Source organism: Bidens hawaiensis, unplaced genomic scaffold, assembly GCF_021521415.1.
Source record: "Bidens hawaiensis isolate Kalapana, Puna unplaced genomic scaffold, B.hawaiensis_p1.1 tig00003058_1, whole genome shotgun sequence".
Lineage (NCBI taxonomy): Eukaryota > Viridiplantae > Streptophyta > Magnoliopsida > Asterales > Asteraceae > Bidens > Bidens hawaiensis.
The window spans coordinates 1,624,461-1,696,549 of record NW_027491165.1 but is presented as its reverse complement, the minus strand read 5'-3'; the positions used below and the strand labels follow the sequence as shown (position 1 = coordinate 1,696,549).

Sequence of the window (72,089 nt, the reverse complement as noted above, 5' to 3'; positions counted from 1 at the left end):
TTGTCGGTCAACACTTGTGCAGTGGCAAGGAATAGTCGGCCTAAGATAAGTGGGACACTATCATCATCGTTCATGTCCAAAATGACAAAGTCCACTGGGAAGAAGAACTTTTCGACACGAATGAGTATGTTCTCGACCACCCCTCGGGGGTATTTCACAGAACGATCAGAAAGATGGATACTCATCCTGTAGGCCTCGACTCGCTAAGCCCAACTTGCGGTACCCGGAATACGGCATGGGATTAATACTGGCTCCAAGATCTGCCAGCGCATAAACTACCGTATCATCACTCAAGACGCAGGGAATCGTGAAACTCCCAGGATCGGACGTCTTCTCTGGTAACTTTCTCTGCAAGACTGCAGAGCAACTAGCACTCAATGGGATGGAAGAGACCTCAGCGAACTTCTCCTTATTCGAAAAAATATCTGATGTGCTAAAAGCAGTCAATTTAATATTAAATAAATTAAACAAGTAATAAAAACTAGACCTAAGACTCAAGTACACAAAACACCGGCAAGTGAACCGATCAATTGTACTAAAGCTAAGTAAGTCCAGAATATCGAACCCACGTGACTCTAGAAATTACGTAAATCAACTAATTAGACTCGACTTACGACACGACTATTTATTATTAATGTTTTAAGGGGGTTTTTTAAACTACTACTAAACTAAGAAAATAAATAAACAATTAAACTAGAAACAAGCAACCAAAACACAAGATCAAAACCAATAAGAGAAGGAATCTACCTAGGTAAGAATCCCATGCATCAACAATCATCAAGTAATGGAAAACTAACATGAAATGGAAACTGATTTCTAAACATATTCATATAACAAACCCTCCCTTGACCGAATCAAACAAATTCCCAAAGAATAATTATTAGATTATTAAGCAATCAGTTATATTGATTTCCTCACAGTTATCATTTGAGGTTAATTAATAGTATCTAAAGCAAGCAATCTCACGAAACACTAAACCCTAGATAACTTGATAAGTTTATCATGACATCATGAACTAGGATCAACACAATAACCAAGCAAGAATACTGTTACTAATCTAACCTAGAATGCGATTGACCGAGACACATGAAAAACTCCTCACTTCACAGCTATTGGAATTTAGCAGAACATTCAAAAACCTAATCAACAATCAACAAGCTTCTATGTTCTAATACGCCTATTCAATCACAATAATCAAAACACCAAGTAATGATTAAACATAAACCCTAAATCTAAAGAACAAAATCAAGAGATAAAAGATCTATGTGAAGCAATAGTTAATAATCAATCAAGATAACAAACATTCATATGCATCATGAAAACAAAATCAAGTCTTTACTATTAAATCAACAAAACCATAATCAAAACAATCGTCCAAAGCAAGAATCAAGCGTCAAACATTTTCATCAAACCTAGATAGACATGAAGTCTAGCCTAGCATAATCATAATCAACGACAAATAACTAGAACAAAGAACAAGGAATAGATTCATGAAAGATAATGAACAAGAACAATGAAAAAGAACGAGAGAACCCGTCTTAATCGACCCTTGAACACTCGTATGAAAGCTTGATGATCTTCTCTCTTCCTTGCCTCTAAAACCCCTTCAATATTGGCTCTCTCCCTTGGAAAATCGGCTGCCAACACTTCATAATTCGTCTAGGTTTATAACATATGTTTATTTAGTGCATAACGGGCTTAGACTTGCGAAAATTGGCTGACCAGAAGCTCTAGGCGCCGCGCGACGGGCCTTGGCCTCCCCGGTCGCGCGGCGCGGCGCACACCAGGAGGGAAATTCTAAAATTTTTCTTTTTATTTATTAAATAAATGCTAGATCTTGTTAAATCTCTTCCTTGAACTCCAAGTAACGATTAGAAACTTCTAGACCTTCTTTCCCTTGACCACCAAGCCATAAATCTATAAAGAAAATAACAAAACATTAGTGATGTAATCATATAATCATTGACGAGCAAAACGAACAAAAACTTCTCATGAAATGATAGAAAGAATTAGAGCTTAACATGTAAGACACCAAAAGATTTAAAACATGACAAATATAAAATACTTGACTCAAAACCTTAAATAATAAAAGATAAACAAAACACAAACTAAACCGAACTCAAAACATTATATACACATAATTTTACAAGGGATTCGAGATGTATAAATAGATGTATATCAAATCCCCACACTTACTCTTTTTTTGTCCCTGAAAAATTCTGATGCAGTTGGATCATAATCGGAAAATACAGTCTTAAAAACATATAGGTTAATTTTTAAAGCTTAGAAAAATGCAAAAACCGCGATCACCGATATTGTTATCCACTTAAACCCATGCCTTAATCTTTACCGGGACAAATACGATCCGACAATAATATTACTCAGTGGTTTACACAATTAAGACTCACTTATTTTCAGCTTTTACTGGACCAGAACACCCCAACTTGACTTAAACCTCAAATTAGCAAATTTAAAACTTTTGTTGCTCTATTTTTTTTCATGAATAGTTAAGACGATCAAGGGTATTGTTTATCCACCTAATCTTAAGCATCAAAGTCTACCAAGAAGCCATTAGATATGATTAAGGTACAATTAATTAATAGCTAGTGTTCCCCACAACATGACATACCCCTGTTATCAAGCAATACACCAAACCATTACCATAGGTGAGTATGCAAAATTTCATCTGTAGGGCTTACATGTAGTGTGTCCCTTGTGGTTCGTTTCTTAATGGTAATGAGACGCGAGCAAGGGGACCCCACATGGCTAATAGCGTGGATGATCAAGTCTGTAGTGTATTTATACTTTTGTACTGTTGTGATCATGTTTAAAGACTTATGTGGCAGAAAACTGCGGGTTTGCTCTTTTTGTAGCTTTATTTTAAATATTCACAACCCCATTTAGAATTGTGAATACCCAGATGAATAGACTGTATACAGACCCATAGTCTCCGGACCCGGGGCATCCCATCAATACAAGATTTAAGGTTATAAAACCATACGCCAATGATGTGTGAAACACTAAAACTAAGCATTTTAAGATTTATATCACAGGCTACACGACATGCTCTAACGTTAAACCTACCCAAGCATTATATGATAACGTATTAAGTTTTTTAAACTTTTCAAACTTCATAATATTTCCACTTTTCATACCAAGAATTGAGGCTTGAGTATGGCCCGACCTTTCATTACTTATCTTCCACGGACAAAACGCTTTACCCACAAAAGATTTCCGTTTAAACCATTTTATCAAATTGCCCTTTTATTTTCAAGGCTGAGCCTACCGACACATCCCAAGTTAAGTGCGCTTTCTTTTATTTATCTCATATTATTAGTAGTTTGAAAAACCAATTTCCGATAAATATCATCATCTCCCACTTTAACGCAAAAAACTGGATTCAAGGGACATTTTTTTAAAACATTTTTTAATTTTTTTTAAACATAAACTCATTTTAAACTACTACTCAAATATCCTATCCCCACACTTAAATTTTGCATTGACCCAATGCAAGGATAAGGACGATTTAAAATAAAAACTAAATAAAATTAAAATAAAATCGGACTACAAAAAAGAACTAAAAACCTAAAAATAAAAACAAAATAAAACGTTAATAAGCTAGATAATGGAAAAGACTTAGCTGGTAATATGCGCATGAAATATGAAGCCAAAGTTTTCTTCCATAAATGCCCTCCAACTGCGAACGTGCTCAGCAAAACAGTAACTCCTTCTCTCTCACACGAACGTAAGCGGCAAAAATAAACAAACATACCTAAAAATGTATCTTATCCAACTGATAGATATTATGCAATTAAAGTACTTCAACAACCCAAAAAAAATATAAAACTTGAATAATTAGCAACAAATAATAAATGTAAAGTATACGGCTCCACTGCTACTCCATCCCCACACTTATCTTTTTCAATATACTCTTCCTTGGGGATCGTTTCTCTAGCTCACTCAATCTTCAAACTAGCAAAACTCAAAAACACAAAACAAAGTCGAACTACAAAAACTACATTAGTGACTCGATAACTTCAACAAGACTCGAACAACTAGACATTAAAACATGACTCAAAATACCAGACTAAACACAAGGAATCACACCTGAATAAAAACAACAGGAATTAACAAGAAATAACAAAAAAAAAATAAAAAAATATGGGCTGTGTAGAGGTGGTCGCGCCGCGCGGACCATATGGTGAAGATGGTCGCGGCGCGGCGCTTCTCTGGCATTCACCTCCGCGTCGCGCGGAGGGGAGATGGGTGCACCGTCGTGCGGCGCGACAGGCTCTTTTGGAAGAAAGTTACGACGATTTTTGAAGCCTCTTTTGCCTTAGAAAAATTTACAGAAAATTACCAAGTATTTGTTATGCTCATTTTATGTTATTTTGATGTGTAAAACTTACCTGGAACCTGTTGAATTCTCTTAAATTCCTCTCTGCATGATGGTGATAATCCATTGGAACGACTCAACGACATAAACAAAAACTACAAAAACTATTGTTAGTGACTCAAAGAAAATTAAAATAGACATAAAAATAAAATATACAAACTCTACACTTGAGTTTTCACTCAAGAACCCATGTTATGCGAATCATGTGGCGGACCGAGTGGAGCTTCCTCTACCTCGGTAGAACTCCAATGCCCTCAAAGATATCAAATCAAGATCCGACCATTCATCGATCTCAGTCTTCTTCTTTCTAACTCCACGAACCTTCTCAAACTTACGCTTTCCACCACCTCTTTCTCCAACATACTTTACCATTTCTCGAGAACTAGAAACCTTTCACTCCTTTTTCATACTAGTACTCACCGAACGTGAATCGTCAAGACTAGGGCCCATGCCCGAGATAAATGATTCTATCGAGTAAACTGGGTGACATGGATCAATGAGACCGTCTTGACCACTCGGATGCCTCATGGAATTAGCCAAATAAGTGGCACTATCATCGCCGGCTCTAAGAGTGATCTTGCCTTCAAACACATCAATGATTGCCCTATCGGTACGTAAAAATGGAAGACCCAAAATGATAGGAACTCTCTCGTCGGCCTCCATATCTAAAACAACAAAATCTGCGGGAAAAACAAAATTATCTAGCTTAACGAGAAAATTCTCTACAACACCCTTCGGATACTTAACGGAACGGTCGGCTAAAGACAACGTCATACGAGTAGGGGTGAGCTCTCCTAGGCGTAGCTTTTCATATAAAGAATATGGCATGAGGTTTATGCTAGCTCCAAGATCGGCCAATGCTTGACACGTCGTATCACTTCCGAAAGACATGGAATAGTAAAAACACTGGGGTCGGGTAATTTTTCTGGTATTTTATTAAGAACCACCACAGAGCATTCTCTATTTAGTGGAACAGTCGAAAGCTCCTCCAACTTTTCCTTTCTTTTAAGAAGGTCTATAAAAAATTTGGCATATTTAGGAATATGCTGGAGGACTTCGATGAACGGAAGGTTGACATTCAATTGGCTAAATATATTGAGAAAATACTGTAATATTTCGTATACTTTTGATGCTTTAGACGGGCGGGGTATGGGACATAGGAAATGCCAATGATGTGTGGTGGTGGTCGGACTCCAACCGGCTTCTTCTCAACTTGTGGCTCAATAATTGGTGTTGTAACTTGTGACTTACCCGGAGCCTCTACCTCTTTCTCCTCATCTACCAAATCATCGTCCACATCTTTCTTAACTTCTCTACTAACTCTTTCCTGACCAAAAACCCTACCACTACGAGTGGAGATGGCTTTCAATTGAGCAGCCGGCTTAGTTTGAGGAATACTCGAAAACTGAAAACTGACCTGGAGGCCTTTCTTCTAAACGACAAGCAATATCACCAACAGTCCTTTGAATATCAAGAATAGAAGATTGTTGATTCTTAAAAAGGAGGTGGTGCTCGGAGAACTTCTTCTGTGTAGCTTGGTCTCTCTCCAGGATTTGCTTCATCATCTATTCCAAACGCCCAATTCCACCGTTTAAATCATGCACATTATTTTAAACATTAGCACTATTGGTGTTATTATCATTAAAATACTGACCTTGTCCTGCAGTATAAGAATTTTGTAATCCGGGTGATGCGCCGGACGGACGCCAATTAGCATTATTCTGATTATGGTTCTTGTAGGTGTTCCAACTCTGATTGTTGTTGTTGTAATTGTTGGGAAACCTACTCTAACCAGCAACAAAATCGACCTGTTGATTCATCACCGGGCACTCTAAAGTGTCATGTCCACCCCTACAAACCTCACACCTGTCCACTTTAGCCTTCAGCTCCTTAACCTTTCTAGTTAGTGATTCCAAAGTAGCAGCCACACTAGTATCCAGATTAACCTGGTGTACACCTCGAGCAGATGAGGATGTACTGCTAACGGGAGTGGAATTCCCGCGTTGTGGCCTTTTGGCGAGGTTCGATTGAGCGAAGCTCTCAAACATCTCGTTACATTCGGTGGCATTCTTTTTTGCCATTAAGTTACCTCCAGCAGCAGTGTCAAAACGAATTTGGCTTTTCATATGTTAGCCCATTGTAAAATTTCTCCCCTAGACCCCATGGTGTAAGACCATTTTGTGAACAACGGGAAAGCAGGTTCTGAAAACGCTCCCAAGCATGGCAATATTATTCATCTGGCTCTATGTGAAACAAGTGAATCTGATCACGAAGAATAGCCGCTTTAGCCGGTGGGAAGTATCTCTTGATAAATGCAGAACGTAGTGCTTCCCACGTAGTGAACGTGACGGGCGGCTGAGTGTCGATCCAGAGAGCTGTTTTACCTGCAAGTGAAAACGGAAAAAGATGTAAGAAAATAGCATCTTCAGTAGCACCTTGTAAATTAAAACGGGGTAGAGTCGGTTAATGTGTGCTGGTGCATCCTCTTCATCACGCCCATGAAACTGATTAGTTTGAACAATGTTGTTCATGACGTATGACGGAATCTGCCACGAGTTGGGGTTGTCGATCTGGGGAACAACTATGCATGACTAGTTTCCGGTTAAGCCATCGAAGGCTTGAGTAGAAATTTTCCTATCGTCGGCCATTTGAACTTGACTTCTGGGACTTTCTGGTGGTTAACTGTGCAGAGATATTTTTGTGGCGAACTAGCCTCGGACTTCAACGAAGAAAATTCAAGATCAGCCAGTGGTGGTCCTTGCGAACGAAGATGTCGCATAAACCTGAAAAACGCAAAAGACCAAGTGAGTAGACTCGAATACTTAAAAATAAACTAGAACTAAATTAGACTCCTACGACTCAAACAAAAATAAAACAAAGAGCATGTATGTAGCAGATAAGTCCAATTAAAGCAAATAACGCAATCGCTAAGAGTCCCCGGCAAAGGCGCCAACAACTTGATGTGCTAAAAACAGTCAATTAAATATTAACTAAATTAAACAAGTAATAAAAACTAAACCTAAGACTCAACTACATAAAACATCGGCAAGTGAACCGATCAATTGTACTAAAGCTAAGTAAGTTTGGAATATCGAACCCATAGGACTCTATAAATTACGTAAATTAACTAATTAGACTCGACTTACGACACGACTATTTATTATTAATGTTTTAAGGGGGTTTTTTAAACTACTATTAAACTAAGAAAATAAATTGATGTGTGAAAATGTATAATATAAATAAAGAACGAATCACAATTAAGCTTTAAATTTATAAAAATGAAAATCCTATAGAAACCACACAAAACCGGCAAGTGTACCGATCATAAATAGTATAGCATCAAGGAAGTCCGGATGTCGAACTCAAAGACACGTGAAAACGTTTATGATTAAGAAAACTCTAACCAAGACTCACCAAAATATTATTTAAATGATTTTAGAATATTCAAGATTTATTAAACTACTTAACTTAATTAAAAGAAAATTGTTAACAAAACTCTTTAAGAAAACTTCGGTTTAAATTCAATATGTAAAACGTCTACCTAGGAATGAATCATATTGAAAGAAATAACAAGACAACGGATTGAAAATATTCAAGACACCGGTTATAAAAGATGACACAACCAAAACTTGTTTTAAGAAAGTCAAATTACCTCTCAGTCTCTCTAACAATCTCTAACTTATTTTAGTTGATTTTAAAGAACAAACCGGACAAACAATTATTAACGTGTTCAACTGTCGACTCTCCTCTCGGTCTCCTCGACACACTATCCTAATAGAAACGAATACTACGCAACCAAGGATAGAGGAACAATTTAACTCAACCCAAATTAAACCAACTAATTGCACATAAACACTCAAACTTGACAAAACAAAAACCCGTTCTCGCGCGGTCTTAATTCTAACAAGTAAAAGCAACGAGACAATATTACTTCTTATCACCTCTCGGTCTCAAGGAAGGTGTATTTTAACTGATTTTAGATGATATATTACCCACTTATCCCTACGGTTGCGCATCCCGCAAATAAACCCAAAACACCAAGTAGAGAGCTTAACAAGCAATCAATTAATCAAAACCGATTCAATTAACTAATGCAAGAGGATTATAAGTAATAACAAATAAAACACAGCCATCATACACAATCTAATTCATGGTTTAGTTAAACTTTACATCAATAATTTAAGTCTTGAACATTAACAATCCATTAAACAAGTTAAAACTATGCAACAATCATCTATCCTAGGTAGAACAAACAAGATTAGCTACTCATCACTTTTGGACAGCCACAAACAATCAAAGTAAACATCATAAACATCAATATAAACATGATAAAACTCATTCAAGATCCAAACTCAATCAATAACAAGTCAATCTATCAAACAATTGCAAAACAATGTAAAACAAACGACCAAATCAATCAAAGTTAGGGTTCTTGACAAAAAGTAAAGTTTATGAGTGTTTTACTCAAGAGTATGGCTGAGATTTGTGATGTATTGAAGCCCCAAGCTGCTGCCCAAGGTCCTCCTTCTTCTTTTCCAGCCGCCAAACACCTCAGCCGCCCTTTAGCTTCTCTTTTTTTCTTTCTTTCTTGCGGCCGCCGGCTGCTGAAGTCCGATCGGACTGTTGTAGTTGGAGTTAGGGTTTTTATTTTCGGGTTAGGGACTTGAAGAATGGCTGATTACTTGTGTTATTATCATAATATAATATAATATAATATAATATAATATAATATAAGGCTTTTAACTTGTGGGCTTGGACCGGGCCTTGCTTAAACTTTGAAACTTTGACACTTTAACCCTCCAAGTTCTCTTTTTCTTGCCTTTTTTTCCACATCTTTCCATAACCTACACAAAACATTTCAACTTTGTAAAACTTTGCACTTAACCCCCTAAACTTACATAAATTTGATATTAAATCATTAAAACATCATAAAATTGTAAGGAAATATAAGTGTGTTATTCAACACATCAAACATCCCCACACTTAACCCTTTTTCGTCCCTGAAAAAGTCTAATGCAGTTGGATCAGAATCGGAAAATCAAAGTCAAATCAAACATATAGGTTATATTTTAAAGCTCAGAAAAACGCAAAAACAGCGATCATCGATATTGTTGTCCACCTAAACCCATGCCTTAATCTTTACCGAGACAAATAAGATCCGACAATAATATTACTTAGTGGTTTACACAATTAAGACCCGCTTATTTTCTGCTTTTACCGGACCAGACCACCCCAACTTGACTTAAACCTCAAAATTAGCAGAATTAAAACTTTGTTGCTCAATATTTATGAATAGTTAAGACGGTCAAGAGTATTGTTTATCCACCTAAGCTTAAGCATCAAAGTCTACCAAGCAGCCATTAGATATGATTAAGGTTCAATTATTTATAGCCAGTGCTCCCCACAACATGACATACCCCCGTTATCAAGCAATACCCCAAATCCATAACCATAGGTGAGTATGCAAAATTTTATCTGTAGGGCTTACATGTAGCGTGTCCCTTGTGGTCCGTTTCTTAATGGTAATGAGACGCGAGCAAGGGGACCCCACATGACTAACAGCGTGGATGATCAAGTCTGTAGTGTATTTGTACTTTCGTACTGTTGTGATCATGTTTATAGACTTAAAAGGGTTTGCTCTTTGTCTTTATTTTAAATATCCACAACCCCACTTAAGAATTGTGAATACCCAGCTAAATAGATTGCATACAGACCCATGGTCTCCTGACCCGAAGCATCCCATCAATACAGGATTTAAGGTTATAAAACCATACACCGATGAGGTGTAAAACACTAACTATCAGTTTAAGATTTATATCACAGGCTACACGGCATACTCTAACGTTAAACCTACCCAAACATCATATGATAACGTATTCAGATTTTTAAAACTCATGATATTTCCAATTTTTTTCATACCAAAATTTGAGGCTTGAGTATGGCCCGAACTTTCATTGCTTATTTTCCACGGACAAAACGCTTTACCCACAAAAGATTTCTGTTTAACCGTTTTATCAAATTTGCCCTTTCATTTTCAAGGCTGAGCCTACCGACACATCCCAACTTAAGTGCGTTTTCTTTTATTTATCTCATATTATTAGTAGTTTGAAAAACCGATTTCCGAATAAAATCATCATCTCCGACTTTAACGCAAAAGAAACTAAAAAAGGGACATTTTTATTTTATTATTATTATTTTTTTTAAATTTTTTATTTTTAAATTTTTTCTACAACTAAGTAAAATAAATTCCCATCCCCACACTTAGAACGAAATCGTCCTCGATGAGAACAAGGAAAAGAAATAAAATAAAAATAAAACGTAAAGCATAAAATTAAAACTTTAAAGAACAGAAATTAAAATAGAGAAAGGGTTACTCCCCTGGTTTAAATGCAGATTCTTCATCAGCTGTGTATGACTCAAACGTGCCGTAGAGCATTTCATTCGCGGCCGCAACCTCGGGTGAACCAGTTCCAAAACGCCATCAGAGCTACCATGCGCATAATATTACTTGTAACAACTCAAACTCGCTCGCATGTAGCGGCGTACAAAACAGAAAACAAAAACATAAGAAATAAACAATTAAACTAGAAACAAGCAACCAAAACACAAGATCGAAACCAATGAGAGAAGGAATTTACCTAGGTAAGAATCCCATGCATCAATAATCATCAAGCAATGGACAACTAACATGATATGTAAACTGATTTCTAAACATATTCATCTAACAAACCCTAGAGGACCCTTGACCGAATCAAACGAAATCCCAAAGAATAATTATTAGATTATTAAGCAATCAGTTATATTGATTTCCTCACAGTTATCAAATAGGGTTAATCAATAGTATCTAAAGCAAGCAATCTCACGAAACACTAAACCCTAGATAACTTGATAAGTTTATCATGACTTCATGAACTAGGATCAACACAATAACAAAGCAAGAATATTGTCACTATTCTAACCTAGAATGCGATTGACCAAGACACATGAAAAACTCCTCACTTCACAGCTATTGGAATTTAGCAGAACATTCAAAATCCTAATCAACACTCAACAAGCTTCTATGATCTAATAGGCCTATTCAATCACAATAATCAAAACACCAAGTAATGATTAAACATAAACCCTAAATCTAAAGAACAAAATCAAGAGATAAAAGATCTATGTGAAGCAATAGTTAATAATCAATCAAGATAACAAAACATTCATATGCATCATGAAAACAAAATCAAGTCTTTACTATTAAATCAACAAAACCATAATCAAAACAATCGTCCAAAGCAAGAATCAAGCGTCAAACATGTTCATCAAACCTAGGTAGACATGAAGTCTAGCCTAGCATAATCATAATCAACGACAAATAACTAGAACAAAGAACAAGGAATAGATTCATGAAAGATAATGAACAAGAACAATGAAAAAGAACGAGAGAACCCGTCTTAATCGACCCTTGAACACTCGTATGAAAGCTTGATGATCTTCTCTCTTCCTTGCCTCTAAAACCCCTTCAATCTTGGCTCTCTCCCTTGGAAAATTGGCTGCCAACACTTCATAATTCGTCTAGGTTTATAACATATGTTTATATAGTGCATAATGGGCTTGGACTTGCGAAAATTGGCTGACCAAATGCTCTAGGCGCCGCTAGACAGGCCTTGGCCTCCGCGGTCGCGCAGCGCGGCGCACACCAGGAGGGAAATTCCGAAATTTTTCTTTTTATTTATTAAATCAATGCTAGATCTTGTTAAGTCTCTTCCTTGAACTCCAAGTAACGATTAGAAACTTCTAGACCTTCTTTCCCTTGACCACCAAGCCATAAATCTATAAAGAAAATAACAAAACATTAGTGATGTAATCATGTAATCATTGACAAGCAAAACGAATAAAAACTTCTCATGAAATGATAGAAAGAATTAGAGCTTAACATGTAAGACACCAAAAGATTTAAAACATGACAAATATAAAATACTTGACTCAAAACCTTAAATAATAAAAGATAAACAAAGCACGAACTAAACCGAACTCAAAACATTAAATACACATAACTTTACATGGGATTCGAGATGTATATCAATATCCTTAAGGAACTTTGCACATTTCGGCATTTAAGTGAGTGCCTCAAGGAATGGATGTTAAGGTGAAGTTGCTTCAAATGATCAAGAAATTTGGAGTTCTGCTCCCCGTCTCTATCCCTTCGAAGTCTCCCGGGGTATGGAAATCTAGGTTTATAGACTCTCGCTGGTGGGCTGGGTAACTGCTGGCTCTCGGCCTGTGCTGTACTTCCTGGGCTGCGCCTCTGATGCACCTTAGCCGGCGGAGACTCCAACTGAACCTTCTCATCCACCTGCTCCTTTCCATCGACTGGAGGCTCCTCAATAACTCCTCTCTTCGCCTCCTGAATCACGGGCTCGCTACGGGCCCCTGCCCCACTCCTCATCATCACAGCCTTCGCGAATCCCTTCAGGTTTTGCTCGGTATTGCTCGGAAGTGTTCCTGGTGACCTCTCATTCAGACGACTTGCTATTTCTCCCATCTACCGCTCGAGATTTCGAATTGACGCTCGCTGATTTCTCATGAATGACTCGTGCTCCCAAAATTTCTCTTGGGTCTCTTTGTGACGGGAATCCTCTTGAGTCATGAGATGTGACAACATCTGTGTCTGCTATGCCATCGTCTCCTCTAAAGTGGACTTCTTCTCCCCGCTACTTGCTCCCTCACCAGAATCCTGGAATAGACTCTGACGTTGCTGGAAGCCGGACTCGGTCCTCCAGTTAGAATTGTGATTGCCTCTCCACCCCAAATTATAAGAATTGAAAGAATTTTGATTTTGGTTCGGATTACTAACAAAGTCTACCACCTCATCCTGGAAACTTATGGGGCACTGAACAGTATCATGCCCTCCTCCACAAATCTCGCACAACTTGCTCTTCACCTGCAAGTCCTTCAAAATCTTCGCTAACGCCTCAACCTGTGCCACGAGTGCGGTGCTCGTGTCGACCGAATGCATGCCACGTGATAGGGAGTCGACGGTCTTGGTACTCTTGGCGGGTGGTCGCTGATATCCACTCATGGCTAACCCATTAAACAAAGAAATGCACTCATTCGTATCCTTCGTCGTCAACAAGTTTCCTCCCGCAGCCGTGGCTAGCATACTCTGTGTCGCGTACGTCACCCCGTTATAAAACTTCTCAACAATTGCCTAGTATTGCAGGCCGTGGTTCGGACAAAAAGCAAGTAGATTCTTGAATCACTTCCACGCCTCGTAGAAGCTCTCGGTGTCCTCCATCAGAAAAGAATGAATCTAATTACGCAAACGAGCAACCTTAGCCGGAGGATCGTATTTTTTAAGAAACTGGGTCTGCATGGAGGCCCAAGTAGCTATGAAGCCATGTGGGAGGGACTCAAGCTACAAGCTCGCATGATCAAAGAGTGAGAACAGAAAAACGCGGAGTTTGATGGCGTCTTCGTTTACGTCGGAAAGATGAAAAGTGTCGCAAATACGTGTAATGCGAGTGACATGAGAATGCGGGGCAACCCGTGATATTGAGAAGAATGTGAGATGGTGTTCAGTATGTTCAATGTAATCTGCCAGTTCGTGTTAACTTCAATGGCTGGTGGAGTGATGCTGGATCTCGCGCCCGCATCGACCGGACGGGTCCGGTCTGCAACTTTCCTCTGTGGTGTGTCGGCCATAATCCTATCCCTAATGATGGATTTAGAAAAAAAGTGGGAGAAGAGGATGTATTACCAACGGACGAAGAAGAACTGGAAGTCGGTATGGTACTACATCTCTCACGAAACTCTCTCTGGTTCGGAAAATACCTCAGATTCAGGCGGTCCTTGAGATCGAGTACGTCGCATACAACTATTAAACAAAAGAAACTAAAATTAACTAAACTATTTTAACTAACAAACAAAGAAAAAGAAAAACAAGTAGCAAACAAGGTAGGTCCTAACTCGAGTCGTTCTCAATACGCCTCAAACTGTGTCCCCGGCAACGACGCCAAAAACTTGATGTGTGTTTAATGAATACTTCTTTTTACGGGACTCACAACTAAGCTTTAAATTTAAAACAGATACTCCTAATAACACCACACACAACCAGCAAGTGTACCGATCGCAAGTAGCATAGACCTAAGAAGTCCGAGTATCGAACACAAGGACAAGTGAAAACGCCTATGATCACTAAACCCTAGACAAAACCTTCCTAAGAATAATATTTTTTAATTGATTTTTAATAATTAAACTACTTGACTTAAATTAATTTAACTAAATTAATTAACTGGACTAACGAAACTGACAGACAAAACTTTCCTAAAGTGGAGACTTAAGTGACTTTGACTTACAATGGAGAAAACGTCTACCTAGGTAAGAATCAAATTGACGATCTAACAAGTTAATGGATTGATTGACCTCACGACACCGGTATCTAAAGTTGACACAACTAAGGTTCGCTCAAGAAAGCTAGATCACCTCTCGGTCTCACTAACAAACCCTAACTACCCTTAATTGAATATTAAAACAAACCGGGAAACGAATGCTAAGGTGTTCTAATGCCGCTCTCCTCTCGGACTCACCGACACTCGACCCTAATGGAAATGAATCAAGAATAGAGGAACTATTTAGCTTAACACAAACTAGGCCAACTAAGCGCTCACGAACCCAAACCCGAAAAGAACCGAATCCGCTCTCGCGCAATCCTAATCCTAACAAGCAAAGACTATGAGACTACTTTACTTCTTATCACCTCTCGGTCTCTAAGAAGGTGTTTACCCGCTGAATTATATCAATTAACAATCTCAACAAAACCCTACGGTTGTACCTACCGCAAACAAACTCTAAACACAAAGTAAAGACTTGAACATACAATTATCAATCAAAACCAATTCAATTAATCGAAGTATGAGATTATGAGATAATATCAATAATACAGCAGCCACTAAACACAACCTAATTCTTCATTAAACCAAACTTTCAATAGCAATTCAATTCATATTAACCATACAATCCATTCAACTCATCAAAACCGAACAATAATCATCACACCTAGGTAGAACTAAGTAAATTAGCCAAGCATGATTTTTGGACAACAGCTATAACTCATATAAACATCATATTAATCACCAAAAACATAATCAAAATCACCCAACAATCAATTACGATCATAAAAAATTCAATTGCAAAACAATTCACTTTCAAGATCAAAATCAAGATAGTTATGAACAATGAACAAGTAAACAAAGTATGTGAATGTTATACTTTCGTATGAGGTTGAGATATATGATGGAAAATGATCCCGAGCGGCTGTCCCAACTTCTCCTTCCCAAGCTCTCGAAAACCTAAAACTCTTTTTTTTCCTTGGGTGCTACTGCCGATCGTAATCAATGGTAGGGGTTAAGATTATATTTTTTCTCTTGTTTTGAGCTGCTTCCCCTCAATTTTGACCAGCCACAAAGAATTATATTATTTTTTTCTTGTTTCTCTCATCCCGAGCGGCTGTCCCGACTTCTCCTTGGCTGACTTCTTCTTCCCAAGCTCTCAAAAACCTTAAAACTATATTTTTCCTTGGGTGCTTCTGCCGATCGTAATCAATGGTAGGGGTTAAGATTATATTTTTTTTTCTTGTGTTGAGCTGCTTCCCCTCAATTTTTACCAGCCACAAAGAATTATATTATTTTTTCTTGTTTCTCTCTTGGCCGACCACTTTCACACACAAATACAAAATAATGCTTTTTGGGGTTTTTTCTTCTTTTGTACTAGGCTACCGATCGGAAAATAGGTGCATAGGGTTTTTTTAATTTTGTGTTATAATAATATATAACATATGTGAGGCTTCACACAAGTGAGCTTGGGTCGGGCATTAACTTGGTTCTTCAAAAATTAATCCTAAAGCCGCTTTAAGTCTTGACCGGTTCTTTTTCACTTTAAAACCCGCAACCTATGAGAAAATATAATTATGCAATATCATACTAAAAACAAGTTAAGAAACAATAAATATTAGATATAAAAAAGACTAAAACAATAATAAATGGTGTGGAAAATAAGTGTGTTTTACAACACATTAGGCATAAACTATTAAACACACAATACTAACAGTTGCAAGTTTGACTAATATATAGTAATAAAATAAATAGAACGCATACCAAAACGGTTAAAAATAAGTAAAAGAGGGGAGTGAGATACTCACCTTAGTAAATAAGCGAGAGTAAAAGTAAGCGATAAGAATGATGGTATAATAAATGTCACGCTTGTAGCAACAGCAAATCCTAACAAGTGTAAAAACGAAGACTACGACAAATCAAAGAATAGACTAATCGAGAATCGAGATAATAACGGTTATTTGCAATAATAATTAGATCACATTTATTACTTATTTAGAATTATTATCGTTAATTAAAAATTAAGAATAAATAATAATGTATAAAAATACATATTTATACAAATAATTGTTTTTAATAATGTTAATTAATAAAAATATTTTTTAGCTATATAACCTTATAATTATAAATAAATACTTAAATTTTGATATGCCAGATAAAGAGATTGCTTTAAATGATTATTTGAACGGAAAAATACATGTGTTTTAATTAGTAATAAAGATGCCTTTTTATATTAGTTTTAACAAATAATGAAAGATAAATAATAATTGATAATATTTATATATAATAAGATCTTTTTTAAAATATTTAAACTGTACGTTATTTAACAAAATTACATTAGATATATAACTTAGCTTGAAACCTTATTAAAAATAAATTTTTATACTTAATACACATTCACACACACAAACACACACACACACACACACACATATATATATATATATATAAATATATACACATGTATGTATGGATGGATTTAGAAAATGCCTAGTATAAAAGTCGGGTTTGAAAGAACATTGATTTATTATTATATTTAATATTAATAGTATTTACATAATTAAATATATAATATATATAATAATTTAAACCCTTTTAATAAAAAATGATATAAAAATGGGCTGGGGGGGGGGGGCGGTTCAAACCCGTGCCCCCAACCACCAAGCAATCCACAACAACTGCACAAACCAACTGAGCTAGATGGTCATTTGATTAAACTGTGATACAAACACAATAAATACGCATACCCAAATTTACTATGAACCTTAGTAATCAAAACAGTTAAATTGTTTCATGTTCGAGTAATTAGTGTTAAGGATTTTGTACGGCAACTAACTACGAGCAAGAGCATGTATTTAATTACCTCAAACGACGATGATACGATGGTTAATTAAGCACGAATAGTGCCGACCACGAAGGACTAAGAACACGATCTTAAAGCTGATGAAAATTCAATTTCACTTAGGGTTGTGGTCGCAAGGTTAAAAGAATGGTGCAGTTGTAAGGCCCCGTTCCCGATGCCCTACATTTCATGTCGGATTTACTCATAAACACAATTATACAAACCAGAGTTAATTAAAAACTTTCGCGGAATATAAAACTTCAACCCATCATTACAAAACATTCCAATCTTGTCTTTAAAACATAACATAAAACATCATTTCTTCCATCTTCATATGCCAGTCGTTCAATCCATGCCATGTGTCATCCTCATGCTAGCTCATTAAACATATTTACTTGCATGCATACTAAAAGTCAGCTACGCTGAGTGACTTTTAGTTAAAGCAGGTAACATACAATACATTCACATACTTATACATACGCATCCGAAGATACATCTTATATACTTAACTTGCTGCTTATCTTTCTTTTGTACATACATAAGTATATACCTTCCTTCTTTCTTTCTTTCGTTCATAGTTTTATATATTTAATCTTACTTTTCATACTTATACGTTTTAAAGAGCCTTTCGCCCTATAACCTCTCAGATATTATAAGGGTCTGGTCCCTATCCTCTCAGGTATTATAAGGGTTTGGTCCCTATCCTCTCAGATATTATAAGGGTCTGGTCCCTATCCTCTCAGATATTATAAGGATCTGGTCCCTCCTCATACCTTCATATCTTCATATATTTCTTCATACTATCATTTATACAATTTCATACATACCCTACTATATCATTCATACATCCTTTATAAAACAATCACATCTTCTAACGATTACCTTTCCTGGAAATACGCGCAATATCCTAAGATCGTTCACGTACCGACAAACATTCATTAATAACCTCAAATAACATCACATAAATCCTATGTGGCATACACTTACCACTTAAGGTAAGTGTATTAACTATCACATCGAGTATGCACACAATCCCGAAAACATAACAAGGAAATGGGGCTAGAAACTCACAAGTAAGCGACTCCTTTATGAGTTTACGGTAATGCCCTTCTTGAGCCGTGCACGACTAACTGTGAATCAATTAACAAACATTACTTAACTACTCCTACTTATATTATATTTCTCAGTCATTTCCCATTTTAAACGTTACCTATCCTTATTAATTAATTACTTATCTTTAGTTCATATATCATATGAGTCCATATCTATCGTCTACGTACGTATACGATGTTTATTTGGAAAATCATTTTAACGTATAAGTCCTTATTGGCGTGTAAGTCATCCAGCGTATAAGTCGTCTAGCGTGTAAGTCTTACATATACGTCCATACATATACGTTTTATATATACATATACGGGCACATATATGCCCACATACATATGCGTCCATACATATACGGGCATACACACATATACGCCCACATACATATACATTCATACATATATGTTTTATATATACATATATGGGCATACACACATATACACCCACATACATATACGTTGCGTACATACACGGATTACATATACATATACGCCATATACATATGCACTACATACATATTCGCCTCAACTTATACGTCGTATATGCTTATACGCCGTAACGTCCTGTTCAGCTTTCCATTTCGCGTTATTAAGGATTTTCTTTGATTCCGGCGCTGTCAGCCGCCGTTAACCACCATGGTTGGTCGGTGTTTGATCGTTTATGACCTAGGTAGCTTCGGGGTGTCCAGATCTGAGCTAAGGTGGACCTTAAGCTCGTTTTTGTTTGATTAAATACCCGAATAAAGCTAGATCTAGATTCAAACGGATCATTCGGCATCACAAGGCTACAGTGTCGGGTTCTAACATGTTGTGTCAGCTGAGATAAACGATTTCTACCAAGTTTAATGCAAAACCGACTTCGTTTACCCGTCATTTTCATGAACCGAGCACTACTCATTTTACCCGGAACGAACCAACTAACCTGTTTATATCAAGTTCGTTACTTTATCAATAATCATGGTCTGTTCTACCATCCTACCAATTTTCATGCAAATCCATACACGAAAAGTAAACATTTTTAACAAAAATGTACCTTTGAGGTTTATGATCGAAATCACTCGAATAGACCAAAACCATATCAACCGAACTCGGAATTGAGTGATTCAAGCGGCCACGGAACCGTCTCACCGATATCTACCAGCTCCGCCTATTTTCGCCGCCTAAGACTGCCACTACAGTTGCCGAAACACTAAAACAGTTTCCGGAAAAACTCTATTTTTGCCTTAACGGTTTTGCTGATAAAAATCGGAGTTCCCGACTTATTATGGAAGATCTAATCGGTGGAAATTTTCATTTATATGACATGAAAACTCGGTTAAAATTTGAGACCGATCCGACGGTTAGATCTCTGAGAATCGTCGTGTCTTTGTGGGCTATTTTCTCAAAAACGAGAATTTGAGAAGTGTGTGTTTTTGAAGGTGTAGGCTATGGTGTAGAGATGGATGGAAACATAAAGGATTTGGGTTTAATGGGTATTTATACTCTCTTAAGCCCATGGACCTTAGGCCCATCTTTCCGTTTTAGTCCATATTTAATTCCATTTTTAAAGCCTACTTAACCTTCCATCTTTATTATTTTATTATTTCGTCTACTAACTCAAGTAAACTCTTGCATCAGAATTAAATAATATATGAAATATCATTGTTAGAAATTTTGGGATGTTACAGCAGTAGAGATTAATTAGCTTATTATCAAGTTTATATGAACAACCCGATTACAACTATGACGGCTTAGAAAATTTAGGAATTATAAACATATTGAGATATGTTTTCCACAATTAATTGAGGGATATAGACAGTGAATAAGGGATAAATGATATGCACAAATCTAATTTTATTTTTAAACGAATATTAGGGTGCAAGATAGTATAAACGGGTATAAAAGTTATGGTTTTGGATCCTGATTATTGTAACAAAATCAGAGTTTGCAAAAAATGGTCCATAAAATTTAAATGTGGATACAACAATGGGTTAAAGTTATAGTTTAGGGTTATAAATGCATATATATCAAAGTTTATTTTAATAGTTATTATAAACAATATAATAATAAGAAAAAAATAAAATAATATTTTAATATTGATTTAAATTTCCCGAAACGAAAACAGGTCGGGTAATTAGGCATGTGCTTATATCGAAAAATCTAAGTTGTTACAGTCTCCCCTACTTTAGGGATTTTCGTCCCGAAATTAGAGAAAACTAAACAGTAAATCATATAATTAAAATAGTTGAACATTTCAGAAATAACATTTAAATTAAATCATATTCATGGAACCTTGAGTAGTCGAAGCAACGCTACAAATGAAAATCTGATAAGGGCACTTATATATAGGATGTACCAACAGCGTATTCACCATATCCTTATTATCTCTACATTCGTACCGTTATCTCAACAACCTACGGTTCTATATTATGACACACAATTATTCGGATTATGATTTCCATACGAGGACTTTGGTAATTACGTGTCGACCCGTAAGTACTTAAATCGCCGAATGGTCCACATAACTCGTCCCATTGTGTGGGCTACAAAACATTTGAGTAAAACATGATTTTGAGGAAACAAAAGTTTTTAAGAAATTTAATTACCAATGTATAAGACATTTTTAAAAGTTGCAATAGATTTTAATAACACAGAAATTTTAAAATGACTTTTAAACGTAAAAATATAAGTATTTAAAGTTGTAACATAGATAACTCATTAATAGTTGAGGGTAATAAAAGGAGTTGGGATGAATGAGGGCAAAGAACTAAGATGGAAGTAGTCTTTAATGAACAATGTAATTAAACAAAAGAAACTTTATTCATAAGGTACGTTATGCGAAAGACAAATAGTTCAATATGAAATGATTCAATACCATAAAAAAGGCGTTACAATACGTAATTAAGAAAAAGACAAAATAAATTTAGATAGATGAAGGGAACGGAAAAAGTCTTCACGATCGTTGAGTAGGTTAAATGACGTGACTTGCAGCACCATGAGGAGTTGCATTCATAGAAGTTGGAGCAGTTGAGGCAGATTGAATTCTGATAGCATGAATGGGTTGAACTTGCATAGCAGGGGATTGAGTATAGTAGGCTTGGTACACTTGATCTTGCGGCTGCGGAGCTTGATAGAGTTGGGTTAAGTAAGGTTGACCTTGATTAATGGGTGGATCTTGAAGGACATAAGGTGGTTGGGTTTGAACTTGGTGAGCATGGGTCAAGTAGTAGGGTGCAATCACAGTTTGGGCTTTATGAGCATGGATAAGTTGAGGGCACGCATTACGGAGATGATTTAGGTCTTTACAATGATAGCAAGCACGGGTATTAGGAACACCGGGTTGAGCATGTAGGGCGGTTTGTGCATTAGGCGGGTCACAGAAAGTGTTAGCAAGGTGGCCATAACGATTGCATTGGGTGCATGGTTGGCAAGGAGTTTGAGCAGAGTGATGAAAGTTACACTTGGCACAAAGAGAACGAGGTCCGGCGTAGGCCTTCTTGTTCGGGGTATTTTGGTTTTGGTTAGGAGGAGGTTGATTATTGGGTTGGTTAACGACATAGGCTTTACGCTTGTTGTTGTGGTGATTGTTGTTGTTGGAAGAAAGTTTGGGTTCGGCTTTAGCATCAGCGAATGAAGTCGGTTTTGTTCTTGTTGGGATTAGGCTTGGAATCCTTGTGAGACAAGGTTCCATCCCTAACGTGATTGTCGGTGAGGGAAGAAGCTAGGTCCATAGCCTCACCGATGGTTAAGGGGTCACGACTCACCGCAACATCACCGAAAACGTTTGGTAAACCGTGAATGTATTTCTGAATGCTGCGGTGCTCGGGGGTTACAAGGTGTTTGTACGATTTGGCTAAGTTCACGAAAACGGTTGGAGTAGGTAGAGTTATCTCCACTATCTTGCTTGAGTTCCCAAAACTCGACTTCCAACCTTTGCAGTTCGTGATAAGGGCAGAAATCCTTCTTCATCGCCTCCTTCAGTTCCTCCCAAGGCATGGATACGACCAAGTCAGGCCCTTGGTCATTCCTTAGGGCATTCCACCAGGTGACATCTCGACTCTCCAATTGGCTAGAGGCGAACTTGGTCAGTTTGGAATCCGGACATTCACAGTGGATGAAGATATTTTCCATTTCCTCGAACCATTGAAGCAAGGCGGTGGCATTTTCCTTACCACGGAAGGATGTGGGTTTGGTGCTAAAAAAGTTGCGGAAATCAAAATTGTTCGGTGAGGCCGAAGTGGCGGATCCATGAGGCTTTGGATCTGAGTGACAATCATGGGCATTGCAGCAGCGAATTCTTTTGTGATCTTAGCAGCCAAGCGGCGATCGCGTGAACCAGATGAACGTTGGTGACGACGGTGGTTTCGGAGTGACGATATTATACGGGAAAAATAATAGTAAAGATTTATGAGTTTAGGGATCATATGTGTAAAAATTCATGAGTTGACCCAACTAATGAGATTAACGTGAGATAACTAGAATGAGGAGACGGGTTAGTTAAAAAGTATTAAGTTTTTGTTAAGTTAGCTTCACAAAAATTAAGGAAATGCATCTGTGGACGTTGGCCACCGATTAGCTTTCCATGGCAAAAATTAAAGAATCACAACTGAGTTTGACAGCCCATGAGCGTTACATGACATTTTAACTGTCCCAACTAATTAACGTATTAACAACACAATGTAATTTGTCGGCCCAATGAGCGTTACATGGCGTTTTAACTGACCAAACTAAATAACGAACTAACGAAATAAAATTTGGGTAGTTGGAGCATCTTGTGAATCACTACGTTGATTATTCCAACAAAAATAAGAAAACAAGTTGAGAAATGGATAGTCGGGATTCCCGACTAACCATTTAAAATAACATAATACCATAATCGGAAAGTTACCAAATTTAAGTCACGAATCACCGTGAATTCGGTTTAAAAATTATATAAGGAATGAAACCACTAATGTGGTTACGGTTGACAGCCTAGAGTGTCGGCCATATGGCATTTAGGGTCTCGCTTAGGTCTATAAGGTCGAGTACTGTGGTCAGGTTATCCCCCAGGTAAGGAATAGCATCTTACCTTTGGTTCTTGTAACCGTTTTGCCAAGGCCCAACTCACAGTTTCTCTCCTCTTTCCAGTTACTACACGGACGTGCCACATAACCTAGCCCTAAGGTGAACGAGCGCAAACAACAGGTGGGAATTCTTAAGGAATTTCCCAAAATAAAAGCAATCTAATTTTGATTTTTAAATTTAAATAAAAATTTGAATTTTTGAGGCATAGCCTCGGAGCAGTGTGTGTGCATGACAATAATATAATAAAATAATTATTAGCTAAGAAAAGCAGTAAACAATTTAAATAGAACACGTAAGGTAAGAAGATAAGCACGTATAGAGCTACTAAGCATGTTACTAAGGCAATCTCTAACGGCATATCTTAAACATTCAGCTCTAATACAATCTGTCACACCCCAACCTACGGCGGAAATGCTAGGGCGTGAGCTGATTGCTCAAAACTCTCAAGGTACTATCATGCAATATTGGAAATTTTAATATCTATTGAGTTAAATTCAAATAAAAACAAAATATTTAATACAAAATCCATTATTCAAATAATTCAAACAACACAATTATATCAAAGATTAAAATCTTGTTTATTCTCTCTATCTTGCAAATCCTAAGTTTTCTTCTAATCAAGTTTGAACATCACATCACACGATAACCTTCATATGCGTTAAAAGTACAATAGATTTGTCAACACGAGGTTGAGTGAGTAAAACACCAGTTTTTCATGATTATATAATAATAAATAAAAGAAAAACTCTGTCAAGTGAGATAAACAATTTAACCAATGAGCAAGTGTATAATGATGTCGGTAATCTCGATGTAAGAAGAAACAAAAGATGGCTAACACGACGGACGTATGATCATATTAGACTGAGATTATGTTGGGCATCTCCGACATATATTCAAGTAAAGCATATAAGCATATAACACGTTAGATATAAACTGTTAACACACAAGACTAAGAGTTGCAAGTTTGAGTAATATACAATAATAAAATAAATAGAACGCATATGTCCCCAAAACAGTTAAAAATAAGTAAAAGAGGGGAGTGAGATACTCACCTTAGTAAATAAGCGAGAGTAAAAGTAAGCAATAAGAATGATGGTATAATAGACGTCACGCTTGTAGCAACGACAAATCCTAACAAGTGTAAAAACGAAGAATACGACAAATTAAAGAATAGACTAATAGAGAATCGAGATAATAATGGTTATTTGCAATAATAATTAGATCACATTTATTACTTATTTAGAATTATTATTAGAATTATTATCTTTAATTAAAAATTAAGAATAAATAATAATGTATAAAGGATGAGTATCATTACAGAACTGTTAAATTATTTAAGAACTTGAAGGAACCCTTGAAACCTAACGTTTTTTATAAAAAAATTAGTATGTTGATGTTATTTGAGTGTAGTTTTATCATTATCATATATATATATATATATATATATATATATATATATATATATATATATATATATATATATTTACGATTACAATTTTGAAAATTTGTTTTTATACATATCTATGTTTTGATTTTACACCTATGTAAATTTGGTAGTACATAAATTTACACATATGCAAACTTGTGATTAATATATGTAATCAAAATTTTTTATATAAATTATGATAAAACTACTCTTAAATAATGTTAGTATATGAAAAAAATTATAAAAATGTTTGGTTGTTTATAGTTCCTAGGAGTTCTTAACTTTTTTATAGTTCTTAAATGATACTAACTCAATGTATAAAAATACATATTTATACAAATAATTATTTTTTACGATGTTAATTAATAAAAATATATTTTAGTTATATAACCTTATAATTATAAATAAATACTTAAATAAATACTTAAAATTCTGATACGCCAGATAAAGAGATTTCTTTAAATTATTATTTGAACGGAAAATACATGTTTTTGTATTAGTAATAAAGATGCCTTTTATATTAGTTTTGCAAATAATAAAATATAAATAATAATTGATAATATTTATATAAAATAAGATCTTTTATAAAATATTTAAACTATATGTTATTCAACAAAATTACATTAGATATATAACTTAGCTTGAAACGTTATTAAAAATAAATTTTTATACTTAATGCATATTCACACACACAAACATACACACACACACATATATATATATATATATAGAAACAGGATCAAATACATTTTACTCTTAACATGAAAACGGTGAGAACCAGTTTGCTGTTATTATTAGATTTATTTTTATAGGTGTTTGTTGTTATTTTTTGTTCGTATTTGCTAATTTTTGATTATGAGACGTTATAAGTATTTGCTGATTTATATTTTGTTGTTATTATTAGATTTTTCTTTTGCTGTTATAAGTACTTGTTGGTATTTGTTGTTATTTTGTTCTTAATTTTGATTCTTTTGTTGCAATTTTTAGGTTCTTTTCTATGTTATTATAAATCATTGAGTTGGTATTGTTTCTTACGTTCTCATTTTTTAATAAATTTGTATTATATCATACGTTCTCATGTTAAGATTAAAATGTATATGAACCTTCCCCTATATTTATATACAACACATGTATGTATGAATGGATTTAGAAAATGCAATAATTAAATATATAATATACTAGCTTTAGAAACCCGTGTATTACACGGTATAAATTAATGTATAAATTACAATGAACAATTTAATACAAATAAAAAAAAGATAATTAACTATCTTTATATTATGTAAATAAATGTATTACAAATATAATCGTTTTATATCATCAAATATATTTGAATTTTAAATCAAGAATGAGTTGGTTCTATCATCGGTATACAATATTATATTATGTTTAGAATATAATACATGATATTAATAATTCAATCAATGGAATGGAGATTGACCAATTAATACAGTATGTTGAATTTATAATTAATCAATACTATATTTAGAATCAAGATTTTTTTTTCTTTTCCATCAATAGGAGAGAAGTGATTTTGGCGGGAATTTGATATTGAGAATTAACCGCATAATGACATGTGTCCAGAATTATTTTCTGTATAGGTAGATATAATAGTTTAAACCCTTTTAACAAAAATATGATATAAAAACGGGCTCTTGGGGGGGTTTTCGAACCCGCGCCCCCAACCACCAAGCGGTCCACAACCAGCACACAAACCAACTGAGCTAGATGGTCATTTGATTAAACTGTGATACAGACACAATAAATACGCAGACCCAAAATACTATGAACCCTAGAAATCAAAACTGTTAAATTGTTTTATGTTCGAGTAATTAGTGTTAGGGCTTTTGTACAACAATTAATGACGAGCAAGAGTATGTATTTAATTACCTCAAACGACGATGATACAATGGTTAATTAAGCTCGAACAGTGCCGTTCACGAAGGATTAAGAACACGATCTTAAAGCTGATGAAAATTCAATTGCACTTAGGGTTGTGGTCGCAGGGTTAAAAGAATGGTGCAGTAGAGATTAATTAGATTATTATCAAGTTTATATAAGCAACTCGATTACAACTATGACAGTTTAGAAATTTAGGAATCATAAACATATTGAGATACGTTTTCCGCAATTAATTGAGGGATATAAACGGTGAATAAGGGATAAACGATATGCACGAATCTAATTTGATTTTTAAACGAAGATTAGGGTGCAAGATAACATAAACGGGTATACAAGTTACGGGTTTGGATCCTGATTATGCGTTTGGGTTTGGTCAAATGGGTTATATATTATAATAAAAATAAGAGTTTGCAAAAATGGTCATAAACTTTAAATGTGGATACAACAATGGGTTAAAGTTTTAGTTTAGGGTTTTAAATGCATATATATCAAAGTTTATTTTAATAGTTATTATAAACAATATAATAATAAGAAAAAGATAAAATAATATTTTAATATTGATTTAAATTTCCTGAAACGAAAACAGATTGGGTAATTAGGCATGTGTTTATTATCAAAAAATTACAAGCATAATGTGTAAATGCAATTGTGCTAGATCTGTTATTTTTTTTTTGCTTGCGCATGATTATCTATTCTATAAAAAAAAGGTAAGTTAACTTCCAGAGAGAAAAAATAAGAGTAAGATACACAGAAATTTGAATTAAACTCAATTATGTTAAACGTGTTATATTAAAATCACCTTATCCCAAAAAAAAAATATTTTTAAAAGAATAACTTTAAAATAAACCGCAATTTAAAAGTCATTACCTTTATATTTGATTATAATTTATAGTTACATTAGTTAAAAGATTTAAACTTTCTTTCATACGTATAGTATTTTGATTTGTCATTATTTTGTTGTTATTGCGACGGGTTAGTTTGATTCAGTTTTAATTTTCAATGGTTCAACATCGGTTTTTAACAATAAAATAACTTCAGTTTATTAATTCTGTAAGCTATTAATACACTTACCTAATTTCTTCAAATATATTTGTTTTTCTAAAATGGACCGGGCCATTGTATTGTAGGGAAAACTGACAGGGCCGGCCCAACCATTTTAGGAGCCTAAAGCAAAGGAAAATTTGGGGCCCCTTAATCCGTTATCAAGAGTTAGATCGGGAGATCAAATTATAGAACTTATAATTTTTTAAAAAGTTTACCAAACAATTATCGTGTTTCATATATAAAAGTATGCTATTTTCAGTTCCAAAATGAAGTTTTATTTATGCATAATACAAGTCGAAGGAATATATTGTATACTTCATTTTATTTTTAATTTTAACGAGCAACTTGTTCTGTACATGAATTATGTTTTGTACATTAATTATAAAGTTTAAATATTTTATTTTTAAAAATGAATGGGATTTATACAAATAAAAGTTCAAGATAATATATGCCTAGAAACAATAGTAAAAACAACTGGAATAAAGTAAGAAACAAATAAATTAAAAAGTTATCATGAAAAACTAAAAAATAAAAATGTATCTTTGGTGAGCGAATCGAACCTGCGTGTAATAAATAAGGAAGGTGTAAGGATATGGAATTACCCATTGTGCCAACATACAAAACTGTTATATTAACCAATTAATTAAAATTAATATGCAATTTTGTGTACATATAAATACCTAAAATATTTAACAGAGGCCTTAGGTTTTTGGGGCCTAAAGCTCTAGCTTCACCTACTAACACGGTCGGCCCTGAAAACATGCTTTAAAAAGCTTTTGAGGTGTAATTACATAAGGATGTATAATGAATGAGTGAATGTTGAACTTTAAATTTGTTAAAACGATCGTCGAATTGGAAATAAAAAATATATGACATTTGTTAATCGGTTGTTGACTTTTCTGATAACACATATTGTTGTTTTTAAAACACTATCATAGCAATTACGTAAGTAGTAAGACTCGCCTTTTAAAACAAATTTATTGTAATAAAGGAATCATGCCTGTTTTGGTTCTCCATTATTGCTACCAGTGGTTGATAATAGCACATAATTTGCCAGATCACCATTTTGACCAACTAAACTACATAGTTTAGTTGAAATTGAGTTTCTTATTCTTTTCAAGTATTGAGGGTTTTTCCTATAAAAGTTAGTACATATGACCACTAATAAATCGAACAACCATCATGAAGGTAACATAACGACCACTAATTACCATTTCCATTATGTCTCCTAGCTTTGCAAGTTACTAAAAAAATAGCATACCGGAAGGAAACATGTATAATCAAAATTAGCAAATGCGAGTAGGGCAAGAATCAATAAGTTAGTCACTTGCCTAGAGCACCATCAATGAAGTGGACCCAATGACCTTCAATAGATTATATGACAGCAAAGTATGTTGCAAAAGATCCGGAGACCACATTCCAGATGTACTTCAAACTGAGCATCATGACATTATAATATAGACCATCGGTTGACTTATAAGTGTATGCTTATATTTTACATCACTAACAAGTTAAAAGTAGAGCATTCACCTCTTAATCCATCAGCACCCAAGACAACTCTGACCATCTGCAATATACTCTTATACTTCTGATCACAGGAAAGCAATGCACCAACATTAAAATGTAGAACACAAGATGTAAGAACTTGTACATCATATCTAATCATTGAAACACCTAAAAACGAAGTAAGATCGTTAAAAGTCAATCGTCACATGAAAGAACACATCCGACATGATCTTTACCAAACATTCATTCGTACATATATATATCTACACAAATAAATTTCACATTTTCCATTTAAATCGGGCAAAGTTGTTAAACACGAGAAAGCTTGTTTAGATAATCAACATGTCTTTCTACCATTTGTCTTTGATACATTTGGTTTTCTGGCTCCAGAGGCTGTGAAATTTTTGAGTAGGGTTCAGCGCGTCGTACACGGAACCTCTTCAGCTTCTAGGTCCCAAAGCTTCGTTTTTAGCAGGATGGGCTTTGCTATTCAAAAGGGGGTTGCGGTGCAGCTTGTTGCCCGTTTGTCTGCCACTTTATTATAATCGTTTTATAGTAAATTATATAAAATAGCTGCAGAATTATAATAAAAAAAAAATTTAAATCTCATAGTTTACTTATTGTGGCATTTTATCTATCGAACACTTGGGTAGCATTTGGTATGTATGAATGACAGGGGGAATGGAATGATTCATTAGGTGGGAATGAAGAACGTGGTGTTTGGTTACTCGATGGAATGTAATCATCCATTACACATGGAATCTCATTCCATCAAAACCATTCCTTCCCACCCCCCTTCTTTTTTTCATTCCATTATTCCCTTACCCTACTTTCTCAACACCACCACCACCTAACAAATCACCACCACTACCATTGCCACCACCACCACCTGACCGTCACCATCACCATCGCCACCACCACCACCTGACCGTCACCGTCGCCACCACCACCTTACCACCAGCGCTACCACCGCCACCTAACCATAACCGCCACCACTACTGTCGCTGCCTGGCCACCACCCTACCATCGCCATCACTACCAACGCTACTACCGCCACCCCCACCACCACAACCATCCGGCTAACCGCCACCGCCACCATTTTCGTCGCTTGAGCTACCACCACTGTCTCCATTTCAGGGTTTTTTTTTTTTTTTTTTTTTTTTTTTGGTAAAAAACAATATATATTTTGGGATAGGAATATTTTTATTATTTCTATTTTATTCCTACAATTTATTTTTTTTGATACCAAACAACATAAGGTAATTATTTATTTCATTCTCATAGGTTAACCAAACAAGACAATAGAATGGTAATGATCCATTTCATTCCCTTGTTCATTCCATTCCTTCTCCCATTCCATTCCTTCTTCATTCCATTACTTCCAACCAAACATACCTTTGGTGTGCCTGAAACTTTAGGGCATGTTTGGGATTGAGTATAAAAAATGCTTATTGACTTAATGGTGTTTTCAAAAAGGCAATAAGTTAAAATATGTTTAGCAATCACAAAAATCTTTTTTGTTTTAGTTTTATGAAAGTGTTAAAAAACAGATTTTCAAAAGCCCCAAATCCTTGATTTTTGAAAAAGCCAACAAGCTAATAAGTATTTTTCAAACTCAATCCCAAACATGCTCTTAATGTAAACATGTTCCAAGCTAATGTTATCAATTCCATTAAAAAAAAATGTGAGCCAACTCAACAAATTAATCTCTAAAATACATAGGCATATATAATAAGATAAACTAAATTCCTTAACAATCAAATTAAACTACTCTATTCGATTAACACCCTAAAATCACACGAACAACAAAAAACACCAACATGTATCATCATTACCATAATTATCATAGAAAATGTACATACTTGAAGCAACTGGGGAAATGAAATCAAAATAGACTAATTGTAATTGAAAATCGAATACCTTATGAAAATGATGAGAGATGATTGTTCTGATGCTTGAAGGAAACCTTAAATAGAGGAACATAGAGGTGGAGAAACAACGAATTGGAATAAAAAAAACTCGTATATCGTCATTAATCTATTGACCACTGTAGCCAGATTTAAGCTTAAATCAAATACCTTAAAACATCAATTGACTGCCAGATTTGAATGCAATACAGATGGAGATTGCTAGGTTAGGTTAGAACCTGTCAGTTGGGTCGTGATAAAAAATTAATCTGGAATATGATAGCGTCGTCATACTGATTTTGAATTGGAATTAAAATAATTAAAAAAATAATAATAGAGAATTTAGTGGAAAATCCACTCGGAGAAGAGCAAATTAAGACACTTGGTTTTAAGGGATTTACAAATCAATCAATACATAGTACAACCTTTAATACATCTAGGATAAGGATAAACTTGTCTACTAAAAAAGTCAAATAGGGTTATTAAATAATGGTTATAACACTGACCCATTCACTTTCCTTAACTTTTGTAAATTTTAAAAGTAGTTATATTATGATTCCATGATCTTTCATTCTTATGTGATTTTTATTTTCATTCTTAACTTAACTTCCCTCTTGATTTTTAATATTTAATAACTTTTTCATACGCTAATATTTTTTAAAGAAATTACACAATAAAAACGAACATGTTTTTCTCTTTAATTTGAGAATCATATTGTTATAGTTTTTTACATTTAAAAAATCCCATTTTATGTAGGGGCGTTTGCGGTCTGGTTTTGATGGTTTTTAAATTAAACCATGGGTCAAACCGTTAGTAACCGGTTTTTGTCGTCAAAAATCGAAATGAACCTTTGAAAATTGTAAACGACCGGCCAAAATTTAATGAGAAAAATAATTGGTGAAATTAAACCAATGACCGGTTTGAACATTTTTCGGTTTCAAATCAAACAACGAACACCCATAAACTTGTTACATGATTACAAATGTATGTGTTTCCTGCTGTATCTCGCGAACACCCGTCTAGTATTATATAGGTAGATAGATTTGAATTCTATGTATAATAATCAACACTACTAGAAAACCAGAAATTTAAAGCGGTTCAATTGTTAACTTAAAAGCGGTGTAGCTCAAAAACCGCTGCTACGTGCTCACAATTTAGGAGACCGCTGCAAATCTCAAAAACCATTTCAGATCTTCATGTTTCAACCCTAAAATCTAATTTTACAATTGCCCGCCTTAACACAAAAGAATGTCAATTTGTTTACTTAGATAGATGGTTCTGTGAACTGATTGGTTAGTTATAGTTAATTTATGCATTGTTAAGAGAATTGGTTGGATTGACAGTCTGTGCTATTATTATTATTGTAAATATAATACTTTTATCTTGTGTGAGTCAGTCCGTTTTAAGTGACCTTTTTCATAACCTGCGTGTTGAAGACGGGCATGCCTTTCTTCTCTATGCATTGATGGTTATCTTTTTTATGGTCTTATCAATTGGTTTGCGATATTAAATAATAAGTTTTATGTGAACCTCACTCAGGAAGGAGCAGACCATCAATATTCCAGTTCTGTTAGCTTTTGTTGAGATTGTTTTTTATAACACTGACAATTATATACCGGTAATCTTCATCATCTATTAGTGGGCATAAACTTTTCTTTGTGGTGTGTAAGTCATCATTTATTCTCTCACAATGTTGATAGTTGATACTTGATACTTGATACTTGATACCACACAGGCACACACACATGCTTAAAAGACAACAAATGAAGTAGAAAGAAATATCAAGATGTGGAGAGAGGGAAATGATAAATAGGCATTATGAGGTGAAGGTGTGTATCTTTGTGAATGATTTATATTTATCATGAAACATTTGTTGATACTTATTCACTTATTGTTAATTATGATGGGTGAAATATATATTGTTGATACTTACTCACGTATTGCATATAGCATCATTGACTTTGATAGCGTCGTCACGAAAGCTTGAAAATCATGCAGGAAATTGGCTTCTAAGTGATTGCTAAGATAAGTATTTCTTTCATTTGGTGAATCGTTTCTTATAATTTTTATAATATCAGGATTTAAGAGAAATTATATAGTTCAAGCTTTGCAATACTTGGATGACAGATTAAGAGAGATTAAGAGAGCTTGATGAAGAGAAAGCTGAGTTGAAGAAGTAGTATCAGCTTGATAAACAAAGGGAGCCTATAGAATATACCATTTATGATAAAGAAGTTAATGATGCACGTTGGGAATTGGCTGGGGTAATTTTTTAAATGTGTTTTGCTTATTAAGAATTTAGCAAAATTGGGAATAATCACATTTGTTTTTCAGTGTTTGCTCGACTAAGTTCTTAACCAAGTTCTTTACCAAAGTCCAAACTCCAAACTAAACGAAAAGTAGCAAATTTAGGGACTTATTATGCCTAAAAGAATCGATTTAAACAAAGTAAAGGACTTAGTCATTCAAAAAAAAATGATTTTATGCATGCAAAAGCAAAGTCGGAGGTTTGGCTTTAAAATGAGCACTTAAAGGGCGCATAATCACATTTGTTCGGTTTTTGGGTTTGCATATAAATGAATTAAAAAAGTATTCAGTCATATGTAAACCCAAAAACTGAACTACCCGACCCGCTCCAACACAAGCCCAAATAACCAAAACATATTGTCTTATTTCGAACACACACACAAAAAAAAGTGTCTGGATTCTGTTTTTAGAATAAATATTTCCGGGTATGTGGGATTTGGGTTAGTTCGGGTCGGGTTCGGTTTTAGAGTTCAAATGAAAGAACTAAAGGATCATATTTTTATTACGGGTTTTCGTTTACGGGTTTTTCTACCATCTGGGTTGTTTGGGTTATTTCGTTGAGGTCGGGTTCTTAGATATAAGATTGCGGTTTGATTAAGGTTATTCTAACTTTATTTATTTGTTTTTACAGATTTGGCAAGAATTGGGATTTGCTACGCTCATGGACATTGACGATACGATTGTGAGCGTAATGCCGCTGATTTTGATGAAGTGTTTGTAAATGTCATACTTTAAATTAGATTTATATATTTTGATATTGTTGAATTTGAAAAATTTGTATAGTTTCGTTAATACAGAGCAAGTTTTTGTATAATAATAATAATAATAATAATAATAATTTTGTTAATGTAGCTGTTTTTCAATTTATAAAATAACAGCTAAATAAAAATATTGCGTAGCTTTTTGCCCGTCTACCTGTTATGTTGATGCAATATCTATATTTCTATATAATGAGGATTTATGATTAATAAAATAGTAGGTGTGTTTTAAATACTAGAAATGGCAGCTAATAAAAAAATCAAGTTTGAAGCGGTGGTGGGGTAAGAACCGCTTCTAACATGGAACCGCTTTTATTTTACCAAAAATTCTGAAACCGCTTTTAACTAAAGAGTTGGACTCATTAGCAGCGACGCCCTATGAAGTTGTTGAAAACCGCTTTTAAGAAACACATGTACCGCTTTAAACAGCATATTAACTTCCATATTCTTTCACTTCATACACAATATTACATATTCTAGATAGGTTTTACAATTATTGTAATATATATTTAATACATTGTAAGATTAGACACCGTACGTAGTCGACATACATAATATATCAATCAATCAATCAATCATACCCAGTAAAATCCCACCGACAGCAGCGCTATAGGTAGGGTCTGGGGAGGGTGGGATGTAGGCACACCGTACCTCTATCCAAAGGAATAAAGAGGTGGCTTCCAGAGAGACCCTCGGCTCTAAGAACATGTGTATGAAGCAAAAAAAGGAAATCAAAGTTTAACAGTTATATAAAAAACTACTACTAATTATAATAATATTAATAAAAAGGTCACAGTTTAACCGCAATATAAAAGCTAATAATAATAATAATAAAATATGTAAGGGAAATACCATTATGGTATGTGACATACATAATATATATTTCTATTTATAAAATTCCATAACCCAAAAGTTGCAAACAAAGCACTTCTTCCTAATCCCTGTAAATCCAGCACCTCTAGCTAATGCTAGAAACTCATCTTCAGTGCGCTCCTTCCCACCATGATAGTGTGCCATGAGAATTGCATCACATTGGGTGCTAACTTTAACTGTGGAGCTTGTGTCTGGCACAAAAGGAAGAATCGTCTCTACTACAATAACCTTTCCGTCAACCGGTAATGCCTTATAGCAATTCTTTAGCAATTTTATACAATAATCATCACTCCAATCATGTAAGATCCACTGTCCCATGTGTTAATGATATGCAATAAGATGAACCAGAAAGTATCAATCAAGCAAACTTTCACTTACATTAGGGCTGTCACTTTTACCTGAAACCCAACCTAAGAAAACCCGTGCCCGAACTAACCCGACCCGAAAAATCCAAAGGTATTTTTTGATTGATTAAGTCATTGATCCATTATATAAACATGAGGGGTTTGTTATTAGATCAATCAAGTCCCTGCGTTTATTTGTCACATCTTGAAACGATCCACTTATTGTATACATACATATATGTTGAGTTGAATAACATAAACAAACTTTGATCACGGATTCATAAGAAAAATTGATTGAAAGGTTTATCTAGTTTTCAGAATTAGCCTACTCAAAAGTTTTATTTTGTGTTTAAGATGTTACCTTCATGAAAATGGCATCCCCTTGCGGTATGTCTTGAAACATATCTCCTTCAACATGTTGTATACCTACATGTATATTTAACCATAAATAACTATAAGATGGTGGTTACATCTCTACGAAATAAGACATGATATACCCGGATATTGAGGTGCTTGTCGAGTCACATGTGGCAGATCAAAATTAATCCCCTTAATGGTGGGATGTTCCGTTACAATCATTTTGATAGTGATTCCTAGACCACCTCCAACGTCAACCACTCGTTCAAGATCTTTGAAACCATGGTAGCACTCGAGGATTCTCTTCATCACAATAGTAGTATGATTCAACATAGCGTTGTTAACAACCTTGTCGAACCTTGCATCTACTGCTCCAAATTCGAATGTGTTGGTTCCATAAATTCTTTCAAATGGAATACCTCCTTCAATTAGTGCTTCTTTAAGTTTAAACCTTGTTCCAGGAAATAAACATGACGTTAGGAAAAAAAACATATGAAAGAGTATTATATTTGTTTTCTAGGATGAAAAAGTATTTACAACTTACGTTACGGATGTTTTGTCCTATTTCTTTAACAAATTGTCAAAAAAAGGAAAAAGGAAAACGTAAGGGCAAAACATGTTTTTCTACACAACCTTATATTTAAACAACCGTTGTATTAGGAAAATCTTGGACCATAATTTTGATATTTAGGTACAAAATTTTTAAGATTACATTAATACGGAATATTTCTAACGAATGAACTTACCAAGTGTCAATTAAAACCTTGTCTTGAAAAAACTCTAACAACACACCTAAGGATGCTCCGTCCTCATTCGGGATGAAGTATTTGGCAACGGGTGTGAGTCCATAAATTCGAACCGGCCTTGATTCATGTACCCCTTCATTGCAAGTGACTATTGAATGGCTCGCGAGTAAACGAAGCATCCGGTCAACCATATCAGGGGCATCTTGGTTGGGGATCAATAAACGAGACACAATCTCATGAGCCGTGAGTTGGGCATCTGGGCCTGCATTGGCTATAGCCTCTAGGACCTTGAGCTTGATTACATTAACCAACACCATGGTCAAAGATGTGGAGGTAACCAGTTGCATTGCATAATTGTAGTGCTCCTCGTTTGAACCCATTTTCACACAACCCTTGATTCTTGTTTTTGTTTGTAGGTAATAATAGCTTATGCCACTTTGTCTTTCTTTCCTGCAATCCTTTATATAGATATTTTAGAGCATTTGAATTGATAGGTTTTAGGATAAAAAACCATCTATGTGGAAAAGAGAAAGATATGTGAATGGAGTGTGGTGGCGTGGTAAATAGGGTGTGGAGCCTGCTATAGATACTCCAACAAATAACCGACTTGGACCCAAACACTTTCCGAAAACATATCGGCCTCGCGTTCTTCAACAAGATTGTTATGAAAAGCTTGTAAAGTTTGGCGTTGGGCAAAAGCACACTTTAACATATGACAAGTTGAGTACCAACAGGTTGGAACGTCCCAATTCGGCCCCAAATACTTTCTTTCAACCGACTTGCAATAGTTCTTATATTCAAGATGTCTTCTTTTACCACTTTTGAAGACATCTTGTAACATAAGTCTAAAGTATTTTAAATCATCACAAATGTTTTCATTGTCAAGATCTATTTGAACAACCAAGTTGATGATATGTGCAACACATCGGACATGAAAAAATCCCCGAAACAAGGTGGTGAATATTTAATGATAAATTTTTCAGCCGCCTTAGTATTGTTTGAAGCGTTGTCAAACGAAATCGAAAATATTTTATTTCTCAAGTTGTAAGTCGTTATAACTTCATCAAGTAATTCAAACAATTTTTCGGCGGTATGTGGGAATGGGAAGTTTTCAAAAGCGATGGTGCGTTTCATCAATTGCCATGTCACCGGATCAACCCAATGAGCGGTGACACATATGTATGATTCGGGCAACCCGTGTGGTGCCGACCAAACATCGGTAGTTAAAATAACCATGGCTTCTAAAGAATGAAAAGACTCGATTAACTCTTTTTTAGCACACTCCCACAACCTGATACAATGACGTCTTAAGATAGTACGACTTACATGTGTGTATCTCGGTTGTAGAGTTTCGCGAATCAACGACGTCAACTCCGGGTCATCAAAGTGGTTAAACGGCAAACCTCGTTGAATAACGAACTTTGTCATTCTATCTTGAACTTGAGTCGTGTTGTAACGAAATAGTGTACCATCTTTACCCAAGTCAATTTGATCGGTCGCGCCAATCCCTTTCAACGCCTTGCAATATGGCTTCTCGATGTGCTTTCTCAAAGTAGAGTTGGATCGTGCTTTAATATTGAACCACATAGTTTGCAACGAGCCTTTTGATAACCTTCGTCATCCACAATCAAATCTCAATTCTTCCATATGTCTTGGTTGCGGTTATTGTTGACTACCGTAACAACCCTTGGGTCCTCCGTAACAGGAACGGGGGCAACAAAAACACTCTTCTTAGCCTTCTTGTTAGTTTTTTGATGGGTGCCATAATAATATTTAGTTGGATGGTCGGGTAACGGAACGGGTTTGCTAAAGGAGTAGTATTTTAGTTTGTTTTTGAGTTTGGTGGTGAAATTAGTGGTGGAAAACAATTTATATATAGGTTTGGGCATCAAAAACCGGTTCCAATGGCTATATTACCGTTGGAACCGGTTCCAACGGCTAATTGGTGTCTAAAAAACCGGTTCCAACGGCTACTTTGACTTTTGTTTGACTCTTCAAAAAAAACCCGCAGGAACCGGTTTTTCCGGGTACGAACCGAACCGGTTACAATTAAGAACCGGGTAGGAACCGGGTTGGAACTGATACTAACATACAAATATGAGAACCGGGTACGATTTTTGGGTACAAAAATACCCAAACCGGGTATTGTACCAACCGGGTTGGAACTGGAACCGGTTCCGGTTCGGTTCCACCAGTTAGGTTCCGAAACCGGTTTTTTTGCGCACGTCGGTCATCTTATTTCACCCCATTTGGACATAAATGCAAAAAAGTAGGGAGTGATTCCGTTTTGGTGTCACATTATTTATTTTAAAATAAAATATAGTAATAATTACATCCTCATCCGAATTAAACCGAATGACAATTTTTAATTAATTGTTGTTCATTTTTTCTCCTAATTTTGGTTTCTAACACTGTACTAGTTTAAAAACACAATAAACATACAAAATAGTAGCATATAAGTTAGTCATAAAACAAATTTATCGTTCAAACTTTAAAAAATAGTCTAAATAAATCCTACTAACAAAATTGTTACATGCTTATTCGGGTTAAACGGATATCCAACTTATCCAATCTTTATAAAGTTTTATATCCGAATAAGTAATTTGGATTTGATTAGAACCAAACCAGATATCGAAATAAGGATTCATATCAATTTTAATATCCGAATAGTAAGGCGTCTACATGACAAGTCGTATCTAGTGAAGTTACGATGCATGCGTTAGGTATGTTATTAGTTTAATATATGTCAACATTATTTGGTTGGAGGTAATGGAATGAAAAGGGAATGAAATGAGAAAAGGAATTGAATGAACAAGAGAATGAAATGGATCATTACTGTAACACCTTTGGTAAACACAACATCGTCCCACTCTTAGGTAATCCCACATCGACCGTGGACAAGAGAGATCCTTAGTTCATAAGTAAATGTCACGCCTCTTCAATCACCAACGCGTTTTGGGCTTAGTTGGCTGTGGAGCACATGAAAACTCCACCGTTAAGCGTTCTTAGGTGGAAGTAGTACTAGGATGGGTAACCACCTGGGAAGTCTCTACCTGGGAAACCAAAAACAAAGTCGTGAATTCCTGGATGGGAACCCATCGAGGGCAAAGCGGATAATATTGGTGGTACGAGAGGCCGGGATGTTACAATTACCATTCTTTTGTCTTGTTTGGTTAACCTATGAGAATTAAATGAATTATTACTTTATGTTGTTTGATATCCATAAAAATTGTTGGAATGAAATAGAGATAATAAAAACACTCTTATCTCAAAATAATTGTTTTTACCAAAAAAAAAATAATAATAAACCTGCAATGGCAATAGTGGTGGTAACTCCGGCGACGAAAATAGTGGTGGTTGTGGTCAGGCGGCAAGGGCGGTGGTTGTGATGGTGGTATTGGTGGGGTTGGCGGTGGTAGGGTGGCGACGTTGGGGGCAGTCATGTGGTGGTGGTCAGGCATAGACAGTGGTGGTGGCAGTGATGGTCAGGGGACAGCGGTGACAATGGTTGCGGTGGTTACGCTGACGATGGTGGCGACAATGGTAGCGCTGGTGGTAAGGTGGTGGTGGTGGTGACGACGACAACTGTGGCGGTCAGGTTGTGGTGGCGATGGTAGTGGTGGTAGTTGTTTTTTGGTGGTGGTGTTGTAGAGAAAGTATGGTGAAGGAGGAATGTATTGAAAAAAAAGAAGGGGATAGGAATGAATAGTTCGATGGAATGCGATTCCATGTGTAATGGATGATTCAATTCCATTGAGCAACCAAACACCATTCTTCATTTCTACACAATGAATCATTCCATTCCCTTTATCATTCCTGCATACCAAATACTATATAATTTTCTATCAATGCCCTTTCTAGTAGCTTGTGATGTTTTAAAGTGTTTTTTTTATTTTTATTTTTGGGGGCATGAAAAGGATTTGTCAAAGGTAGCCAATCAATGAGGGCATAATTGTACTATTAAGGCCCTCTAAGCATGAAATGAAGAATTAGGTGTTACTACGTTTATCATGGCGTTGAATAGCGGCGACTGATCAGACGTTAATGTCGTTTGAACCCACTACTCCGAAGAAAGCATGCCAAAAACCATAGGTATGGTGATCCTATTGCCTTGAGTATCATCGTTGCAGCCAGATAATCACATGACATAAATATGGTCCCGTCAAAATCCACCGTCCACCTTCTCGACCATCTTCTACCGTCGTGAGCACCATCCTCTTCCGTGACGACCATCGATTATTGTTCACAAGTCATTTGATCAGTTTTCCAACTGAAATCGAAATTAATGAACCTAATCGATCAAAACCTTGAAATTGATCAAATTAATCATCAATTTGAAGCTTTAATCGATCAATTTTGAGTTTTGAGTTATGGGTTTTAACCTTGAATGTTCCAGGATTTAAGCATGGACGTTTTAGGTTCTAAGCCTGAAAGTTGTAGGTTTTAAGCCTGAACATTTTAGTTTATAAGCCTGAACGTTTTAGATTTTGGAATTTGGCTTGAATGTTTTTATTTTTTTTAACATTGAACGTATTTCGCATACGTAATTTACGTTAAGAGATTATTGTGTGTTAACTCAACCCCCCCCCCCACACACACACACACATATATATATATATATATAGGGTGAGGATCCTAAAAGAACTTTGAGTACCATTTTGGGCGACAAAAAAACCTTTAAAATTCATTAAAAAAATGTAAAAAAAATAAAAAAAGTAAAAAAGTAAAAAAACAAAAAAATTTATTTTTCATCCCGATTTCATAAAAATATCCCTAATTATACACATGTATATTTTTATTTAATCTTGATTTACATAATGTACACATGTACTTTATCATTTATTTTAATTTTACATATTTATATAAAGAATAACTTGTATAAAATTAAATATTATACATATTTGTATAATTTTGCTAAACTGATATTTTTTAATTTTTTTATTATATCGGGATGAAAAATAAAAATTTTTGGTTTTATTATTTTTTTTATTTTCGCGTTTTTTTTGTTTTATATTTTTTTATTTTTCTTAAAAAGAATTTTTTTTGTGATCTAAAATGGTTCTCAAAGTTCTCAATTTCAAAATGGGTCTCACATAATCTTAATCCTATATATATATATATATATATATGGTTGATTTCATTTGAAAACATATGTTTTAAGAACTTGAAAGAACTCAATGTAATAATATTTTTTGAATTGTTTATATATATGTAATATATGTAGTTTACATATACGTAAAAAATTACAACATGTTTTACGCACCGAATCCACTTTTTACATAGGTGTAACAGACCTTTAAATTAGTGTAATCAATGTACATCATTATTCTATTATACTTAGTTTTTTAATGAGATTTAATCTCATCCATATAATTTAATCTATTTATTTAAATGTGTGATTAAGAATGAGGTTAAAATTCTTAAAACTCAACAAGTTCTCAAATTATCCATCTCACATATATACATATATGTATATTCTAATAAAAGAAAATAATTGTGGACAAATGTCATTTGAAGATTCATTCATAGCTTAAATTTCCCACTCTAATTAGTTCTATCTTTAATGAAAACATATTTACGCTAGTGTAATCAAAACATATCAATCCATCTTTAATCAAATAACTGATTACCTAAATTATATGGATTAAAAATATACAAGTATTTATGTCAATATGATCAAAATATTTATATTTTTAATGAAATCGGATATGTTTTTTTATTAAATCAATTATATATACTTTCAAGTGTATGTGGTAAATTCAAAGAATGATATATATATATATATATATATATATATATATATATATATATATATATATATATATATAACTTATAAAATCACTAGTTTCATTTTTTCATGATAATGAAGAATATGCGTGAGAATACAACCTCTATGGATCCATGGAGTTTTCAACTATCTCTTTCTAAACTGTATTACAAAGCATATTTTATTTATGCTAATTTTATATATAATATTATTTTTTGTCATTCATGATGAAACATTTTATCATATTTTGTTAAAATTCATTATTCCATTAAAAGATATTATTACAACTTATAAAATCACTAGATTCATCTTTTTCATGATAATGAAGAATATGCGTGAGAATACACCACGTATTCTTATAAATATTCTATTAAAAATATAATTTACACTTATAAAACCATTTTATTTGATAAAATATAGGGGTTTTTAATAATTTAATAATTTAATTTCTATAGTTAAAATGTACTTTCTTTTATACATCTTGTGCATCACAAGGGTTCTAAAGCTTATATATATGTAACATCATACTTTTGGTTATAATAATAAAATAAATTTCGTTTATTTTATAGTGCGTCGTTATCGGTTTAAATAAATAGACTAATGGAAGGTGGACTTGGACTTTAAAAGATAGAATAAAAGATGGAATGAGCCTTAGGTCCATGGGCTTAGGGGAGTATAAATACCCTTAAACCCTAAACCTTTCCATTTCTATTCATCTCTAAACCTTAGCCTACACTGTAAGGCCCCGTTACCGGTAGCCCTACATTTGGTGTTGGATTTACTCATAAACACAGTTCTACAAATCAGAGTTAATTAAAACTTTACGCAGAATATAAAACTTCAACCATAATATCTTACATAACCTTCAAATCTTGTCTTATAAAACATTCATAGTCATTTAAAACAAAACATAATCTTTAAAACATCACAACATTTCTTCAAGATGCCAGTATCTTCGATTCCATGCCATGTGTAAGCAATGATCTTCTTAAGATCGATCTGTCTTAAAGTGGTCAAGGAAGTATATATTATAGCAATCGCGCTTAAAGTATAAATGAAAGGAGTGAAACAAAGTGTCGCTTCAGGAAACATGGGTATTGAAAATCTTAAAAAGCCGTAGGTTCCCAATTTCAAAAGAATTCCCGCCAAGATGACGGATCCTGCCGTAGGTGCCTCTACATGAGCTTCGGGTAACCAAATATGAATTGGTACCATAGGCACTTTGACGGCGTCTTCAATCACGCGAGCTGCCTCAACCTATTTGCCTGCGTGAATACTAAAAGTCATCTACGCTGAGTGAGTTCTAGTTAATCACATAACTTACTTTACATACACATATACGAGCCCGTAGGTACGCATTACATACTTAACCTGTCCATCAGTCCTTTATATACATTCATAACTAACCTTACATTATAAAGAGCATTCTCCCTATATACCTCGGATATTATTAGGGTCCGGCCACCCATCATCCTCGGATATTAGGGTCCGGTCACCTTTCTTCCTCGGATATTATTAGGGTCCGGTCACCCGTCATCCTCGGATATTGTTAGGGTCCGGTACCCTCCATCCTCGTATATTATTAGGGTCCGGTACCCTCCATCCTCGGATATTATTAGGGTCCGGTACCCTTTCTTCCATACCTCCTTAGCATACTTTCTATATACATAATCGTAAGTTTCGCACATACATACATCATTCATTCTTCATCTTACAACATACATATAACATCAACCATTTCCTGGCAGTACATGCAATTCCGAAGATCGTTCATGTACCGGCAAGAAACCATTCATACATTTCACATAATACATACATGGCATACACTTATCACTTAGGGTAAGTGTATTAACTAATCACATCGAGTATGCACACAGCCCCGAAAACATAACAAGGAATGGGGCTAGAAACTCACCTGAATGCGGTTACGTTCACCGTTTATAGTTATTCCTTTCTTGAGCTGTGCACGACTAACTGTATAACAATTACACGTATCAATTAACTATCACTATCTATATCACGTTTCTAGTTGATTTATAACCCACAACGAACGGGGGTCCGAGGGCAGCGCCCCTGGCAGCGGGATCTAGGGGCGGCAGCCCCTAGAAGGGTCCCAGGGGCAGAGCCCCTGGCTGGGGTCGAGTTGTTCTATCATTCTTTCTTTTTCAGCTGAGGTCGAGCTGAACTTAATTCGCTAACTCAAAAGTTCAAGGGCTTAATTGTAATTAATTCATACTTTTTCTAAGTCCAGGGACTGTTTTGTCATTCTTTCAAAGTTCTAATTCGTTATTCAATCCTTAACGAATGGGAGTTCATAGCTAATTAACTATTATAACGAATCTGGCTTTGTAACGAATCAAGCATTATAACGAACTGGTCCTTATGACGAATTGGATCATTTCACGAACTGGTCCATATTGAGAAATATTCCTTATATGAACTAGACCTTAGCGAATTGGGCTAGTTCGTTGTTCTTTTCCTTTAACGAATCAAGGCTAATTCGTCAGATTTCCGGTAACGAACTAGGGTTAGGTCAGAGAATGTCAGAAACATTCTCTGACATTCCCTTCCTCGTACACGCCGCCTTTCCGGCGCCGCTGTCACACCCTCGAAATCCACTAACGGAGTTTTACCATCAGAAGGTGTGAACTAACAGGATCGGAATCATTAGTTATAATCAAACCATAAATAAAGTTTTCAAACCACGAAAACCATTTAAGTGTAAATAAGTGCGGAAGCGTAAAACCATAAACCAAGTGTTGCGTCATGCAGGACGACTTAAAAACCCAATTAATAATAATAGTTTAAAAACAAGTTTGCATAAACAAAAGCGTTCAAAGTAATGCATGATCCTATACCGCGCGCCCGCCTCGGCTACCTGAGAATAACATACAAAAAGTGTCAACACGAGGTTGGTGAGTTCACAAGTTTATATAAAATAAAGCGTTTAGCGTTTTGCGTTTTGCGTTACCAGATAGCGTTAAATCAATTATATATCTATAGGTAGCTAGCCTATAAAGCAAGTATTACTAAGTGTTCGAAACCGAAGCTGACTGTTTATCATGTGCCTTGCCACCAGGTCTATCCCGACCATGGTAATGTGTTAGCCAAAATTACACCCACTCGACCTCCAGTCGAGCTTAGCGTTGGGTGGGGTTTGTCAAACCCAGTAGTACTACTCAACAGTGACTCGCTATTATCCAATACTAAACGGTTCGAAGTGTGAAGGACTTCAGTTGTTTCGTTTGCCACTTAGCCTTTACAAGTGATATATAATCTAATAACAAAATCTAAAAGTGTTTCGGAGTATGTATTCTCCCCCAAGTGAAAAGCGTTTAAAAGAGTTAAAAGGGGAACGTGAAACTCACTGTTTGTGAAGAATTCCAAAAACAAGTCACCCAAGTGATGCGTGTCACAGAAAACCCTCACTAGCATTCTAAAACAACAAGGAGATTTTCTAAGTGTTGGAACTATTATCGAGTCTCTAGACTCGGCACATAATTCCTATGCATAAAACACGTTTCGTGTTTCGTTTGTGAATTGTGTGTGTCTCAACAAGCACATTGATGATACGTTACATGTGTGAACAACTATTTACATATCATGTATTAATATTGTACATTACTAGCAATTATCCCCACAAGGGCAATTTGGTCATAAACGTAGCAATTATTTAACAACAAGCATGTTTCATGTATTTTCACATAGTTCAGCAGCTAGTTTTATCAAGACAGAATCCTACTTGAAAGATTACTATATTCAATAGATCATAACATATAAAATAATTCACAAAAAATCGTCACAAAAACATACATGAGTTAGGTTTCCAGAAAATATTTTATTGTATTTTTATTCCACATAGATTTCTCACAATGACCAAAACATTACAGCAAACTCACAGCAGTTAAAATCATGCGCAACAGAATGTTATTTGTTATTCCCGTTAAATGAAAAATCCAATTAATGCAAGACCAATTGGTTTAGGTTCTTAACTCAACAAGTTAACTTCCAGAAGTGGAACTAACCCATTTGGTCTTGTAGTTCATGAGATATGATAATTACAAAACAACCTAACAGCAGGTCTCACAATTCAGATTTGCACTTCAGTTTTGTAAAATAATAAAAGTTAAATTTTCCTCGTCCAAAAATTACAATTTTGGACTTCATAGAAACTAGACTCAACATAGTACCCTGTAGTGTTAACAACCTCGACCAATTTCCACATTAACATTTAGTTATAGTTGTCTAAACATAACTTACAATCTGTCCAGTACCAGTTTAGACCTTTAATGACATTTAAATCGTTTGAACAACCAAAACACCTCCAAATTAGGCGTGGTTGGGTTTTCTAGAAACTAGACTTAGAGTACTACCTTTTAGACTCATAAATAGGTCAGTTTGCTTTTATATTTAACAAGTTACATGTCGTTCAAGTTTAACAATCTCTACTGTCAAAACTCAGCAAGCACAAACAATCGTCTAACATGCATCCTAAGCATACGACATAACTCCAACATGCAATAAACATAATTAATCACAAAACTCAGTAGTAACCCTCTAGGGTTTACAAACAATCAATGATTCAACAATCTTTCACCGTTCAAAATCACATATGATCATCAATATCAATAACCAACACATAATCAATCATCCTTTAATCAAAATCAAGCATATAAACACTTAATACATAATTTACAAAGTTAGGGTTTCATGTTTATACCTTAAAAACGCAGAAACAACCAAGAGAAACGTGAGAGATGCTTAGAAACGAGTGTGGGATGCTCTGATTACGAAGAACAAGATCAAAAGGATGTGATATGGGTGTGGGTGGTGGCTGCCGATCGCAAGAGAGAGGGGAGGGGGGGCTGCCGTCGGGTTTAGAGAGAGAGGGAGAGAGGGTTAGGGTTTTATTATTATTAATAATAATAATATGTTACACATAGGTCCCTCAACTTTTAAGTATTACTTTTCTAGCCTAAAGTAACTTGTTTGCATCTTGAGTTAGTGTTTTAAACATTATTATCAAATAGCACATAAGCCTAACACATAATTATCACATAATTAATGTTTGGTTATTTTTTGTTTATTCACCAATGATTTGCGTCAACTCGTTTGTGTTTCAGTGCAATCCCGAAAGACTACACATGTAGTAATTGTCAAGCGTCATTTAAAACCCTAGTTTAAATGTAATGAGATGTGTATTATAGATCAAGTGATTTAAGTTTGAATTGACGGAGTTTGGATTAACGGAGTTAACCTGAAATTGACGAGTGTCACATCATTCCCATGTTAAAGAATTTTCGTCCCGAAAATTTGAGTCAAGTCGCGATGAGTGTCTGAAAAAGCAAGAAAAATTTTCAGTTTGTCATATCATCCCCTAGTAGAAAGAAATTTCGTCCCGAAATTTAATTCATACCTCTGGTGATTTCTGACGGTTTGACGGGTTTCGCGATTTTCGGTGTTTGGTCAACCCTTCAAAAAGGTGAGGATACTTTTTCATCATTTGATCCTCGCGTTCCCACGTGAACTCCGGTCCACGTCTCGAGTTCCAACGAACCTTAACGATTGGAATTTTGCTGTGCTTGAGTGTTTTGGTTTCCAAATCCAAAACTTCGACTGGTTCTTCAATGAAGCGTAGTTGTTCATCAACTTGCAATTCGTCCAAAGGGACTGCTTGGGTTTCATCGGATAGGCATTTCTTCAAGTTGGATACATGGAATACATTGTGTACACTGCTGAGTTCTGTTGGTAAATCCAGTCGGTACGCCACCGGACCAATGCGCTCAGTTATCCGGTAGGGACCAACGTATCGTGGGTTGAGTTTGTTTCGCTTCCCGAAGCGAACCACACCTTTCCAAGGTGAGACTTTGAGTAATACTTGGTCGTTCACTTGAAATTCAAGAGGCTTTCGGCGCTTGTCTACGTAACTCTTTTGGCGATCTCGTGCTGCTGCCATACGGTTGCGGATTTGAACAATCTTTTCAGAGGTTTCGAGTACTAGTTCCGGACCAGTGATTTGGCTGTCACCCACCTCTGCCCAGCAGAGAGGTGATCGACACTTTCGTCCGTACAACGCTTCAAACGGCGCTGCTTTAATGCTTGCGTGGTAGCTGTTATTATAAGAAAACTCTACCAAAGGTAAGTGAGGTTCCCAACTTTTTCCGAAATCCAACACGCATGCACGCAACATGTCCTCCAAGTTCTGAATAGTGCGCTCCCTTTGCCCATCCGTCTGAGGATGGTATGCGGTGCTCATATCAAGGCGGGTGCCAAGTGCGCTTTGTAGTGACTTCCAGAAATGCGAAGTGAAACTGGAATCTCGATCAGATATGATTGAGACGGGCGCTCCGTGTCTAGACACTACCTCTTTCATGTAGATGCGAGTCAATCTTTCCATTTTGTCCGATTCCTTGATTGCTAAGAAGTGTGCAGACTTAGTCAACCGGTCAACGATCACCCAGATGGTATCGCATACCGTCGGTGTTTTGGGTAATCCCGTGATGAAATCCATTGAAATGTGTTCCCATTTCCACGTTGGAAGTTCCGGTTGCTGTAGCAGACCAGATGGTTTCTGATATTCTATTTTGACTCTTGCACAAGTCGAGCATTTGCTAACGTAGGTGGCAATGTCGGCTTTCATGTTTGGCCACCAGTAAAGTGCCTTTAAGTCATGGTACATTTTATCTGAACCAGGATGGATAGAATATCTGGACTTGTGTGCTTCGTCCATCACTAAAGTTCTCAACTCTCCGAATCGTGGAACCCAAATCCGGTTTTCGAAATATCGTATCCCGTCCAATTTGGTTTCAAGTTGCTTGTTCATGCCCCGCATGAGTTCTGATGGGAGATTATCATCCTTCAAGGCTTCGAGTTGCGCATCGCGAATCTGATCGGGTAATTTGGCGTGAATCGTAAGTTGTAATGCTCGCACTCGTCTAGGTTTATCGGTTTCTTTTCTTCTGAGAGCGTCGGCCACTACATTGGCCTTTCCAGGGTGGTACTTGATGGCACAATCATAATCCTTAAGCAGCTCGACCCAACGATGTTGTCGCATGTTCAGCTCCTTCTGATTGTAGATATGTTGGACACTCTTGTGGTCGGTGTAAATGGTAAACTTGGTACCGTACAAGTAATGCCTCCATATCTTAAAGGCAAACACCACAGCTCCGAGTTCCAAGTCATGGGTTGTGTAGTTCTTCTCGTGAATCCGTAGTTGTCGAGAGGCATAGGCTATAACCTTCTCGAGTTGCATCAGCACGCAACCGAGACCTTGTATCGATGCGTCACAATGTGCCTCAAAATTTTCTGTTCCCTCGGGAAGGGCTAGGATAGGGGCGCTACAGAGTTTGGTTTTCAACAATTGTAAAGCGGATTCTTGCGCGTCACTCCAATTGTACTTAGTTCCCTTGTGAGTCAAAGCGGTGAGGGGTTGAGCAATCTTTGAAAATCCCTCGATAAAACGCCGGTAGTAGCCGGCCAGTCCTAGGAATTGTCGCACCTCAGTCGGTGTCTTAGGTGCTTCCCAGTTTTTGATGGCCTCTACCTTACCGGGATCAACATGGATACCATTCTCGTTGATCACATGTCCTAAGAAATGAACCTCGCGAAGCCAAAATTCGCATTTCGAGAGTTTAGCGTACAGTTGCTCCTTCTTCAGCAATTCCAGGATTAACCTCAAGTGTTCCTCATGGTCGGCCTTGTTCTTGGAGTAGACGAGGATATCATCAATAAAGACAATCACAAAATTGTCGAGGTACGCCTTGCATACTCGGTTCATGAGATCCATGAATATGGCTGGTGCGTTGGTTAAGCCAAAAGGCATAACCGAAAACTCGTAGTGACCGTACCGAGTTCTGAAAGCCGTCTTTGAAATATCTTCTTCGCGCACTCTTAATTGATGGTAACCAGATCTCAGATCGATCTTCGAGTAGTAACTCGATCCTTGTAGTTGGTCAAACAGATCATCAATTCGGGGTAAGGGATAACGGTTCTTGATCGTCACCTTGTTCAGCTCTCGGTAGTCGATGCACATGCGAAAAGTCCCGTCCTTCTTTCGAACAAATAAGACAGGGGCTCCCCATGGTGATGAGCTAGGTCGGATAAAACCTTTATCCAACAAATCTTGCAGTTGAGTGGACAACTCTTGAAGCTCTGCCGGTGCGAGCCGATACGGGGCTCGTGCTATGGGTGCTGCACCGGGGGTCAACTCGATTTTGAACTCGACTTGTCGAATAGGAGGGAGTCCAGGCAAATCCTCCGGGAAAACTTCCGGAAAATCTCGCACAATCGGTATGTCTTCGATTTGCTTCTCCTCCGCGGGTTTCTCAACAATATGGGCTAGAATTGCCGGATGACCCTTTCGTAGATACTTCTGCGCCTTCATGAGGGTGATGACGCTGGTGGTCATGCCGCTCTTCTCGCCCTGGACTGAAATGATCTCGTCGGAAGGGGTAGTGATGTGGACTATCTTGTCGTGACATATAATCTCCGCTCGGTTCTCAGATAACCAGTCCATGCCGACAACGACATCGAAACTACCAAGTGTAAAAGGTATGAGGTCGATATCAAAAGTATGACCTGACAGTTTCAACTTACATCCCGCAAGTACATGAGTTGTTTCTATCGACTTATCGTCAGCTAATTCAACAGGAAACTTAGCATCTAACGGGGTTGGAATTAAGTCTAAGAGTTTACTAAGGGCTTTCGACACAAAACTCCTATCAGCTCCAGTGTCAAATAAAACAGAAGTAAAACAGTCGTTCACAGGAAACTTACCGGTCACCACATACGGGTCGCTGCGGGCTTGGCCCGACCCAATGACGAAAGCTCTACCTTTACCATTGCTTCCGCCACCGCTGCTGCCTCCATTGTTCTCATTCTGCTTCAGCTTGGGGCAATCCTTCCTGAAATGACCCTCTTGACCACACTCGAAACACCCTTTAGTCGCCATGGGTGGTTTAGGAGCACCCTTTGCCGCTAGGTCTCCCCTAGATTCCTTGGCCTGATGGCCCATTTTTCCGCATCTCAGACACTTGATGCGATCACACGGGCCAGCATGGTGATAGTTGTACCTGTTGCATTTTGGGTGTTTTCCAGCATAGCCGCTCGAACCCTGCCCGCCACCGTTGTTGTTATTCTTGGGACCCTGATTGTTGAAATTCCGAGTGAGTTCGGGCTTACGGTAGTGTGGTTGCTGTGGGGGGTTCGATGATGAGGACCTGGTGTTGTCAAATTTCTTCTTTCGATTACTCGGGTTGTTGTTGCTGTTGTTGTCAGTGCTCGGGTTATCACGGGTTTTAGAGGCTGAACCTCTAGGCGGTAACGCACCTTGGGTCACTGCCTGATCCGTCAGTTTGTGAAATAACCGGATCGCTTGTTGAATTATAGCCGGTTTAGAAGACGTCACCATACCCTGAATTTGAGGTACCAACCCATCGATGTACATCTCGATTCTCTTACTTGGCGGGTCTACCATCCATGGACACATTACTGCTAGCTCGTGAGAACGAGTGGTGTCGGCTTCAATCTCGGAACCCACCATTTTCAATAACCAAAACTCAGATTCTAACTTCGCAATTTCCTCTCTAGGACAATACTCTTCCCGCATCATGTTCTTGAACTCTTCCCAGTTCATAGCGTTTGCTAATTCCAATCCAAGAATTTGCACATTTGAATTCCACCAAGTGAGAGCAGAATCTTCCAGTGTTCCAGCAGCAAATTTGACCCTACTGGCAGGTGGACAGTTACACATCTCGAAAGCTGATTCCGCCTTCTCAGCCCAACGCAGAAAACCTATGGCTCCCTGAGTGCCCTTAAACGAATTGGGCTTGCAATCCAGGTAGTTCTTGAAAGTACACATTCCAGTTGGACCTCCGGCTTGATTCTGAACATGTGCGGCTAGAGCTGCCGCCGCATGGTCATTCAACAGGGTTTGGAGTTCTGCTGCGGTTAAGTTGATGTTACCGCGACCGTGACCAGCGTTTCTTCCAGACATCTAGGTGTTATCATTCTCAGATGTCATTGTCTGAGGACACTTCTGAGTGTGCCTCTGGCTCAGCCGGTTCTTTCTCTTGTTCCTCTTCGGGTTCCTCCTCGGGATCTTCCTCGGGTTCCTCCTCAGGTTCTTCCTCAGGTTCTTCCTCGGGTTCTGCTGCACCCTGAGCAATTTGCGTCTGTAAGACATCGCAACGCTCTAGAGCTATCTATGTCCGGGTTCTTGCCATATGGAGTTGTTCTTGCAGATCGATCATCTTTGCTTGCATTTTTCTCATAATCTTCATCTGTTGATCACTATCATCTTGCATTCCCTTCATAGTCGTTTTCAGGTGGGAAATTTACTCCCTAGCCTCAGTTCCATCTCTTATCAAGCCGGGAATGTCCGCTCCCGCCGAGCGCATAAAACCCACGTCACGCTCTAAACAAGAGACAACAGCCGCGAGAACTCGCTCCGTTGGTTCGGTTATGGGTGGTAGAGTGTTGGGGTAAGCAGGACGACTCGGGTGGGGTAGCGGGGAAACTTGTTCGCGATAAACCATACGTCTGATCAGACTCGGGTACCAATCCCAGCCAACGTCGTCGTCGTACATGCCTCCAGACAGGCGATACCTCTTCGGTGCAGGGGCTTCCAGTTCCGGGACTACTCGGGGTGGCGATGAGGTAGGTAGCTGTGGTTCCTTTCCATGAGCATGAGTCATCTGGTCAGATGATGATGATGGCGTCGACATCCCTACAGGTAAGCCGTGTATGCGCGCGTATGAGTGAATGAGGTAAAGAGCTAAGGTAACGAGAAACTAAGCAAAATATATATATGCAGTGCGTATAATTATAACTAATGGGTCGTTGCGGTTATAGTCTAGTATGCATGTAATTTCTAGTTCGCTATAACCAATGGCTCTGATACCAATCTGTCACACCCTCGAAATCCACTAACGGATTTTTACCGTCAGAGGGTGTGAACTAACAGGATCGGAATCATTAGTTATAATCAAACCATAAATAAAGTTTTCAAACCACGAAAACCATTTAAGTGTAAATAAGTGCGGAAGCGTAAAACCATAAACCAAGTGTTGCGTCATGCAGACAACTTAAAAACCCAATTAATAATAACAGTTTAAAAACAAGTTTGCATAAACAAAAGCGTTCAAAGTAATGCATGATCCTATACCGCGCGCCCGCCTCGGCTACCTGAGAATAACATACTAAAAGTGTCAACACGAGGTTGGTGAGTTCACAAGTTTATATAAAATAAAGCTTTTAGCGTTTTGCGTTACCAGATAGTGTTAAATCAATTATATATCTATAGGTAGCTAGCCTATAAAGCAAGTATTACTAAGTGTTCGACACCGAAGCTGACTGTTTATCATGTGCCTTGCCACCAGGTCTATCCCGACCATGGTAATGTGTTAGCCAAAATTACACCCACTCGACCTCCAGTCGAGCTTAGCGTTGGGTGGGGTTTGTCAAACCCAGTAGTACTACTCAACAGTGACTCGCTATTATCCAATACTAAACGGTTCGAAGTGTGAAGGACTTCAGTTGTTTCGTTTGCCACTTAGCCTTTACAAGTGATATATAATCTAATAACAAAATCTAAAAGCGTTTCGGAGTATGTATTCTCCCCCAAGTGAAAAGCGTTTAAAAGAGTTAAAAGGGGAACGTGAAACTCACTGTTTGCGAAGAATTCCAAAAACAAGTCAACCAAGTGATGCGCGTCACAGAAAACCCTCACTAGCGTTCTAAAACAACAAGGAGATTTTCTAAGTGTTGGAACTAATATCGAGTCTCTAGACTCGGCACATAATTCCTATGCATAAAATACGTTTCGTGTTTCGTTTGTGAATTGTGTGTGTCTCAACAAGCACATTGATGATACGTTACATGTGTGAACAACTATTTACATATCATGTATTAATATTGTACATTACTAGAAATTATCCCCACAAGGGCAATTTGGTCATAAACATAGCAATTATTTAACAACAAGCATGTTTCATGTATTTTCACATAGTTCAGTAGCTAGTTTTATCAAGACAGAATCCTACTTGAAAGATTACTATATTCAATAGATCACAACATATCAAATAATTCACCAAAAATCGTCACAAAAACATACATGAGTTAAGTTCGGGTTACACCCAAATCGGTTCAATGTTCGGGTTACTATTAAAAATATTTCGTTTATCGAATTAGTTTGATTATTTTACTAATATTTAAATATTTATAAATCTTTATTGTTTTTCCACATTTAACCCAAAGTATAAGTTCTAGTCTCTTACGTATCCAACCTCAAACTCCAAGGACCAAATTTCAACTTTATGATATAACCCATTTCCTTTATCTGGATAATCCATTTACCCATACTCATATCATTGTCTATCGGGTTTTCTTGTACCCTAATCTAATAATCAATCAAATTAGGCTATTAAATATTTTTGTAAACAATCTTGTGATATAAGAATCATTTATCCTTAACAAACGCGGCTTAACCGTCAATCATTGTATGTAAATCGCATCTTTTGATTCGTGTTTCTGTCTTTAACCAAACCGTCAACCCTAATTGCCAATTGAACACGACATCGTTTGTTATATGTCAATTAATTACGCGTACACAATCCTTAATTAGTGGCCGACATTAACCCCATATATACATTGATTAACTTGATCTATAAACCGCTCGTTCCCAACCTATTATGCCGACCCTAACTCAAACTCGTTATACATATAAATGTTCATATAAATTCGATTAAACCCGCAGTTAGTATCACATCATCATCGCCATCAAAAGCCCTCACATCAATTGGATTATCGTAGCCGTCTGATCGTCCGTTCGTGTTCATCCTGGGTCGTTCTCTATTGAATCTAATTAACCTTCGTTTTGTCATCGCAATAGGTAATTGATTTGATGGTTTTGCTCGCATTGGTCTGTTCTGTAATACCCCTAATCTGAATCGGTTAAACATTATCTGATTAAACGATTTGGATTGGTTAGGGTTTATGTTCATACTAGTCTGTTTAGTGTTTGGTTTAATTTAATGTTTCCTATTCTAAGACGCAAGTACTGGTTAGCCCAGTAGGTTGGAACCTTGGTTGCGGAGTGGCAGGTCGCGGGTTCGAGTCCCTGCCACCCTGTTTTCGATTTTTTTTTTGGTATTTCTTCTTTTTAAACTTTATTAATGAATAATATATATCAATAACTAATAAATAAATTATCTTTTATAAAGCCGACAATAATACTAGTGTTTCTCGTGACTCTCTTCCGTGTATTGTAAGGCCCCATTACCGGTAGCCCTACTTTGGTGTTGTATTTACTCACAAACACAGTTCTAAATCAGAGTTAATTAAAACATTCGCGGAACATTACAACTTCAACCATAATATGTTACATAACCTTCAAATCTTGTCTTATAAAACATTCATAGTCATTAAAAACAAAACATAGTCTTTAAAACATCACAACATTTCTTCGAGATGCCAATCTCTTCGATTCCAGGGACCGGTACCCTCCATCCTCGGATATTATTAGGGTCCGGTACCCTTTCTTCCATACCTTTATAACATACTTTTCTATATACATAATCGTAAGTTTCATACATATATCATTCATTCACTCTTCATCTTACAACATACATATAACATCAACCATTTCCTGGCAGTACATGCAATTCCGAAGATCGTTCATTTACCGACAAGAAATCATTCATACATTTCACGTAATGCATATATGGCATACACTTATCACTTAGGATAAATGTATTAACTAATCACATCAAGTATGCATACAGCCCCGAAAACATAACAAGGAATGGGGCTTGAAACTCACCTGAAGTCGGTTACATTCGCCGTTAATAATTATTCCCTTCTTTAACTGTGCACGACTAACTGTATAACAATTACTCGTATCAATTATCTATCACTAGCCATATCACGTTTCTATTCTAATTATAACCCTCAACGGACGGGGATCCGGGGCAGCGCCCCTAGCAGCGGGGTCTAGGGGCGGCAGCCCCTAGCAGGGTCCAAGGGGCATAGCCCTTGGTTGGGGTCGAGCTGCCAGGTTAGCTTGGAAAAATTTTATTTCTATTAACTGTCGTAACACATTTTCCATTAAGATTTTGAATTATTAAATATTGCTAACTTAAAAAGGTCGAGGGCTTCTTTGCAATTAAATCATTATTTTCTAAGTTCAGGGACCATTCTGTCATTATGTTAAACTTCTAATTCGTTACATTATTCTTAACGAATCGGGCTGTCATACGAATTGGTTCTTGTAACGAATTGACCCCTTAACGAACTGGTTGTTTAAACGAATCAGTTCCTGTAGAGAATTGGATAATCTAATTCGTTATCTCCTTTAACGAACTGGCTAATACGAATCAAGGGTAATTTGTTACCCTTTTCCCTTAACGAATCGGATACGAATCAATTCTAGTTCGTTAGGCTTCCTTATGCGAATCAGCTAAAGAATTCCTTATGCGAATCAGCTAAAGAATCACCCTCCGATTCGCTAAGTTCCCATAGCGAACTAGGGTTAGGTCAGGGAATGTCAGAACATTCCCTGACATTCCTGTTACCTCGTATTAACTTTTCAGGCGCCGCCGCCGGAAAACCGCGGATTCACCGGAAAAACGTGTTTTAACTCGTTTTTCACCGTTTTTCCTCCTGTTCGATCCAGATCTGAGCTAGGGTGATCCCTAAGCTCATCTTAGGTTCAGTTTATACCCGATTCCATCCAGATCTCGTGACTTAAACGGTTTAACAGTGTCGGCTCGTAGTTTCACGATTATATCTAACGGGTTTAAGTTAATAAACATCATACTAGTATTACCTCGGGTCGGTGCTCGGTTTCCTTCTTGGTTTCGGCTAGAGAGAACTAGAGAGAAGCTTCAGTGTGTGTTTTGGGTGGTGTATGGAATATGTGTGAAATAAAATTAAATGGTGATTAAGGGTTTATATATTTAGGGATCATGGGCTCAAGCCCATGGACTCTCCTTCTTTCTTTCATAACCCAATTCCATAACCCATACCTATTTACCCAACACTAGCCCAACTCATATTCTATTTATCTAAACCGATAACGACCCACTATAAAATAGACGGAATTTATTTTATTATTATAACCGAAAGTAGGATGTTACAAGTCTTCCCTCCTTAAAGAGGTTTCGTCCCCGAAACCTAAGGATTACATAAACAAATTCGGGTAAAACTTGCGCATCTCATCCTCAGCTTCCCAAGTAGCATCTGAACCTTTGCGATGCTTCCATATCACTTTCACTAAAGGTATAACCTTGTGACGAAGCTACTTTTCCTTGCGGTCAACGATCTCGATCGGTTGTTCAATATAGTTTAACTGTTCATCAACCTCAATGTCCGTTAATGGCACATGAGACGTGTCATCAGCTAGGCATTTCCTTAGGTGAGAAACATGGAAGGTTGAATGAATTCCTTCTAACTCTTCTGGCAAGTCCAGCTTATAAGCCACTTCACCTAAACGATCTATAATCTTAAATGGTCCAATGTACGTTGGACTCAACTTTCCCCCTCTTCCTGAAACGAATGATTCCTTTCCAAGGCGAGACCTTGAGCATCACATTGTCACCAACGTTATAAGAAATCGGTCGTCGTCGTTACCAGCATAATACTTTTGTCTGTCTTGAGCAGCTTTCATTCTTGCCTTGATCTGATCGAACTTAGAAGAGTTTCTTGAACCACTTCCAAACTTCCCATCTCCTTCTGACCAATCTCTCCCCAACATACCGGGGTCCTACATCATCTACCATAAAGCATCTCAAATGGTGGCATACCAATACTTGAATGGTAACTGTTGTTACAGGAGAACTCTGCTAGATGCAGGTGATCATCCCAACTTCCACCAAAGTCTAAAACACAAGCACGTAGCATATCCTCAAGGGTTTGGATCGTCCTTTCAGACTGTCCATTGGTTTGAGGATGATACGCCGTACTGATGTTCAATCTCGTCCCCATAGCTTCATGGAACTTCTTCCAAAACCTCGAAGTGAATCGAGTGTCTCTATCAGACACGATCGATAACGGCACTCCATGCTTGGCTACAACCTCTTTTATGAACAAATTTGCTAACGTTTCTGACAAGATGGCCTCTCGTATGGGCAGAAAGTGAGCACTTTTGGTCAAACGGTCCACTATTACCCAGATGGTATCATGATGCCTAGCTGTACGAGGTAGCTTAGTTATGAAATCCATGGTGATGTGTTCCCATTTCTATTCTGGTATCTCTAGAGGCTGCATCTTTCCATAGGGTTTCTGGTGCTCTGCCTTGACTTGCAAGCAAGTTAGGCACTTACTGACATAATCTACTACATCATTCTTCATGCCTGGCCACCAGTAATCTCTTTTCAAATCTTGGTACATCTTCGTAGTTCCTGGATGAATCGAATATCTGTACTTATGAGCTTCATCTAAGATTCGACCTCTGAGATCTCCATGGCGTGGAATCCACATACGATCAAACCTAGTCTTAACACCATGGGTGTTTTCCATCAACTCATCTTGTTGGCCATAAATTCTTTCCTTTTTTACTAACCCTTCATCTACCAACACTTCTGACTGCACTTTGATGATTTCTTCGAAAAGGCTTGAATTCATAATCAGCTGGTATGACTTCACTGTTGCAAGGACTTCCGCATTCTTACGGGTTAACGCATCGGCGACTACATTCGCTTTACCAGGATAGTATTTAATGTGACAGTCGTAATCCTTTATCAATTCTAACCGCCTCCTCTGTCTCATGTTAAGCTCTTTCTGCTTGAAGAAGTACTTTAAACTTTTATGATCCGTATAAATAGTACACTTAGTACCATACAGGTAATGCCTCCATATCTTCAAGGCATGCACTACTGCTGCTAGCTCTAAATCATGCGTCGGATAAGTACTGTCGTGGACTTTCAACTGTCTAGACGCGTAAGCTATCACCTTCCCTCGTTGCATCAACACGCAACCTAACCCACGATGCGAAGCATCAGTACAAACAACCAAATCCTCGTCACCATCGGGTAAAGCAAGGATTGGAGCTTGTGAGAGTATCTTCTTTAACTCCTGAAAAGCTTCTTCTTAAAACATACCCCAACTGAATACTATAGACTTTCGGGTCATACCGGTCAACGGTGCAGCTATCTTGGAGAAACCCTCGATGAATCTCTTATAGTAGCCAGCTAACCCTAGGAAGCTTCGTATATCAGTCGGATTCTGTGGAGTCTTCCAATTCGTTATTGCCTCAATATTAGCTGGGTCCATGGTAATCCCTTCAGGATTGATCACGTGACCTAGAAATTTCACTTCTCGCAACCAGAACGAGAATTTCGAAAACTTAGCGTACAACTTCTCTTTCTTCAGAGTCTCCAATACTTCTCTCAGATGCTCAGCATGATCGGACCCGCTCTTGGAATAGATCAATATATCGTCGATAAAGACGATTACTAACTTATCCAACATTGGCCGACACACCCTATTCATCATGTCCATAAATGTTGTGGGAGCATTCGTTAGACCGAATTGCATCACGAGGAACTCGTAGTATCCATACCGCGTCTAAAACGCTGTCTTAGGGATGTCTACCTCTTTCACCTTTAGCTGATGATAACCTGATCTGAGATCTATTCGTGAGAACCAACTTGAACCTTGCAGTCGGTCAAACAGATCATCAATCCTTGGCAAAGGATATCTATTCTTTATCGTAAGCTTGTTGAACTCGCGATAGTCTATGCACATTCTCATACTTCCACCCTTCTTCTTCACGAACAACACTGGTGCGCCTCACGGGGAAACACTTGTTCTAATAAAACCCTTGTTGAGAAGTTCTTGCAGTTGGGACATCAATTCTTTCATCTCGGACGGTGATAGACGGTAAGGCGCTTTCGCGACGGGTTGGGCTCCTGGTACTAAATCTATCTGAAATTCTATCTCACGCTCCGGTGGCAACCCCAGAAGATCCTCTGGGAATACTTCTGGGTAGTCGCGCACAATAGGAACATATTTCATTTCTTTTGTCTCGGCCGTAGCGTTGAAAACAAACGCCAGGTAGGCACCGCACCCTCGCCTTAACAAACCCTCGGCTTTTATCATCGAAATGACATTAAGCCCAGAACTTTCCTTATCACCATAAACCGTCACCGCACTACCATCCAAGGACTTTAACCTTATTATCCTACTCTTACACATTATCTGAGCTTCATACTCAGACAACCAATCCATTCCCAAAACTACATCGAACCCTCCTAAGGTTATAACATACAATGTAACTGGGAACTCATGTCCCTCTAACTCTATCTTACAGTCCTTAACCATTCTCATTATTTTAACTGAGGCGTCACTAGCGGTTTCTACTATAAAAGTTTCTGACACTCGGCAACATTTCATTTTAGCTAGTTTACTATATGACGTAGCTACAAAACTTTTATTCGCACCTGAATCGAATAATACTAAAGCGGATATACCGTTTACTAGAAACGTACCTGTGACAACATCTAGAATCTGCTTGGCTTGTTCCTGGGTTAACATGTAGGCTCTAGTCCTTGGCCTAGCTTGATCGGTATACTTCTTTCCACTACCTCCAGCTCCACCATCAGTACACTCCCTTGCCATATGACCTATCTTACCACACTTGTAGCATGCGGGTTTCGCATCACACTCATTAGCATAGTGCCCCACAGTCCCACACTTATAACAGGCATTTGTCCCAAACCTACACTCTCCGCCATGAGCCTTTCCACATTTGTGACACACATCCGAACCAGTGCCCCACTTGCACTCTCCACCGTGCAACTTCCCACACGTCTTGCACGTCTTTCTCTCCCACACCTTCTGCTTCTTTTCCTTAGAGTTCCACAACTGGGTACCCGGTCGTTTAACTGGAGTGACCCACTTCTTTTCTTTCTTCTATTCCCCCACCACAACATCGTCCGCATCCAGATCCTCATAAACCATCTCTGCGAGTTCGACATCAGAGTTAAAAGTAGTAGGTTTATTAGCCTTGACCAGCATGCGAACCTTTTGTGGCAGTCCCCTCACATAACACTTGATTCTCGTAGCCTCGGTGTTGACCATATCGGGTACCAACCTAGACATTCGGTTGAACTCGGTAGTATACTCACGATGTGTCATCGTCCCAGCTTTCAAGTTCAGAAACTTCATCTCCGCCCTCTCAACCTCGGCGTCAGCACAGAATTTCTTCATAACCAGTTCTTTCAGATCCTCCCACCTCAGGGCCTTAATCTCATCTCGGGTCTTTCTCTGCTCCACACTCTCCCACCAATACATAGCTTCATCCTCGAATGATTGGGTGGCATAACCGACGGCTTGGTCGGGACGGCACTCGCTGATTCGGATAATTTTATCCATGGCAGTTATCCATTGAAGAATAGCGATTGCGTCTCCCAAACCAGTCAGTTTCGGCGGGTCACAGCCCTTGAAGGACTTATAGTTGCACCCACCTCGGCCTCTTTTCCTACCATCAGCCTTCACAGACTTAACCTCACTCGAGGCCTCTCTTTCTTCTTCATCATCTCTCCTACCACCTCCTCCCGCTCCTTCAGCGGTTTTTTCACGGCCTCCTGCAGACCCCTCCGGATTCATGTTTTTCACAGCCGCGACTACCGCTTGGACAATAGCTGCCTGGATTAAACGATCTAGCTGAACCCCTTCATTGTTGTTAAGGTTTCCTCCAGCTGCACTTCCTTCTTCTTCTTTGGTGTTGGAAGCTGTTTCTACCGAAGGTCGTTGGACGCGACAAGGCCTGCCACGGCTTCCGGTGCGGCCTCCTTCTCCAACAACTGCCCTAGATCCAGCCATTGTATTCTGAAAGGAAAACACAAACGTCATCGCTCAAGGAACAATTTAGTACAAGGATAGTAAGGCTAACAGGTAATAACAGTGGCCAGCTATGATTAGCTGATGACATTACTTTCCATGTCCTATACACTTCCTCTTATGAGTCTATTTGTGCTGGTTCTACTCTAAACAGTTAACCAATCGAACAATAAATTAATCCTATCCCTAACATTCACATATTCTTTCTTTAGCAATTAAGCTAATATTTACATACATTTTTAATCACACACTTTACCGTTACAGATCTTGCTTGAGTGACACATGGCTATCACGAACTGGCATCTTCATTCTTTTCTTACTTAAATCCCATTCTCTGTTCGAGTCTAAGCATGTAGGATGCTTAAATCTCTCCAACTTTGCTCTGATACCGACTTGTAAGGCCCCGTTACCGGTAGCCCTACTTTGGTGTTGGATTTACTCATAAACACAGTTCTAAATCAGAGTTAATTAGAACATTCACGGAACATTAAAACTTCAACCATAATATGATACATAACCTTCAAATCTTGTCTTATAAAACATTCGTAGTCATTTAAAACAAAACATAGTCTTTAAAACATCACAACATTTCTTCGAGATGCCAATCTCTTCGATTCCATGCCATGTGTCTTCAATCATGCTAGCTGCCTCAACCTATTTGACTGCGTGCATACTAAAAGTCAGCTACACTGAGTGAGTTCTAGTTAATCACATAACTTACTGTACATACACATATACGTGCCTGAAGGTACGCATTACATACTTAACCTGTCCATCATTCTTTCATATACATTTATAACTAACCTTACGTTATAAAAAGCATTCGCCCTACATACCTCGGATATTATTAGGGTCCGGTACCCCACATCCTCGGATTTTATTAGGGTCCGGTCACCCTTCATCCTCGGATATTATCAGGGTCCGGTACCCTCCAACCTCGGATATTATTAGGGTCTGATACCCTTTCTTCCATACCTTTATAACATACTTTTCTATATACATAATCATAAGTTTCATACATACATCATTCATTCATTCTTCATCTTACAACATACATATAACATCAACCATTTCCTGGCAGTACATGCAATTCCGAAGATCGTTCATGTACCGACAAGAAATCATTCATACATTTCACGTAATGCATATATGGCATACACTTATCACTTAGGAAAAATGTATTAACTAATCACATCAAGTATGCATACAGCCCCGAAAACATAACAAGGAATGGGGCTAGAAACTCACCTGAAGTCGGTTACGTTCGCCGTTAATAGTTATTCCCTTCTTTAACTGTGCACAACTAACTGTATAACAATTACTCGTATCAATTATCGATCACTAGCCATATCACGTTTCTATTCTAATTATAACCCTCAACGGACGGGGATCCGGGGGCAGCGCCCCTAGCAGCGGGGTCTAGGGGCGGCAGCCCCTAGCAGGGTCCAAGGGGCATAGCCCTTGGTTGGGGTCGAGCTGCCAGGTTAGCTTGGAAAAATTTTATTTCTATTAACTGTCGTAACACATTTTCCATTAAGATTTTGAATTATTAAATATTGCTAACTTAAAAAGGTCGAGGGCTTCTTTGCAATTAAATCATTATTTTCTAAGTTCAGGGACCATTCTGTTATTATGTTAAACTTCTAATTCGTTACATTATTCTTAACGAATCGGGCTATCATACGAACTGGTTCTTGTAACGAATTGACCCCTTAACGAACTGGTTGTTTAAACGAATCAGTTCCTGTAGCGAATTGGATAATCTAATTTGTTATCTCCTTTAACGAACTGGCTAATACGAATCAAGGGTAATTCGTTACCCTTTTCCGTTAACGAATCGGATACGAATCAATTCTAGTTCGTTAGGCTTCCTTATGCGAATCAGCTAAAGAATCACCCTCCGATTCGCTAAGTTCCCATAGCGAACTAGGGTTAGGTCAGGGAATGTCAGAACATTCCCTGACATTCCTGTTACCTTGTATTAACTTTTCCGGCGCCGCCGCCGGAAAACCGCGGATTCACCGGAAAAACGTGTTTTAACTCGTTTTTCACCGTTTTTCCTCCCGTTCGATCCAGATCTGAGCTAGGGTGATCCCTAAGCTCATCTTAGGTTCGGTTTATACCCGATTCCATCCAGATCTCGTGACTTAAACGGTTTAACGGTGTCGGCTCGTAGTTTCACGATTATATCTAACGGGTTTAAGTTAATAAACATCATACTAGTATTACCTCGGGTCGGTGCTCGGTTTCCTTCTTGGTTTCGGCTAGAGAGAACTAGAGAGAAGCTTCAGTGTGTGTTTTGGGTGGTGTATGGAATATGTGTGAAATAAAATTAAATGGTGATTAAGGGTTTATATATTTAGGGATCATGGGCTCAAGCCCATGGACTCTCCTTCTTTCTTTCATAACCCAATTCCATAACCCATACCTATTTACCCAACACTAGCCCAACTCATATTCTATTTATCTAAACCGATAACGACCCACTATAAAATAGACGGAATTTATTTTATTATTATAACCGAAAGTAGGATGTTACATGTATGTACGTATATGTGTAATTAGTTGTACATATATGTATATATACATATATATAATATACTTTTAAACGGATTAATAAACTAATAATATTTTTTTATACTATATTTATATAAAATAAAATATTATCTTAATATATAACTTGACTTAATGGTTTTATAATAATTATCGAACTCGTTTATCCGATCTAGTTCATTAACTTAGCGTATTTTTGTATTCTTTTTCCTTATTAGGCCTTACCGTCAACACGTGTGATCCGCTTTCGTCATTTTAGTGTTATCTATTCACTTTTGTTCGTCTATCGAGGTGAGTACCACATTCCCACATTCCCCTATTTTACTTGTTTTCCACGTTTTTGGAACATATGCGTAAATATATTTCTCATATATACGTATACTCAAAACTGCAACTTTGTCTTATGTGTTAACAACTTATACCTTACTTGTTTATGTGCTTATTTGCTTTGTATGCTTTCGCATTCAGAGAGGTCCAACATAATCTCAGTCTAGTATGATCATACGCTAGTCGTTATAGACTTTGTGCTTCTCGACATCTCAGTTATACTTGCTCATTTGGTTATTTTGTTATTCTCATATGACTTGTTGCAGCTACGTATTTTGTTATATACTATATGTATATTTAAACTAGTGTGTTGCTCACTCAACATGTGTTGTTGACAAAACATTATTTTATACGCACATGCAAGTTGGTGAAGACTTAATGAAGAATTTAGCTAGAAGAATATTTTAATCAAGAAATATAAATTTGTATTGTTGTATGAATTATGTATTTGTTTGGATTTGATTTATTTGATAATTGAATTCAATGAATAGATATTGTCATTTAAATATTGTGCATGATAATAACCTTGAGAGCTGTGACAATCAGTTCGCGCCCCGGCATTTCCGCCGTAGGTTGGGGTGCGACAGATTGGTATCAGAGCCGAAGGTTTAAGATAGGTCGTTAGTGGTGCCATAGTAACATGCTTAGGAGCCCCATACTTGCTTATCTGTTTTCCTTATATGTTCAAAATTAATTGTTTACAGCTTTCTTAGATAATTATTTAATGATTATTTATTATTGTATTGTTACGCACACACACACAACTCCGAGGCTATGCCTCAACCTTCAAAGAAAAATTTTCATAAATATTTTTAAATCAAAGTAGATTGCCTTTGTAATTGGGAAATTCCTTAAGAATTCCCTACTTTTGTTTTTACTCTTTCACCTTGAGGCTAGGTAGCATGGCAAGTTCCTCTCGGCTAAAGAGGAACATGACTGTCATGCGACCGACACCTTAGGTTAATTTTAAACCGAATTCACGGTGGTTCGTGGCTAAACTCGGTTTTCCTGATTATTGTGTTCCGTTATTTAAATGGTTAATTGTGTGAAAAATCCATGGAACCCATGGGCACTCCTATTATCCATTTCTTAATTTGTTTTCGTATTTTTGTTGGAGTGGTCACCGTGGTGATTCACAAGATACTCCGACTACCCATATTTATTTCAATAGTTCGTTATTTAGTTTGGTCGGTTAAAACGCCATGTTACGCTCATTGGGCCGACAAACTTCATTGCATTGTTAATTCGTTAATTAGTTGGGACAATCAAATTGCCATGTAACGCTCATGGGCTGTCCAACTCAGTTGTTTTTTGTTAGTTCGTTGGGCCATTCAAATTGCCATGGAAAGCTCATGGGAGGCCAACATCCACAATTTATATTTCGTTAGTTATTGTAAATTTAATAATCTAAATTTTAAACTAACTTAACTCCTCATGTAGTCATCACACATTAATCTTATTGACTACATCATTTAATAACTATTTACGCTATGTATCCCCCCCCCCTATCTTATAAACTTTTACTTTTAATCCTCATGATGCAATTCCTCTTACTTCTTAAGGCAACGTTATCATAAGTCATCTCATAATTAAACATTTTATTATTCTAAATGTTTTCCTCAACTTATCCTTTATCTTATAATCTTTATCTTTGGTCCCTATATAAGGTCTCATTCAATAAATCAACGTTCTCCTCGACATCAATCGTCTAGTTCTCATGACCACCGTATGGTTGCCTGTATTGCCAAAGAGATAGCTGCTGCGATCCATAGGATAGTGATGCGAATTCAAAACATCAATGCAACCGATTCAACTTTTCCCACTAATTCCTCTGCTAGTGACTACAAACCATCCACCTCCACTCATCCTCACAACAAGAAACGTAAGAACCTTGATGCAACAAATCCTACCCACCCGCAAGCCTCCTCAAACAAGAAAGCTTATCTCGGTACTTTTCCTCCACGTTCCATTTGTAATCATCATCACTCGGTTAAGTCCTTATGCCGTCGTTGAACCCAATGTAACAGTTATGGCCATTTTGCTAACACATGCCGTGTCCCGCCTAATGCACGGGCCGTCCTGCAACAACCTACCTCTCATGCTCAACATGAAGTTCCTAATGCCCGTGCTTGCTACCATTGAAAGGACCTAAGTCATCTCTGTAATACGTGCCCTCAACTTACCCAAGCTCATCAAGCCCAATCCACGACTACACCATACTACTTGACCCATGCTTACCAAGCTCAAACCTATCAACCACATGCCCCTCAAACTTCTCCCATCAATCAAGGTCAACATTACTTACCCCAACACTACCAAACCCTTCAACCACAAGCTCAAGTTTACCCGACATATTTCTACCAAACAACTCTCTTGTAAACTGTTCAAGCTCCTGTTTTTCAAACAATGCCGAATCAATCTACCTCAACTGCTCCTACTAATGCAACTTCTCATGGTGCTTCAAATCACGTCAATTAAGCCACTCAAGGACCTCGAAGACTTTTTATGTTTTCTTTATCTATCTTATCTTCTTTTGTCTTCTCTTAATTACGTATTGTAACGCCTCTTTATTGTTTTGGATTATTTCCAATTTGAACTATTTACCTTCTATCTAATAAATAAAGTTTCTTTTGATTAAATAGATTGTTTATTGAAGCCTACTTCTATCCTATTTATTTACCTTCATTAACCTTAACTATTTATAAGCAACATTTCTTAAATTTTAAATACTTATATCCTTGAGATGTCTTAGACATTTCTTTATTTAAATCCACTACAACTTTTGAAATTGTTTTATGCGTTGTTGATTTTCTAGTGTTATGAATTAAAACTTCTTAAAACTTTTGTTTCCCCATAGTCATGTTTTTAATCAAACGTTTTATAAATCCACACGATGAGATGAATCATGTGGACCATCCGACGATAACAATAACTATGGTCCGGAACATAATTATCGAAGTCATCGCATGAAAATCATGAAGCGTAATGTTGTGTGTCATAATATAGAATTGAAAGTAGTTGAGATAACGGTACAAATGTAGAAATGATAAGGACATGGTGGATACGCTGCTGGTACATCCTATATATAAGTGTCCTTATCGGATTTGCATATGGAACGTTGTTTTAACTATTCAAAACTTTGTATTATGATTAATTTTAAAATTTATATTTAAAATATTCCCTTTCTTAAAATCTAATGGTGTTGTCATAGTATTCACTAATTTCGGGACGAAATTCCCTAAAGTAGTGGAGACTGTAACAACTCGGGTTTTCGGACTTATATTTTCACCCGACTCGGTTCAATGTTCGGGTTACTATAAAAAATATTTCGTTTATCGAATTAGTTTGATTATTTTACTAATATTTAAATATTTATAAATCTTTATTGTTTTTCCACATTTAACCCAAAGTATAAGTTCTAGTCTCTTACGTATCCAACCTCAAACTCCAAGGACCAAATTTCAACTTTATGATATAACCCATTTCCTTTATCTGGATAATCCATTTACCCATACCCATATCATTGTCTATCGGGTTTTCTTGTACCCTAATCTAATAATCAATCAAATTAGGCTAGTAAATCTTTTTGTAAACAATATTGTGATATGAGAATCATTTATCCTTAACAAACGCGGCTTAACCGTCAATCATTGTATGTAAATCGCATCTTTTTATTCGTGTTTCTATCTTTAACCAAACCGTCAACCCTAGTTGCCAATTGAACACGACATCTTTGTTATATGTCAATTAATTACGCGTACACAATTTTTAATTACTGGCCGACATTAACCCCATATATAATTTGATTAAACTCGTTATACATATAAACGTTCATATAAATTCGATTAAACCCGCAGTTAGTATCACATCATCATCGCCATCAAAAGCCCTCACATCAATTGGATTATCGTAGTCGTCTTATCTTCCGTTCGTGTTCATCCTGGTCCGTTCTCTGTTGAATCTAATTAACCTTCGTTTTATCATCGAAATAGGTAATTGATTTGACAGTTTTGCTCGCGTTGATCTGTTCTGTAATACCCCTAATCTGAATCGGTTAAACATTATCGGATTAAACGATTTGGATTGGTTAGGGTTTATGTTCATACTAGTCTGTTTAGTGTTTGGTTTAATTTAATGCTTCCTATTCTAAGACGCAAGTACTGGTTAGCCCAGTTGGTTGGAACCTTGGTTGCGAAGTGGCAGGCCGCGGGTTCAAGTCCCTGCCACCCCGTTTTCGATTTATTTTTTTTTTGGTATTTCTTCTTTTTAAACTTTATTAATGAATAATATATATCAATAAATAATAAATAAATTATCTTTTATAAAGCCGACAATAATACTAGTGTTTCTCGTGACTCTCGTCCGTGTATGTACGTATATGTGTAATTAGTTGTACATATATGTATATATACGTATATATAATATACTTTTAAACGGATTAATAAACTAATAATATAATTTTATAATATATTTATATAAAATAAAATATTATCTTAATATATAACTTGACTTATTGGTTTTATAATAATTATCGAACTCGTTTATCCGATCTAGTTCATTAATTTAGCGTATCTTCGTATTCCTTTTCCTTATTAGGCCTTACCGTCAACACGCGTGATCCGCTTTCGTCATTTTAGTGTTATCTATTCACTTTTGTTCGTCTATCGAGGTGGGTACCACATTCCCCTATTTTACTTGTTTTCCACGTTTTGGGGACATATGCGTAAATATATTTATCATATATACTTATACTCAAAACTGCAACTTTGTCTTATGTGTTAACAACTTATACCTTACTTGTTTATGTTTTTATTTGCTTTGTATGCTTTCGCATTCGGAGAGGTCCAACATAATCTCAGTCTAGTATGATCATACGCTAGACGTTGTAGCCTTTGTGCTTCTCGACATCTCAGTTATACTTGCTCATTTGGTTATTTTGTTATTCTCATATGACTTGTTGCAGCTACGTATTTTGTTATATACTATATGTACATTTAAACTGTTGTGTTGCTCACTCAACATGTGTTGTTGACAAAACTTTATTTTATACGCACATGCAGGTTGGTGAAGACTTAGTGAAGAATTTAGCTAGAAGAATATTTTAATCAAGAAATATAAATTTGTATTGTTGTATGAATTATGTATTTGTTTGTATTTGATTTATTTGATAATTGAATTCAATTAGTAGATATTGTCATTTAAATATTGTGCACGATAGTAACCTTGAGAGCTGTGACAGTCAGTTCGCGCCCCGGCATTTCCGCCGTAGGTTGGGGTGCGACAGCTATTCACCAATTCGTTATATGAAGATAACGAATCAGGTGATTCGTTACCCATCCATTCGCTATGACAAGATAACGAAGTAGCTCACCCAGTTCGTCTGGTAAGATAACGAATCAAGTGATTCGTTACTTACCCAATTCGTCATGATAAGTTAACGAATCGGAGGACGAATCAGATGTTAAGTTGACGAATCATGATAACGAATCTGGATAAAAAGATAACGAATTAGGCTTAATTAGTTATAGAGAATAGGTTAACGAAATAGAAAATAAATTAAAATCCTAATGGAAAATGTGTTAAGACAGTTAATGGAAATAAAATTTTTCCAAGCTGACTTGGCAGCTCGACCCCAGCCAGGGGCTCTGCCCCTTGGACCCTGCTAGGGTCTGTCGCCCCTAGAACCCCGCTGCCAAGGGCGCTGCGCCCGGACCCCCGTTCGTTGAGAGTTATAATTAGACTAGAAACGCGAGAAGAGTAGTGATAGTTAATTGATACGTGTAATTGTTATACATTTAGTCGCGCACAGTTCAAGAAGGGAATAACCATTAACGGTGAAAGTAACCGCATTCAGGTGAGTTTCTAGCCCCATTTCCTTGTTATGTTTTCGGGGCTGTGTGCATACTCGATGTGATAGTTAATGCACTTACCTTAAATGGTAAGTGTATGCCATGTATGATTTATATGTTATGTATGTATATCTTAAATGCAAATGAAAGCTTGTCGATACGTGAACGATCTTCGGATATAGCACGTGATGACAAGGGAGGTATGTATATGATAGTTGAATGTGAATGATAGATATATGTATAATGTATGAATGTGTATGAATGATCAAAGGGAGTATATGTATGATATGGGTATGTAAAGACAGTATGCACGAAGATGAAGAAAGAGAGATCAGACCCTAATAATATATGAGATGGAGAAGAAAGGGATCAAACCCTAATAATATCTGAGATAGAGAAGTAAAAAGGGATCAGACCCTAATAATATCTGAGATAGACAAGAAAGGGATCAGACCCTAATAATATCTAAGATAGACAAAGGAAAGAGGGATCGGACCCTAATAATATCTGAGATAGAAAGGAAGGGATCGGACCCTAATAATATCCGAGATAGAAAAGGACAGTAATTTATATAGTATGAAAGTAATAAAGTATAAACGTATGTATGAACTTATGTAATGAAAGTAAAACAGTAAAGTAATTATTATGTGTCTTCGGATGCATAATTAAAGGTAAGTGTATGTATGGTATAATGTGTGATTAACTAGAAATCACTCAGCGTAGCTGACTTTTAGTATGCACGCAGGTTAACAGATTGAGACAGCTGGTTTGAGATGGATACATGGCAGGTTGAAGAGGCTGGCATCTGAAGATTGTCATGATGTTTTGAA

General features: G+C 36.8%; 1 protein-coding gene and 1 long non-coding RNA gene across 2 annotated transcripts; one reads left to right on the top strand and one right to left on the bottom strand.

The window, feature by feature from the left end:
* Positions 1 to 32,782: 32,782 nt before the first annotated feature.
* LOC143622154 (uncharacterized) lies at positions 32,783 to 34,673 on the top strand. Its single transcript, XR_013151644.1, has 3 exons — positions 32,783 to 33,372; positions 33,490 to 33,803; positions 34,478 to 34,673. It is a non-coding gene; the product is annotated as an uncharacterized LOC143622154 (long non-coding RNA).
* Positions 34,674 to 35,489: 816 nt separating this feature from the next.
* On the bottom strand, positions 35,490 to 37,447 carry LOC143622153 (cathecol O-methyltransferase 1-like). The gene is made up of 4 exons (XM_077093379.1): positions 36,925 to 37,447; positions 36,319 to 36,629; positions 36,183 to 36,247; positions 35,490 to 35,786 (listed from the first exon to the last, which is right to left on the bottom strand). The coding sequence occupies exons 1-4, from the start codon at positions 37,302 to 37,304 to the stop codon at positions 35,490 to 35,492; spliced, it is 1,053 nt and encodes a 350-aa protein (XP_076949494.1). The 5' UTR covers positions 37,305 to 37,447.
* Positions 37,448 to 72,089: the final 34,642 nt, after the last annotated feature.

Coding starts and splice junctions, on each gene's coding strand:
- LOC143622153 (XM_077093379.1), bottom strand. CDS start 37,304: ATGGGTTCAAACGAGGAGCACTACAATTATGCAATGCAACTGGTTACC. Junction 36,630..36,924: donor AAGGTTTTAATTGACACTTG/GTAAGTTCATTC, acceptor TCCTGGAACAAG/GTTTAAACTTAAAGAAGCAC. Junction 36,248..36,318: donor ACAAGCACCTCAATATCCGG/GTATATCATGTC, acceptor ATATACATGTAG/GTATACAACATGTTGAAGGA.